We start from the raw sequence: 72,089 nt of genomic DNA, 5'->3' as shown, positions 1-72,089 counted from the left end.
AAAATATATTGATCGTGGATTTCACCTAATCCTAATCCGGAGAGCGTACCCAACAACCTTAAATACGTACTTGAATTCATAACAAGTCATCACCACCCCGCTGATCCCACAAGTATAATGATGGTCAATCCAAGAATCTCACTTTGCATCCAAATCCCTCATCAGCTCAGGTGTACCTCCACCTGACAAGACACTCGAGATTTATGAACCGATACTCGAGATTTGTAACGAGGCTCCTAATACATGGCTCGCAAGAAAACAGGGTTCATAATGCAAACATTCAGTAAGAGACTCCTGATGCTCAATTAATACTCCCTACAAACTTTTACTGTCCCCATAATACAAGCCGACTGGTTACTAAGTCACTCGACTCCCAATCAATGCACTAACACCCGAACATTCCAATAAGACTAATGATCCAAGACCTAAGAGTCTCAATCAAATGACTACTAGGACCCACCCATACGAATCATATAGCCATTGGTTCACGATACATCGTGACACCTTCTAACCAATAAAATGATTGGCTCAAGGTAGTACGCCGATCTATCGTCATTCCATCATTGACCTGAAGCTCACGACCCGCACCACGGGGGGCTAAAGATATATAACCATCAACCCGCCAAATTGCAGGAACCTAATAAACATCCCTCTCAACATTAACCAAACACCCCATGAGTCATACCTTTCTGTAATGCACAATTCATTTCACAGAACAGGTTGCAACCAACATAAAATCAAACGAAAACATGATCACACACAACCAAAGAATAGGATAGGCTATTATACTCTTGTTCCAATTCAAAGGCTATAACCCAAATAAGAACCATGCCTATAATTCGAACCAAGTGCTTCTTTGCTATCTCGTTCAGTCCACATATACCCCTCACGACAATATCTAATGAACTTACCACAATATATACTCTCAAGAGAACCTATAACCAACCTTGGATCTACTGCATCCCTTTTTCCTTACAACCTACCCAAAGGGTGAAGTACCAAATGATGAACCTCAATCGTTAACATAAACATCCTCATAATGATTGAAATAAGATCCTACCCCCTGACTGAAACTGAACAGATTCCATCACTACTTAAGTAGCTCGATAAGACTTCTAAAGTAACCCACAGATATAGCTAAAACCCTGTTCGGATCAATCCAAATGCCAACTCTATCGACACAACATGCCAACATTAGATTATGCATAGATCCAAAGTCACACTTGAAAAACTAAACAATACCACTCCGACGGGCGAACTCCCAATAACCAAGGAAAACTGCCAAATTGAAGCTCACTTTGAATAATACTTCCATAATTATCAACTGAGGGTACCCATAACCAAAACTGAAAAGGTACAATCTACAGATTGATGATAGGTTGGCACATTCATTGAGCTTCCATTGATACAACTCTAAACTTTCATAGAACCTTAACTCTTGACGATGAGAAAAATGGCCAATGATTGAGAATGCATTGACAACTATTCCACTGATCTAATACACTACCGCATAAAGCCCATGAGGAACTACACATACCAACTCTAAAGTTGATTGATAGATCTTCAATTGCTCATCCAAGACTATAGATAGCAATATGTACAACGAGCTAACAAATCCCGCAACAACCGATACTCAACACAAGCAGCCCATACACCTCCTGAGCTAATCATCGACAACCCCGAAAGAACCACTAGATTCAACGAGCTCTTTTTCAAACAACTTCATGTCGCGAATACAACTCCTGCATTCCTGAGCATATACATTTGATAGAAACTTACCCTGTACCTCGTTTTCACCAAATCTTGAACCCAAATCTCACATACCCAAACCGCAAATATCTGCGACCTATTATGTCGGAACCATAAACTCAAATAGATCGATGATCCTCCCAACAGAATACCCAATTCTTCCCCACTTAGGGTTCGAACTTCCACCAACTGGCATTGCAACAGACCAAATTCCAAACTGGCTCAACCAGATTCATAACATCCCTACTCTTAGAGTGTGTAACACAATGCAAACTCAAAGGTATTCTGAATCTTAGATGGAGACCTCAAAAAATTCCCAATAAAAGCCGCTTCTAACATCAAGGATCCAATGCATGTATACAAGTAATAATTCTGACAATCCATTCATAGAACTGATCCCTGATCTGAAAACAAGTGGACTGCCACATACCTCCCCTACTGTTGGATTAATGTCTAAGTCCATAACTATATTTGGTATGTACTTGACCCGACCCGGCATGGTCCATTTGGGTTGCACTTCACCGGCACAATTTATATGGATAGTCTTTTGAGAATAGTATATTTATGATTTATATTAATATATTATAAGTTCTAATATATTAATATGGAATCATATTATTTAATTAGTATTGATCAAGAATTAATTTAGAATTAATTAAGTGATCAAAAAGAACTAATTAAATACTCTTATATATATGGAATGGGCCAAGTTCATTTAGGTTGGGCTAAGCTTTCATGGATGGTCCATGGAGCTTTTAACCCATGGATCCTATGTAAATGAAAGGTCATGGGTATTAGGGTTTACATGGATGTAACCCTAATCCTCCATAATATATAAAGCGGTCATTGGCTCACAAAATTGGCACAAGTGTGTGAAAATAAGAGTGGGCCGATTTTAGTGTGCATACATATTCTCTCAAGTTCTTCCAAGGTGTTTTGGTGATTTGTGATTCCATTTGAGGCTTCCACACTATTGGGGCTAAGCTCTTAAAGCTTGAAGACATCAAGCTACATCAAAAGGTATGTCATCTAACTAGAACTTTGTAGTATAGGTGCTTCATAATATGCTAGTTAGGATGAAACCTTGGAATAGTTAATATTTGCATGTATAACAGAGAAAACATAGATCCAAGGTTTATAGGGTTGCATGTACACCATAGGAGTGTTAGAATGCTAAAAACCCAACAGTGGTATCAGAGCCATGGGTTGTTTTCTGTTATATTGATGCAAATATTTTATTTTCAAGTTGAAAAAAAAAGGAAAAAAAAAACATGACGTTTGTCAAATTTTAAGATAATTACTTGTTTTTGTGAAAAACTAATTATTTGTAAAATTTGAATCATTTGCTATATGAGTTGAATTAGGTCAAATTTAGTAAAAGATAAAATGATATGATTATTTTATTAGTTTTAAAAGTTTGATCTAAAGAGTTTTTTGAAACCTTCATAAGTTATGGATATGAAAAGGTTTTTAAAAAAAATTGATTCAAAGTTTTTTATGGAGTTACAAAACTTGGTCTTAATGTTTTAAAGAATTCCATAACTTGTTCTTAAGTTATGGAACATGAAAAGTTTCATCATAAAACAAGTATTTAACTCCATAAGTTATGGAATCCAAAAGTTTTCAAGAGTTACAAAACTTGCCCTCAAGTTTTGGAATTTGGAAAAAGTTTTTTATGATAAAAAAAAAGAATTGAATTCTAAAACTCTTGGATTCATAATTTAAACAATTAATTAAATGGTTTTAATTTTGAATTTAATAATTGGAATTATGATGTTTTTATTGAATAATTCAATTAACTCTTATGGACTTTATTAATAGATAATTAAAGTGTTTAATTAAAAGAGAATTAATAATTCCATAATGACATGGTTTAAATTTAATTAAATTAAGAGTATAGTTTAATTAATAGATTAAACCGCCAAGTATTTTAAATGTCTAAAATACACCCTTATAATATTATAATATTAAAAGTTTAATATATTATATGTATAAGAGCAAGTCGTCTTACCATTAGTAGGCCTCATTCACGAAGCCGGTCTATAAGGGGGTATAAGGTTACTGCCTATAAAATGGTAGTTTAATGGGTGTCCACTCTCACCTACCGCTTCCTTGACTGGTGGAGGGTCGTTAGCCGAACAGGTAGGACAAGGACTATAATTCTCCCTTCATTATAAGTATAATGATAAATACTAAGTAACTAAACACTTATAAATTCCCAATCTTAGTTACTTAGGAAAATGTAAATAAGGTGCTAATCCATGAAATTACACTTTGCACTTTGTTTAAGCTGTTAGTGGAGCGTGTGTGGTTAACCGGCACACTAACCTGGACTTAACAAGGTAGGCAAAGGGTAACTTAATGTTTATCATAGTATCGTTGGAGCGTGTGTGGTTAACCGGCACATCGATTGAGGGGTAAATATTAAGGGTACCAAGTATATTTGCATGGTTACTTCACACCTTGTTTTGTGATCCTCGGTATGCCAGTCACAAAACCTGAAAGGTACACTCGAGATTGAAACATGCCATTGAAAAGTTCAATGAATCTCAAAAGAATCTAGGAGTTTCAAAACCAATTAAAACCTAATAATACATTTCGTTTATCTTGGTGGAAATTGGTGAATCGTCATTCACCTACCTTCAAATATTTTATAGCTTGGATTACGGCAACCCTCTTCCAAGTTATAAAATAGTTTGTTGGGTCCTAGCCTTAATATATCATATTGGGTGTTATATTAAGGAATTAAATCAACTTTACGTGAATTTCTCCCATTGTTGATGTCTGGTTTAGACAACAATGATCTTCGCAAACCAAGCTTTCCTAATGAATATGACTTCCCGAGTTTGGCTCATGGAACTCATACTTCTCTTCCTCCACCTCCTCCAATTATTCTCCCTAACCTACAAGTTCAAGGTCACTCAAGCCCTAATGGCAAGCAAGTTCTATGTGTGATCACATCTTAGAGATGAAGTCACATATTGACAAGCCGGGAGAGTTGGGTGTCAAAGTCTTGAGAAAGTTGGATGTTCAATCACTTTCTAAGTCACATAGTGAGTTCCTTTGGGACTACTATGAAACAGATCACGACATGACCCTAATGGATCTTTCTTATTTTCTTATTGTTGATGAATCAGAAATGATTTGGTGCAATAGTCAAGCAAATATGGATGGAAGGTCTATTTCTCAAACTTCCATGGACATGGACAATGGTAACATTGGAAGTCCAGAATAGCTTTCTCTTCCCAATGGAAAGGGCTCGGCCTTGGTCAACCCGGTTGACCGGAAGGTAAAGTGAAAGTCTAAGTCTGGAATAGCATTTTGTACCATTCCCAAAGAGTCTATATGTTTTCAGTGTGAAGAAAAGGGGCATTGGAAGCGAAGCTGCCCAAGCTACCTGAAAGAAAGAAGAATCAACAGTTTGACTCTGCTTCAGGTAGGTCCACTATCTAACTCTATTAAGTTACCAGTTGATGATTCTTAATACAAAATGTGACTCGGTTGCATTTTGATATTTAGTAGGATCAAGCAAAGGGAAGGAAACTTAAAGAAAAGAGTATGTTGAATCTGATCGCGAATATGGATTTCTATCGCTTGGTTGAAGATCGGATTCTTGAGCTACTTCTTAGGAGTTATGATAGATTGCTAGGAAACATGTAATAGCATAGTTTTCATTTCAAGTTGCATTATAAGGAAAAGTTTTTCCGTATTTTTATAAATAAATAAAAGTTTTACTTTATTTTATATCTCCTTGCAATGGCATTTATGAAAACTTGATGTTTGTATGTTTCTAGCAACATTGGAAAAATGAATTTGATTCTTTCATTTGTGGTAGTGTCTAAATTTACCAAGTAAGGAAAGATTCTCATCACCCAAGTTTCAATTGGACCGAAACTTGGAATCATGCAAGTTGAATAGTATGATGAATGAGAACTTTCAAGCATTGGAAAATCAAGACTAATTACTTGTTCACATGGATGTGTGAGTCAAGTGAAGGACTAAAGGGATCGAGTACACATTCTTGTGCACTGGTCATGTCCACCACAAATCTCGTTAAGACTATTTGATTTACTAAAGTTTAGTGAATATGGTTATACTTATAAGTTTAAGTATAATTTTGAAACATTGGAAAAGTCTCAATGTATGGCAGAACGAATGGGAAGAATCAAATTAGGCAGAAAGATAAAAGTTTCTCAAATCTGAAAAGATGGGAGAGTACTTTAGTATCATGTTTGTGATCATCTTAATGATTTAGAAATCATATCACAATTAGTCCTCTAAAGGTCATCTTAGTGCATTCTTATGACTAAGAAGAGGAGTCATGAATTGTTGAAATGGTTAGATCAGGAAGATGATGTTGGATAAGGTGTCTAAGTCCATAACTATTTCTGGTATGTACTTGACCCGACCCGGCATGGTCCATTTGTGTTGCATGGCATCATGCATTTCGATAGACTAAATGAGAGAAATAACACTTGTGGTTTATTAATATATTATAAGTTCTAATATATTAATAGTATTATTTAATTAGTATTGATCAAGAATTAATCTAGGATTAATTAAGTGATCAAAAGACGACTAATTAAATATATGGGTTGATCATGTAAATCATCCATAACTTGTATAGTGGGCTAAAAGGCTCCATGGATGATCAAGTTGGGTTAAACCCATTGAATGCTCCATGTAGGCTCCATGGGAGTTACAAACCCATGGGTCATGGAAATGAAGAGTCATGCCACATTAGGGTTTACATGGTGTAACCCTAGACGTAACGCACTATATAAGCAACATGTTCTCCACCAAAATCGGGACACTAAGAAACAAGAGGGCTAGAGCCGATTTTGCAAGTGTAAGATTCTCTCAAAGTTTACTCCTTTGCATTTGGTGTTGTGTGAAGCATTTGAGGCATCACACTTGGGGTGCTAGGCTCACAAGGTTTCAAGGATCATAATCAACAACAAGATAAGTTATTCTATCTTTCATTCAAGTTAAAAATGTTCCCCATGTATGCTAGATAGGAATATAACCTTGGAATTCAACTTTGCATGATTATTAGACAAACATAGATCCAAGGTTATTAGGGTTGCATGTACACTTAGGAAGTGTTAGAATGCTCAAAACCCATCAGTGGTATCAGAGACTAGGTTTGTTTGTTGTTTTTTTTTTGTGTGCAAACAGCTTGAAAAAAAATCGTTTTTCTGTTTTCTGCTCGTATGAAAGTTTGCACATTTGTTGCTGGAAATGAACTAGAAACATTACCCTAAACTGTTTTGATGTTTTAAAGCTTGTTTTAGATGGTGTAATGTTTATGCTAATCCATTTACAATGGCAATTATTAAAATTACAAGTTTTTTTAAGTGTAATTTTTTATTCTTGAAAGTGTTCATATTTATGTTCTTGAACTTATGAAGATTAGATGATCATAGGAATTGTTTGTAACCTTCATGGTAGTTTAATTCATGATCATAATGTGTTTTAATGGAGTCCATAACTTGTCCTCAAGTTATGGAAAACCAAAAGTCTCACTTTTATTAAAGCCATTAAAAGAACACAAGAGTTATAAAAATGAAGAGTCTTCATTTTTATTACTCAATTAATTCATAAGTTATAAGAAATGAAAAGTTTTGGAAGTTTACAAAACTTGCCCTCAAGTTTTGGAACATGTAAAGTCTTGATTAAAACTTTAGTTCCAACCCTTAGAATTTTAAAAGTTAAAATTCAACCCTTATACTTTATAATATTATAAGTTACTAATATATATATGTATAACGTCAAGTCGTCTTACCGCTAGTACGCCTCATTCACGAAGCCGGTCTATAAGGGGGGTATAAGGTTGTTGCCTATAAAATGGCAACTTAATGGGTGTCCACTCTCACCCACCGCTTCCTTGATCGGTGGAGGGTCGTTAGCCGAACGGGTAGGACAAGGACTTATAAATTCTCATTAAAAGTATGATGAATATTATAAAGTAACTAAATGCTTTTATTAAATTCCCAATCTTAGTTACTTTAGGAAAATGTGAATAAGGTGCTAATCCATTAAATTACACTTTACACTTTGTTTAAGTCATTAGTGGAGCTCGTGTGGTTAACCGGCACACTAACTTGGACTTAACAAGGTAGGTAAAGGGTGACTTAAAGTTTATTATAGGTCGGTGGAGCTCGTGTGGTTAACCGGCACATCGATTGAGTAATAAACATTGAGTGTACCAAGTGATTTGCATGGTTACTTCACACCTCGTTTTGTGATCCTCGGTATCCCAATCACAAAACTTGGAGGGCACACTCAAGATTGAAACATGCCTTTGAAAAGTTCATTGAATCTCAAAAGAATATAGGAATTTCTAAGAACCAATTAAAAACCTAATATCTATATTTCGTTTTTCATGGTGGAAATTGGTGAATCATCATTCACCTACCTTTCAAATATGTTATAGCTTGGATTACGGCATACCTCTTCTAAGTTATAATATATTGTGATTGGATTCTAGCCTTAATATTACATTTGGGTGTTTTATTAAGGACTCTCTTAATATCTAAACTAATCTTGTTCTCTTCTTTCAGATGTCTTCAAACAATGCTGCTTCTGGCTCTAATCCTAATGGCTCCTTTACCCTTATGAACTTGTGTGGGAAAGTCACTTTTGATGGATCCAACTTCAATGAATGGATCAGAAACATCAGGATGATTACCCGCTACGAGGACAAAGAATATGTCCTTGACAAGGAGCTTAAGGAGATTGATGAGACCACTGCAACTCCCCAGGAGATCGCTGACTTCCAGGCACATGAAAGGGATGCTACAAAAGTGGCATGCATCATGTTGGCCACCATGACAGCGGAACTCCAAAAGTCCTATGAGGACTTCTACCCTTTTGAAATGCACCAAGATCTGATGGAAAGTTACCATCAAAGTGCACGACAAGAGAGGTATGAAATCATATGCTCTATCATAACAACCATGATGAAGGACGGGGAATCCGTCACGAGCCACATGCAGAAAATGCAAAGGTATGTGGATCGGTTGCTGAAGCTTAATGTGAACTTCCCTGAGGAGCTTGCAATAGATATCATTTTGCACTCCTTACCATCGTGCTATGATCAATTCCGCATGACATATCACATGAATAAGGAAGATGTCACACTCAGCAAACTTCAGGGACTCCTCAAGACCGCAGAAACAGGTCTTAAGGGTAAGTCGGTTGTTAACACTCCTACTCCAAACTCCGCCCCGGTTTTGGCAATCGGGAAAGGTAGAGGGAAGAAGAGGAAGAGCTCTTCGAAGGGTACCAAGGCTAGGACCCTTGATGGCTCTTCTTCAAGTGGAACCAAGAAAGGTTTTGTCACTCCTTCTTCTGACCCTAAAGAGGCTGAATGCTTCTATTGCCATGAAAAGTCACATTGGAAGCAGAACTGCCCAAAGTACCAGCAAGATGTGAAGGATGGGAAAGTTAAACCCAACCATTCAGTCCAGTGTGCCTTGCCAGGGTTCCCCTGATACCTGCTAACCATGCTCAAAGCAAAGGCTACATCAGGTTGAGTACACGTCATAGCATACATGATAGATCCTACAGCCGAAGCATAAGGTATTCGACTCATTTCTGCTATCTCAGCCTCAGTACTAGGGCTTTGTGTCTTACTCAATCTGGCGTTACTCTGGATGGGTAACTCTCCTTTATTGGAGTCCTGCATGCCGAATCTCTTCAGCACCTTATCCAAGTAGGTACTCTGACTAAGTCCAATTAGTCTTTTACTCCGGTCTCTCAAGATCCTTATCCCTAGAATATAGGCAGCTTCTCCTAGGTCCTTCATAGAGAAACACTTCCCAAGCCAGGACTTAACTTCCTGCAGAGTTGGGATGTCATTTCCTATGAGTAGTATGTCATCCACATACAATACCAAAAAACTAACTATACTCCCACTAGCCTTGACATATACACAAGATTCATCTTCACTCCTAGAAAAGCCAAATTCTTTGACTTTCTCATCAAAGCAAAGATTCCATCTGCGAGGTGCTTGCTTTAACCCATAAATGGATTTCTCAAGCTTACACACTCTATTAGGGTACTCTGTATTGACAAAACCCTCTGGCTGACTCATGTAAACATCCTCAGCCAACTTTCCATTAAGGAAAGCGGTTTTGACATCCATTTGCCATATTTCATAGTCATGAAATGCAGCTATGGCTAACAGAACCCTAATAGACTTAATCTTGGCCACTGGAGAAAAGGTCTCATCATAATCAACTCCCGGAGTTTGTGAGAAACCCTTTGCAACCAGTCATGCCTTATAAGTGTGTACATTACCATCCATGTCGGTCTTCTTCTTGAAGATCCATTTGCACCCTACAGTCTTACGACCTGGTACATTCTCAACCAAGTTCCAAACTTGATTGTCATACATGGACTGTATCTCGCTATCCATTGCCTCTTTCCACTTGGCTGACTCAGGGCCTGCCATGGCTTCCGCGTAACTGTTAGGTTCATCCAGACCTATCAGTGTCACATCACTAATAAGTGTATCACCTTCCACAGTAATATGGAATCCATAGTAATGCTCAGGTGCATTCCTAACCCTTGTGGAACGCCTCAGAGGTACAGACTTGTCAATTGGCTCAACAGGAGTTTTCTCCTCAAGTTGAGTGCTAGGGTTTGAAGTTCCTTCACCACTTGACTCTTGAATTTCTTCAAGGTCAACTTGCCTCCCACTGTCTCCTTGGCTTATGAACTTTCTCTCTCGAAAGAAAGCCCTCCTAGCTACAAAGACCACATTCTCACTAGGTTTGTAGAAGAGGTAACCAAAGGATTTCGGTGGGTAGCCGATGAAAATACACCTCTCACTTCGAGGTTCGAGCTTATCATGAGTCTCGCGTCTCACGAAAGCCTCGCAACCCCAAATCTTAATGTGGTCTAGTTTGGGTACTTTACCAGTCCACATCTCATGAGGAGTTTTGGCAACTTTCTTTGTGGGGACTAGATTAAGAATATGGGCGGTAGTCTCTAAGGCATACCCCCAAAATGAGATTGGTAGCGAAGCTCGACTCATCATGGAACGAACCATATCCAACACGGTTCGATTACGCCTCTCAGCTACACCATTCAACTGCGGTGTCCTGGGAGGTGTCAATTGTGAGACAATCCCACATTCCCTAAGATAGTCGAGGAACTCTGAACTAAGATACTCACCACCTCGATCGGATCGAAGCATCTTAATGTTCCTGCCCAATTTATTCTCGACTTCCTGTTTAAACTCTTTAAACCTCTCAAAAGTCTCTGACTTATGCTTGATTAAGTAGACATATCCATATCTACCGTAATTATCAGTAAAAGTCAAATAATAACGATTAGCATCCCTTGTGGCATGTTTGAAGGGCCCACACACATCCGTGTGTATAAGATCCAACAAACCTTCACCCCTCTCACAAGAACCTGTGAAGGGTGACTTTGTCATTTTTCCAAGCAAGCATGATTCGCAACTATCATCTGACTTTAGGTCAAATGACTCCAAGACTCCATCTTTTTGGAGTTGGCCTATGCGTTTCTTGCTTATATGTCCAAGACGACAATGCCATAATGATTCTTTATCCAAGTTATTACCATTAACATAATCAATACACAATACATTATTTCCTAATTTATCAACCACATATACAGTTTCATACACACCATCACAAGGTAATGCTTTAAAATAAAGAACATTATTAAAGAAAGCATTAATCGAACCAACTTCATTATCAAATGAAAAGGTAAAACCTTGTTTATACAATGCATGAAAGGAAATAATATTTCTTGCCATTTCTGGCGAATAACAACATTTATTCAAATATAAACTAAACCCACTACTTAGCGATAAAGTATAAACTCCAATCTTGGTGACAGGTAAAGCTTTCCTATTCCCCATGATTAAGTTTATTCTTCCATGCTCCACATTCTCACTTCTTCTTAGTCCCTGCAAATCAGAACAGATATGAATACCATAACCGGTATCAAGGACCCAAGAGTTAGAATGGGGTGAGTTATTAGATAAGATAGTGTAAATACCTGCATGGTTGGGTTTAACTTTCCCATCCTTCACATCTTGCTGGTACTTTGGGCAGTTCCGCTTCCAATGTGACTTTTCATGGCAATAGAAGCATTCAGCCTCTTTTGGGTCAGAAGAATGAGTGATGAAACCTTTCTTGGTTCCACTTGAAGAAGAGCCATCAAGGGTCCTAGCCTTGGTACCCTTCGAAGAGCTCCTCCTCTTCTTCCCTCGACCTTTCCCGATTGCCAAAACCGGGGCAGAGATTGGAGTAGGAGTGTTAACAACCGACTTACCCATAAGACCTGTTTCTGCGGTCTTGAGAAGTCCCTGAAGTTTGCTGAGTGTGACCTCTTCCTTATTCATGTGATATGTTGTAACGTCCCAATTTTCCAGACTAAACATTTCTTTTATAAAACGTTACTTAAAACACATTTATCAATTCCATAACATAATCAGAGTATTAATTCCAAAACATATTTTCATTATCAGAGTAAAACATTCCCAGGCTGTCTAATCTATGGTGTGTGCCATGCGATCACCCCGAGCTCTTCCCTTCGCTACCGGAAGTACCTGAAACCAAAACTGAAAACCGTAAGCACGAAGCTTAGTGAGTTCCCCAACCAACCACATACCCTGAATAATCACATACTGCAAATACTGGGCCACGCCCGCTACTTCGGGCCTCACCCGCTACCTCGGGCCTCGCCCGCTACAACAGGCCCCGCCTGGCTTCGAGCCCCTCTCGGATACAGCTCTGTTTCTCTTAGGCCCCGCCTGTCTCTGGGCCCCACCCGCTAACATATACTAACACATAAACGTATCACATCACATAACTGAACATATACTACTGAATCCTATTCTAAGGCCTCGCCTATCTTGGGCCTCGCCCTTGTCCTGCTACTGATGAGTTGTGGAACCCCGTCCACGCTCCTACTGATAGTGAGATACGGGCCTAGCCTACACTCACTCTTTTCCTAACTTGGGCCTCGCCCCTGTTCTGCTACTAATGAGATATGGAACATCGTCCATACTCTGCTATTGGTGAGATATGGGACCTCGCCCACACTCACCTCCCTACCAGGCACATACATGTATCGCACAGACAACAAGTATACTCTATCATGCAAACCATTCCTTGGGCACCCGCCCGACATCGGACCTTGGTCCTGAATATCATACTAGCAAACAGTGCCTAGGGCTAACCCCCGGGTCTTCCTACTCATAACTACATGGGCCGGCATTGTGGCCGTAGACCCATCCACACAAAGGGAAACTCACCTCAACTGCTGAAGCTGCTGATAACCCCCTGGCTGCTATCTGTCAACTCTCTCTGAACCGCTGCTCCACTAGCTCCCCGAGCTATCAATATCAATATCACACTTAGTCTAACTATCCTCCGAAAGTCAACTAAATCCACTCTGGTCAAAGTCAAAGTCCTGGTCAAAGTCAACCTTCCAGGTCAACCCTACTCGCCGAGTCTGCCTACTGACTCGCCGAGTTCATATGCTCAGAATCTTTTCATTCGCGACTCGACTCGCCGAGTCAGACCCTGGCTCGCCGAGTCTATCGATTTCCGAGTCCTGTCCTGCCCAACTCACTGAGTCCCCACTCAACTCACTGATCCGAGTCTTAACTCGAAAGGGTTTGGGGTTTCGCGACTTGACTCACCGAGTCCAAGAACAGAATTGCCGAGTCCAAGGCCATCTTCAACAGACTCGCCGAGTTGTTCTTCCAACTCGTCGAGTTCCTGCCTATCTTCATCCAACTCGCCGAGTCCACCCATGTGACTCGCTGAGTAGCTTCAGTTCTTAATCCATACAGTGGCTTTTCGAGCCATGCAGGGGCTCCAACTCATAGATCCATCCTTCCCAAGTCTATTCCTCACGTAAAGTTGCAAACTTTACGTGTAACTAAGGAGATCTAGGCCCAAAACACTCCAAACTCGGGTTTAAGACAACCATGCTTCACCTACACCCCCAAGACTGGTACTTTATGACTCTCTAGGCCAGAATACACTTGGATCTGAAGTAGCAACTTCAGATTTGGGCTCTAACTCGAAATGGTTCAAGGACATGGCATAAAAGCCCCAAATCTCATAACAAAAAGGGAAACTAGATGAAGAAGGGTGATAATAACGACTTAATACCTTCAATAACTCTGAAAGGTGGCCCAAACTCTGGATCTAAATCCAATCCTTGAATCCCCAATGGTTCCCTTCTTCCTTCTTCCTTCAAATCACCCAAAATGGTAAGAAAGCTTGAATGTGCAACAATGGAGGCTGAGGGTTTTAGTTTCTGGATGAGAGAGGCTCCAAGGAACCCTAATGGAGAGAATAAGACGCTTAAATAGTGCTCAAAGTCCCGGATTTAGGGTTTTCCAACCCAGACCTGACTCGCCGAGTCGGTCCCTCCGACTCGCCGAGTCGGTCACTTAAAACCCCGACACGGGTCCCGCTCCAACTCGCCAAGTTCACCCATGGACTCGACGAGTTGACCCTTTGACTTCGGGTTTTCTTTCCTTTCTTGGCCTTTCTGATTTTGGGTGTTACAACTCTCCCCCACTTAAACTAAACTTCGTCCTCGAAGTTCGCTATGGCCAACTGATCTATGATCTGCCTCCAACACTCTGTCTGGGAAACCTAAGACCCGCTGACTACCTCTGCTGGCCTTTCGCCTGACCATTCTGGCTATCATTAACCTTACGGATAATATTCTCGGGTCCACCCTCACCCTGACCATCCTGTGAACACAACTTACTCAACTGACAATCCTTCTGGTACTCCCCGAGTACCTACGCTGAACCTCTCGGGGTTTACTTCTCCTTATCGCTACCACCACTTACTGGACATTATGTTGCCCCTCATCCGCCTACCGGATGCGCTGAGACCACCCTGGTCCAACTTACCTGCCAATATCTTGGTTGACCGGACCCCCACCGGTTACTACACCCCAACGCAATCTCCTAGTCGCTCCCAGCGACTTCTGAATATACATCGACTATCTATAATTGTTCTATCTATTATGCCACCATGGCACTACAAGTCCTGGGATCCTCGATCGCCTATCTTGACACTACGGTCCCTACCAGGTCTCACCTGCGCTGCTATAAACTCACGGGCCTCGACCACAGGTCTCACCCGTCTATAATCTCAAGAGATCTATTCCTCTAGTCTCACTTGCCTAACGACTCTCGCACGGGCCTCGCCCACGGGTCTCACCCAACCATACTACTGAGCAACCCTGCTCCTAGGTCTCACCTATACTGCTCCCAGCATACGGGCCTCGCCCACGGGTCTCACCCAGCTACATCCTGGAACGGCCTCTCCCAAGGTCTCACCTCTCTAGGGCTATGCATGTTAGCTCCATACTACTCTCAGCAACTACCCATTCCTGATCTCTACCGTGATTACTAGGAGGTAAGGGTCTCGCCCAAACTCTACTAACTGTAAGATACGGGCCTCCGCCCGATCTCTGCTACTAAGCTGCTAGGGAAAGCTTCGGCTTACCCGTAGTCTTACAACGCCTTCCTTGCTAACTGGCCGCTAGTGAATGCTACGGCTATCCCCGTAGTCTTACAACACTTTCCATACTATTGGCTGCTAGTGAATGCTACGGCTATCCCCGTAGTCTTACAACACTTTCCGTACTACTGGCTGCTAGTGAATGCTACGGCTATCCCCGTAGTCTTACAACACCTTCCTTGCTAACTGACCGTTAGTGAATGCTACGTCTATCCCCGTAGTCTTACAACACTTTCCATACTACTGGCTGCTGCTGAAGCAAATGTTGCGGCTCTCCTGTCGCTCTACCATGCACTGCATGCCGTCTCTGCCACTGACTACTAACACGGAACCATCTCTTGCTAACCGTTCTCAAGATTCTCATTCCGACTCACTAGAGTCCTATAGGTGGTCCTCCAACCTGGATTCTCAACCAGCTGCCAACCATCTCGATTACCTGAACTAACTGTTGGGAAATTCCTTAAACTCCCAATCCTGAACTCCTCAATCCATCAATCGCTGTACTACTTTCTTTTCTTCTCGGTGGTCGCGTACTCATTTTGGATCTGCGTGCTCTTACCCTTGTATACTCGGAGGGTTCTCCCCCGCTTTGATCCTGCTTATACCTCACTGCTCAAAGCTTTGGCAAGAATTTCCAATCCTTACCACCATTCCGTAATCAATCTGCTGTAAAGCCCAACTTATCATAGCTATGGGATCTAACCAATCTATCAGCACCTTCCGGAAACTAGCGGGACACCTCCGAGCCCCACATAGACATGCTACAGTTACTGCACCCTAAGTAACCTGCTCTAGGAAGGAACATCCTTTAACTATCATTCTCAAGTCCTCGGTATGCAGATGGCATATTTCTTACTCACAAGCAGGCCACCCTATTCTAAAATACTCGTACCAATAACGATGAAGAACCATAACAATATAATCATGAATAATAGTCAACAAGGAAATAAAAGATACACACCTGCAACGTCCGGTGCTGCTCGTGTCTCCATGGTAGACATCTGAAAAGCCCTGCCCCCTACCGCAGGCGCCTCTGCTCGAACCTGACGACCATCCGTGATCCTCAATGTCGCAGGGGCAGGTGCTATCACCCGTCCTGCCGAAAGCAAACTGGGGCACTGGGCCTTCTTGTGGCCCCGTTGACTGCAGTGAAAACATATCAGGTCTGATCCCTGTGTGGTGGTAGCAGTACAATCCCTGCTAAGATGACCAGTCCGGCCGCACTTGAAGCAGCCCGAATCTCCACCACTACCACTCCTACACGTACCCTCGTGCGTCCTGCCGCACCTCCCACATCGACCGCGGCCCTGGAAATCCCTCGATCTCAAATCTAACCCCTTGGGCCTTTTGCCCGAACCAGTGGCTACCTGAACCTCATCCGGCTTCCTCTTCCGGATCTGCTCCAAATCAATCTCCCTCTCTCTAGCCCGAGAGATCATATCCTCCAGCGTCTTACAGCCGGACCTGCTCACGAACTCCCTGATGTTAGCCCTCAACATCTCGTGATATCGGGCCTTCTTCATCTCCTCATCTGCGACATACTGCGGAACAAGAAGAGCCCTCTCCCTGAACTTGGCGGTGATCTCCGCCACAGTGTTAGTAGTCTGCGTCAAATCCTGAAACTCTCGTGCCAACTGCTGCACCTCAATAATCGGCGAAAACTCAGCCCTGAACCTGGCCGAGAAATCGCTCCAGGTCATCGCGTCCAACGCGGCATCATCACCAATGGCGTGACCAACCTCCTCCCACCAATCCCTCGCTCTTTCCTTCAGAAGACAGGAGGCGAGTCTGACCTTGTCCCCCTCGGGACACCGGCTCGTACGAAAAGCGTTGGCAACATCGGCCAACCACCTGCTGCTAGCGATGGGGTCCCTAGCCCCGTGATAATCTGGCGCTCCGCAAGCTCTAAACTCTCGGAATGTCAAAGTATGAGCTCCCATCAAAGCCATCATCTCTGTACGGAAGGCTCCCAGCCTCTTATCCAATATCTCCAGTATACCCTCCTTGACCGTGCCAACGATCACAGGAGTCTGATCTAGGATGCTGCACGTAACCTCAGCTGATATCAACTCCCTCATTCGCTCCTCAAGCTGCTCGGCTCCTGAACCCGGGCCTGATCCCTCTCCGGCGCCTGATCCGCCCACTGGTCTCCCACGCAATGTCACCATGCTGAAAACATATCACCATAACTATCAAAATACTCATCACTGCTGAGGGATCATACACACACACTACAAGTTTCCCGGTCTCATTTCGGCCTTTCCCGAATCGGGTACGGATCCTCTGCTTTCAGTAGTACGGGCCCATACTACCTTCCACATCTATCCGTACCTTCCTCAAGAACTGCTTCGACTCCACCAGGTCCCTTTTTCTACTACTACTACTGCTCTCAGCACTATCTCATCCTAGGCTTACCCTAGGGAAACCTCTGACTCAACTCAAACCGGTCCTCAGCTGCTGAAGGCCTCCTTGTGATGCCAATTAGCCATCACCTGAATACCATCACATGTGACGAGGCTCAGATAATCCTTCGAGTAAAAGACTCGTCCCTACAACGGTTAGACTCAGACAAGAGCTGCGCAATAGGGCCAAATCCAACACTCTGAGATTATTCAACCCTGATCACATGTGACGTGACGTATTCACCTAATGGCTAACTCCCATCACTCAGAATCCCACAATGCACAAAGCAAGCAGCATTCAGACAAGGGAAAACCATAACATACTCAAGCAATCATAATCTCATATCAAGAATCTGTACTAGCATGCAACATAATCTCATATACTCAGGCATAACCTAAACAGGCTACCCTACTACTGTCTAACCAGCACTATCCTGCAGCTCAAAGCACATATAACAGGCACATAAGGCATCCTCCCTATATCCTTAGTCCTAATCTAGCATGCTGTTCTACTAACTGATAATCATAACATAAACTTGTATGGGTAATTTTGGGGTACTTACTTGAGCTCGGCTGATTGCATGCACCACACCCTTTTCTCTTATCAAAGTTCTTTTCTTTCTGAATTCTTTTCGCTTTTCTAAAACTGTTTCGTTTCTAAAAACTCTTTTTACAAAACTGACTTTTCATTTTGAAAACTTTTTATACCAATCCCTTAGTTTGAGTTCAGACACACCCGAAAGTATGTCTGAATCCCTCAAACCAAGGCTCTGATACCAACTTGTAACGTCCCAATTTTCCAGTCTAAAAATTTCTTTTATAAAACGTTACTTAAAACACATTTATCAATTCCATAACATAATCAGAGTATTAATTCCAAAACATATTTTCATTATTAGAGTAAAACATTCCCAGGCTGTCTAATCTATGGTGTGTGCCATGCGATCACCCCGAGCTCTTCCCTCCGCTATCGGAAGTACCTGAAACCAAAACTGAAAACTGTAAGCACGAAGCTTAGTGAGTTCCCCAACCTACCACATACCCTGAATAATCACATACTGTAAATACTGGGCCACGCCCGCTACTTCGGGCCTCGCCCGCTACCTCGGGCCTCGCCCGCTACAACAGGCCCCGCCTGCTCCAGGCCCCGCCTGGCTTCGAGCCCTGCTCAGATACAAATCTGTTTCTCTTAGGCCCCGCCTGTCTCTGGGCCTCGCCCGCTAACATATACTAACACATAAACGTATCACATCACATAACTGAACATATACTACTGAATCCTATTCTAAGGCCTCGCCTATCTTGGGCCTCGCCCTTATCCTGCTACTGATGAGTTGTGGAACCCCGTCCACGCTCCTACTGATAGTGAGATACGGGCCTAGCCCACACTCACTCTTTTCCTAACTTGGGCCTCGCCCCTGTTCTGCTACTAATGAGATATGGAACATCGTCCATACTCTGCTATTGGTGAGATATGGGACCTCGCCCACACTCACCTCCCTACCAGGCACATACATGTATCACACAGACAACAAGTATACTCTATCATGCAAACCATTCCTTGGGCACCCGCCCGACATCGGACCTTGGTCCTGAATATCATACTAGCAAACAGTGCCTAGGGCTAACCCCCGGGTCTTCCTACTCATAACTACATGGGTCGGCATTGTGGCCGTAGACCCATCCACACAAAGGGGAACTCACCTCAACTGCTGAAGCTACTGATAACCCCCTGGCTGCTATCTGTCAACTCTCTCTGAACCGCTGCTCCACTAGCTCCCCGAGCTATGAATATCAATATCACACTTAGTCTAACTGTCCTCCGAAAGTCAACTAAGTCCACTCTGATCAAAGTCAAAGTCCTGGTCAAAGTCAACCTTCCAGGTCAACCCTACTCGCCGAGTCTGCCTACTGACTCGCCCAGTTCATATGCTCAGAATCTTTTCATTCGCGACTCGACTCGCCGAGTCAGACCTTGACTCGCCGAGTCTACCGATTTCCGAGTCCTGTCCTGCCCAACTCACTGAGTCCCCACTCAACTCACTGATCTGAGTCTTAACTCGAAAGGGTTTGGGGTTTCGCGACTTGACTCATCGAGTCCAAGAACAGACTCGCCGAGTCCAAGGCCATCTTCAATAGACTCGCCGAGTTGTTCTTCCAACTCGTCGAGTTCCTGCCTATCTTCATCCAACTCGCCGAGTCCACCCATGTGACTCGCTGAGTAGCTTCAGTTCTTAATCCATACAGTGGCTTTTCGAGCCATGCAGGGGCTCCAACTCATAGATCCATCCTTCCCAAGTCTATTCCTCATGTAAAGTTGCAAACTTTACGTGTAACTAAGGAGATCTAGGCCCAAAACACTCCAAACTCGGGTTTAAGACAACCATGCTTCACCTACACCCCCAAGACTGGTACTTTATGACTCTCTAGGCCAGAATACACTTGGATCTGAAGTAGCAACTTCAGATTTGGGCTCTAACTCGAAATGGTTCAAGGACATGGCATAAAAGCCCCAAATCTCATAACAAAAAGGGAAACTAGATGAAGAAGGGTGATAATAACGACTTAATACCTTCAATAACTCTGAAAGGTGGCCCAAACTCTGGATCTAAATCCAATCCTTGAATCCCCAATGGTTCCCTTCTTCCTTCTTCCTTCAAATCACCCAAAATGGCAAGAAAGCTTGAATGTGCAACAATGGAGGCTGAGGGTTTTAGTTTCTGGATGAGAGAGGCTCCAAGGAACCCTAATGGAGATAATAAGACGCTTAAATAGTGCTCAAAGTCCCGGATTTAGGGTTTTCCAACCCAGACCTGACTCGCCGAGTCGGTCCCTCCGACTCGCCGAGTCGGTCACTTAAAACCCCGACACGGGTCCCGCTCCAACTCCCCGAGTTCACCCATGGACTCGACGAGTTGACCCTTTGACTTAGGGTTTTCTTTCCTTTCTTGGCCTTTCTGATTTTGGGTGTTACAACTCTCCCCCACTTAAACTAAACTTCGTCCTCGAAGTTCGCTATGGCCAACTGATCTATGATCTGCCTCCAACACTCTGTCTGGGAAACCTAACACCCGCTGACTACCTCTGTTGGCCTTTCGCCTGACCATTCTGGCTATCATTAACCTTGCGGATAATATTCTCGGGTCCACCCTCACCCTGACCATCCTGTGAACACAACTTACTCAACTAACAATCCTTCTGGTACTCCCCGAGTACCTACGCTGAACCTCTCGGGGTTTACTTCTCCTTATCGCTACCACCACTTACTGGACATTATGTTGCCCCTCATCCGCCTACCGGATGCGCTGAGACCACCCTGGTCCAACTAACCTGCCAATATCTTGGTTGACCGGACCCCCACCGGTTACTACACCCCAACGCAATCTCCTAGTCGTTCCCAGCGACTTCTGAATATACATCGACTATCTATAACTTTTCTATCTATTATGCCACCATGGCACTACAAGTCCTGGGATCCTCGATCCCCTATCTTGACACTACGGTGCCTACCAGGTCTCACCTGCGCTGCTATAAACTCACGGGCCTCGCCCACGGGTCTCACCCGTCTATAATCTCAAGAGATCTATTCCTCTAGTCTCACTTGCCTAACGACTCTCGCACGGGCCTCGCCCACGGGTCTCACCCAACCATACTATTGAGCAACCCTGCTCCTAGGTCTCACCTATACTGCTCCCAGCATACGGGCCTCGCCCACGGGTCTCACCCAGCTACATCCTGGAGCGGCCTCTCCCAAGGTCTCACCTCTCTAGGGCTATACAGGTTAGCTCCATACTACTCTCAGCAACTACCCATTCCTGATCTCTACCGTGATTACTAGGAGGTAAGGGTCTCGCCCAAACTCTGCTAACTGTAAGATACGGGCCTTCGCCCGATCTCTGCTACTAAGCTGCTAGGGAAAGCTTCGGCTAACCCGTAGTCTTACAACGCCTTCCTTGCTAACTGGCCGCTAGTGAATGCTACGGCTATCCCCGTAGTCTTACAACACTTTCCATACTACTGGCTGCTAGTGAATGCTACGGCTATCCTCGTAGTCTTACAACACTTTCCGTACTACTGGCTGCTAGTGAATGCTACGGCTATCCCCGTAGTCTTACAACACCTTCCTTGCTAACTGGCCGCTAGTGAATGCTACGGCTATCCCCGTAGTCTTACAACACTTTCCATACTACTGGCTGCTGCTGAAGCAAATGTTGCGGCTCTCCTGTCGCTCTACCATGCACTGCATGCCGTCTCTGCCACTGACTACTAACACGGAACCATCTCTTGCTAACCGTTCTCAAGATTCTCATTCCGACTCACTAGAGTCCTATAGGTGGTCCTCCAACCTGGATTCTCAACCAGCTGCCAACCATCTCGATTACCTGAACTAACTGTTGGGAAATTCCTTAAACTCCCAATCCTGAACACCTCAATCCATCAATCGTTGTACTACTTTCTTTTCTTCTCGGTGGTCGCGTACTCATTTTGGATCTGCGTGCTCTTACCCTTGTATACTCGGAGGGTTCTCCCCCGCTCTGATCCTGCTTATACCTCACTGCTCAAAGCTTTGGCAAGAATTTCCAATCCTTACCACCATTCCGTAATCAATCTGCTGTAAAGCCCAACTTATCATAGCTATGGGATCTAACCAATCTATCAGCACCTTCTGGAAACTAGCAGGACACCTCCGAGCCCCACATAGACATACTACAGTTACTGCACCCTAAGTAACCTGCTCTAGGAAGGAACATCCTTTAACTATCATTCTCAAGTCCTCGGTATGCAGATGGCATATTTCTTACTCACAATCAGGCCACCCTATTCTAAATTACTCGTACCAATAACGATGCAGAACCATAACAATATAATCATGAATAATAGTCAACAAGGAAATAAAAGATACACACCTGCAACGTCCGGTGCTGCTCGTGTCTCCATGGTAGACATCTGAAAAGCCCTGCCCCCTACCGCAGGCGCCTCTGCTCGACCCTGATGGCTATCCGTGATCCTCAATGTCGCAGGGGAAGGTGCTATCACCCGTCCTGCCGAAAGCAAACTGGGGCACTGGGCCTTCTTGTGGCCCCGCTGACTGTAGTGAAAACATATCAGGTCTGATCCCTGTGTGGTGGTAGCAGTACAATCCCTGCTAAGATGACCAGTCCGGCCGCACTTGAAGCAGCCCGAATCTCCACCACTACCACTCCTACACGTACCCTCGTGCGTCCTGCCGCACCTCCCACATCGACCGCGGCCCTGGAAATCCCTCGATCTCAAATCTGACCCCTTGGGCCTTTTGCCTGAACCTGTGGCTACCTGAACCTCATCCGGCTTCCTCTTCCGGATCAGCTCCAAATCAATCTCCCTCTCTCTAGCCCGAGAGATCATATCCTCTAGCGTCTTACAGCCGAACCTGCTCACGAACTCCCTGATGTTAGCCCTCAACATCTCGTGATATCGGGCCTTCTTCATCTCCTCATCCGCGACATACTGCGGAACAAGAAGGGCCCTCTCCCTGAACTTGGCGGTGATCTCCGCCACAGTCTTAGTAGTCTGCGTCAAATCCTGAAACTCTCGTGCCAGTTGCTGCACCTCAATAATCGGCGAAAACTCAGCCCTGAACCTGGCCGAGAAATCGCTCCAGGTCATCGCGTCCAACACGGCATCATCACCAATGGCGTGACCAACCTCCTCCCACCAATCCCTCGCTCTGTCCTTCAGAAGACAGGAGGCGAGTCTGACCTTGTCCCCCTCGGGACACCGGCTCGCACGAAAAGCGTTGGCAACATCGGCCAACCACCTGCTGCTAGCGATGGGGTCCCTAGCCCCGTGATAATCTGGCGCTCCGCAAGCTCTAAACTCTCGGAATGTCAAAGTACGAGCTCCCATCAAAGCCATCATCTCTGTACGGAAGGCTCCCAGCCTCTTATCCAATATCTCCAGTATACCCTCCTTGACCGTGCCAAAGATCATAGGAGTCTGATCTAGGATGCTGCGCATAACCTCAGCTGATATCAACTCCCTCATTCGCTCCTCGAGCTGCTCGGCTCCTGAACCCGGGCCTGATCCCTCTCCGGCGCCTGATCCGCCCACTGGTCTCCCACGCAATGTCACCATGATGAAAACATATCACCATAACTATCAGAATACTCATCACTGCTGAGGGATCATACACACACACTACAAGTTTCCCGGTCTCATTTCGGCCTTTCCCGAATCGGGTACGGATCCTCTGCTTTCAGTAGTACGGGCCCATACTACCTTCCACATCTATCCGTACCTTCCTCAAGAACTGCTTCGACTCCACCAGGTCCCTTTTTCTACTACTACTGCTCTCAGCACTATCTCATCCTAGGCTTACCCTAGGGAAACCTCTGACTCAACTCAAACCGGTCCTCAGCTGCTGAAGGCCTCCTTGTGATGCCAATTAGCCATCACCTGAATACCATCACATGTGACGAGGCTCAGATAATCCTTCGAGTAAAAGACTCGTCCCTACAACGGTTAGACTCAGACAAGAGCTGCGCAATAGGGCCAAATCCAACACTCTGAGATTATTCAACCCTGATCACATGTGACGTGACGTATTCACCTAATGGCTAACTCCCATCACTCAGAATCCCACAATGCACAAAGCAAGCAGCATTCAGACAAGGGAAAACCATAACATACTCAAGCAATCATAATCTCATATCAAGAATATGTACTAGCATGCAACATAATCTCATATACTCAGGCATAACCTAAACAGGCTACCCTACTACTGTCTAACCAGCACTATCCTGCAGCTCAAAGCACATATAACAGGCACATAAGGCATCCTCCCTATATCCTTAGTCCTAATCTAGCATGCTGTTCTACTAACTGATAATCATAACATAAACTTGTATGGGTAATTTTGGGGTACTTACTTGAGCTCGGCTGATTGCATGCACCACACCCTTTTCTCTTATCAAAGTTCTTTTCTTTCTGAATTCTTTTCGCTTTTCTAAAACTGTTTCGTTTCTCAAAACTCTTTTTACAAAACTGACTTTTCATTTTGAAAACTTTTTATACCAATCCCTTAGTTTGAGTTCAGACACACCCGAAAGTATGTCTGAATCCCTCAAACCAAGGCTCTGATACCAACTTGTAACGTCCCAATTTTCCAGACTAAAAATTTCTTTTATAAAACGTTACTTAAAACACATTTATCAATTCCATAACATAATCAGAGTATTAATTCCAAAACATATTTTCATTATCAGAGTAAAACATTCCCAGGCTGTCTAATCTATGGTGTGTGCCATGCGATCACCCCGAGCTCTTCCCTCCGCTACCGGAAGTACCTGAAACCAAAACTGAAAACCGTAAGCACGAAGCTTAGTGATTTCCCCAACCTACCACATACCCTGAATAATCACATACTGCAAATACTGGGCCACGCCCGCTACTTCGGGCCTCGCTCGCTACCTCGGGCCTCGCCCGCTACAACAGGCGCCGCCTGCTCCAGGCCCGGCCTGGCTTCGAGCCCTGCTCGGATACAGATCTGTTTCTCTTAGGCCCCGCCTGTCTCTGGGCCCCGCCCGCTAACATATACTAACACATACACGTATCACATCACATAACTGAACATATACTACTGAATCCTATTCTAAGGCCTCGCCTATCTTGGGCCTCGCCCTTATCCTGCTACTGATGAGTTGTGGAACCCCGTCCACGCTCCTACTGATAGTGAGATATGGGCCTAGCCCACACTCACTCTTTTCCTAACTTGGGCCTCGCCCCTGTTCTGCTACTAATGAGATATGGAACATCGTCCATACTCTGTTATTGGTGAGATATGGGACCTCGCCCACACTCACCTCCCTACCAGGCACATACATGTATCACACAGACAACAAGTATACTCTATCATGCAAACCATTCCTTGGGCACCCGCCCGACATCGGACCTTGGTCCTGAATATCATACTAGCAAACAGTGCCTAAGGCTAACCCCCGGGTCTTCCTACTCATAACTACATGGGCCGGCATTGTGGCCGTAGACCCATCCACACAAAGGGAAACTCACCTCAACTGATGAAGCTACTGATAACCCCCTGGCTGCTATCTGTCAACTCTCTCTGAACCGCTGCTCCACTAGCTCCCCGAGCTATCAATATCAATATCACACTTAGTCTAACTGTCCTCCGAAAGTCAACTAAGTCCACTCTGGTCAAAGTCAAAGTCCTGGTCAAAGTCAACCTTCCAGGTCAACCCTACTCGCCGAGTCTGCCTACTGACTCGCCGAGTTCATATGCTCAGAATCTTTTCATTCGCGACTCGACTCGCCGAGTCAGACCCTGACTCGCCGAGTCTACCGATTTCCGAGTCCTGTCCTGCCCAACTCACTGAGTCCCCACTCAACTCACTGATCCGAGTCTTAACTCGAAAGGGTTTGGGGTTTCACGACTTGACTCACCGAGTCCAAGAACAGACTCGCCGAGTCCAAGGCCATCTTCAACAGACTCGCCGAGTTGTTCTTCCAACTCGTCGAGTTCCTGCCTATCTTCATCCAACTCGTCGAGTCCACCCATGTGACTCGCTGAGTAGCTTCAGTTCTTAATCCATACAGTGGCTTTTCGATCCATGCAGGGGCTCCAACTCATAGATCCATCCTTCCCAAGTCTATTCCTCACGTAAAGTTGCAAACTTTACGTGTAACTAAGGAGATCTAGGCCCAAAACACTCCAAACTCGGGTTTAAGACAACCATGCTTCACCTACACCCCCAAGACTGGTACTTTATGACTCTCTAGGCCATAATACACTTGGATCTGAAGTCGCAACTTCATATTTGGGCTCTAACTCGAAATGGTTCAAGGACATGGCATAAAAGCCCCAAATCTCATAACAAAAAGGGAAACTAGATGAAGAAGGGTGATAATAACGACTTAATACCTTCAATAACTCTGAAAGGTGGCCCAAACTCTAGATCTAAATCCAATCCTTGAATCCCTAATGGTTTCCTTCTTCCTTCTTCCTTCAAATCACCCAAAATGGCAAGAAAGCTTGAATGTGCAACAATGGAGGCTGAGGGTTTTAGTTTCTGGATGAGAGAGGCTCCAAGGAACCCTAATGGAGAGAATAAGACGCTTAAATAGTGCTCAAAGTCTCGGATTTAGGGTTTTCCAACCCAGACCTGACTCGCCGAGTCGGTCCCTCCGACTCGCCAAGTCGGTCACTTAAACCCCGACACGGGTCCCGCTCCAACTCGCCGAGTTCACCCATGGACTCGACGAGTTGACCCTTTGACTTAGGGTTTTCTTTCCTTTCTTGGCCTTTCTGATTTTGGGTGTTACATATGTCATGCGAAATTGATCGTAGCACGATGGTAAGGAGTGCAAAATGATATCTATTGCAAGCTCCTAGGGAAGTTCACATTAAGCTTCAGCAACCGATCCACATACCTTTGCATTTTCTGCATGTGGCTCGTGACCGATTCCCCGTCCTTCATCATGGTTGTTATGATGAAGCAGATGATTTCATACCTCTCTTGTCGTGCACTTTGATGGTATCTTTCGATCAGATCTTGGTGCATTTCAAAAGGGTAGAAATCCTCATAGGACTTTTGGAGTTCCGCTGTCATGGTGGCCAACATGATGCATGCTACTTTTGTATCATCCCTTTCATGTGCCCGGAAGTCAGCGATCTCCTGGGGGGTTGCAGTGGTCTCATCAATCTCCTTAAGCTCCTTGTCAAGGACATATTCTTTGTCCTCGTAGCGGGTAATCATCCTGATGTTTCTGATCCATTCATTGAAGTTGGATCCATCAAAAGTGACTTTCCCACACAAGTTCATAAGGGTAAAGGAGCCATTAGGATTTGAGCCAGAAGCAGCATTGTTTGAAGACATCTTGTTGAAGAGAACAAGATTAGTTTAGATATTAAGAGAGTCCTTAATAAAACACCCAAATGTAATATTAAGGCTAGGATCCAATCACAATATATTATAACTTAGAAGAGGTATGCCGTAATCCAAGCTATAACATATTTGAAAGGTAGGTGAATGACGATTCACCAATTTCCACCATGAAAAAACGAAATATAGATATTAGGTTTTTAATTGGTTCTTAGAAATTGCTAGATTCTTTTGAGATTCAATGAACTTTTCAAAGGCATGTTTTAATCTCGAGTGTGCCCTCCAAGTTTTGTGACTGGGATACCGAGGATCACAAAACGAGGTGTGAAGTAACCATGCAAATCACTTGGTACACTCAATGTTTATTACTCAATCGATGTGTCGGTTAACCACACGAGCTCCACCGACCTATAATAAGCTTTAAGTCACCCTTTACCTACCTTGTTAAGTCCAAGTTAGTGTACCGGTTAACCACACACGCTCCACCAACGACTTAAACAAAGTGTAAAGTGTAATTTCATGGATTAGCACCTTATTCACACTTTTCCTAAAGTAACTAAGATTGGGAATTTAATAAAATCATTTAGTTACTTTATAATATTCATCATACTTTTAATGAGAATTTATAAGTCCTTGTCCTAACCGTTCGGCTAACGACCCTCCACCGATCAAGGAAGCGGTGGGTGAGAGTGGACACCCATTAAGTTGCCATTTTATAGGCAAGAACCTTATACCCCCTTATAGACCGGCTTCGTGAATGAGGCGTACTAGCGGTAAGACGACTTGATCTTATACATATATGTATTAGTAACTTATAATATTATAAAGTATAAGGGTTGAATTTTAGCATTTAAAATTCTAAGGGTTGGAACTAAAGTTTTAATCAAGACTTTACTTGTTCCAAAACTTGAGGGCAAGTTTTGTAAACTTCCAAAACTTTTCATTTCTTATAACTTATGAATTAGTTGAGTAATAAAAATGAAGACTCTTCATTTTTATAACTCTTGTGTTCTTTTAATGGCTTTAATAAAAGTGAGACTTTTGGTTTTCCATAACTTGAAGACAAGTTATGGACTCCATTAAAACACATTATGATCATGAATTAAACTACCATGAAGGTTACAAACAATTCCTATGATCATCTAATCTTCATAAGTTCAAGAACATGAATATGAACACTTTCAAGAATCAAAAATTACACTTAAAAAACTTGTAATTTTGATAATTGCCATTGTAAATGGATTAGCATAAACATTACACCATCTAAAACAAGTTTTAAAACACCAAAACAGTTTAGGGTAATGTTTCTAGTCCATTTCCAGCAACAAATGTCGAAATTCTGAAAACTGCAGCCTCTACTCGTCGAGTGCAAGAACAGACTCGACGAGTAACTTGCATTTGTTCATGGACTCGTCGAGTCCCCCCATGGACTCGGCGAGTTCATACGAGCAGAAAACAGAAAAACGATTTTTTCAAGCAGTTTGCACAAAAAATCAACAAACAAGCCTAGGCTCTAATACCACTGATGGGTTTCGAGCATTCTAACACTTCCTAAGTGTACATGCAACCCTAATAACCTTGGATCTATGTTTGTCTAATTATCATGCAAAGTTGAATTCCAAGGTTATATTCCTATCTAGCATACATGGGGAACATTTTTAACTTGAATGAAAGATAGAATAACTTACCTTGTTGATTATGATCCTTGAAACCTTGTGAGCCTAGCACCCCAAGTGTGATGCCTCAAATGCTTCACACAACACCAAATGCAAAGGAGTAAACTTTGAGAGAATCTTACACTTGCAAAATCGGCTCTAGCCCTCTTGTTTCTTAGTGTCACCGATTTTGGGGAGAACACCTTTGTTTATATAGTGTGTTGCATTAGGTAAACCCTAATGTAACATGACTCTTTATTTCATGATCCATGGGTTAACTCCATGGAGCATCCTATGGGTGGAACCCAACTTGATAATCCATGGAGCCTCTTAGCCCACTATATAAGATATGGAAGATTTACATAATCTACCCATATATTTAATTAGTTATATTTTGATCACTTATTTAATTCTAAATTAATTCTTGATCAAACTAATTAAATAATATTATTAATATATTAGAACTTATAATATATTAATAAACCATAAGTGTTATTTCTCTCATTTTAGTTTATCCAATTGCATGGTGCCATGCAACCCAAATGGACCATGTCGGGTCGGGTCAAGTACATACCAGAAATAGTTATGGACTTAGACACCTTATCCAACAGGAAGAACATAACCTCTGATGAAAATAGTGACATCCAAATCCATCTGCCAATAACTTAGCCTCCGATTGAAATCCTCGAGCCAATCATCACAACCGCTTCCTTCTTGAGTCCCTTGACTCGACTGACACTACCTTGAGCAAGGACCTCCAGACGTTGAAATCAACTAACTCATATGGGTCTGTACCATTCAAAACCAAAAAGACATCGCCACTACGGCCCAATTAATCACCATACCCATTCTCAGCCTGAGCGACCATAACCGATAAACAGGTAAAGACGGAAACACATTACAACGAATCATGGTGCCCAACCATGCCATCTTCCCTTAACCACTTCCTTATGTTCCCCTAAACTTTCCTCGAGTTGAGTATGGATCCTGTGCTTTCAGTATTATTGTCCCAATACTACCTTCTACACCTATTTGTACTTTCCTCAAGAATCGTTTCAGGTCCTCTAAGTAACTACTCATTTCTATTTTTGTCCTATCCAATCACATATACCCGCTCTCAAATAAACATGCACCGCTAAATAGTGCTCCAATTCCTCTAAGGCACTTCCTAGGCTCTCCCAGGATTCTCACCTGACCCTGCCATCAGCTGTTGAAGAACCGCTACTCATATCAGTTAACTACTTCAGGAGTACAATTACATACAACAAAACTTAAATAATCCTTTGAATAAAAGACCCAACCCTACAATGGTTAGACTAAAACGAGAGTTGTGAAATAGGGCCAAATCAATCATTCTAGAATTACTTAACCTTTGTAGAATGTAACTTAACATATTCATTTAATAGTTAGCTCACATCAATATGGGTCCTACAAAGCACAAAGCAATCAACATTCGGGCAGTAACACTCTATAGGCCATAAAACATGTAAAGGCATCCTCCAACTAATCTTGCTTCTGTGATGCTAGGAACTTCTACCAACACTGTCAGTTGCCTTATGCATGCAAATTGTACACAAAACGGGATCACATAGATTGTCGAATGAATGATTCTACCCTAAGCCCACAACCAAACAAGGAACACGAAATAAGGCCAAATCAGTCCTTCTAGGTCTATATGATCCTAATCGTATATAAATTTTAAAGCATACACTTAGCAATCAATTCCACCAACATAGGTTCCAAATCTGTCATAACATCCAATTCCACCTAGGCTACAAAGCATCACACATTATTCTAACCTATCATGCAATTCCTGAAAGTATCCTTAGCCTTATCCCAGCATGCAAGCATCCATATTATATAACATATCAACATGTATGGGTATTCTGGGAATCACTTACTTGATCTCGGTTGATTGCACGCATCACACCCGCTTTTTCTTTATAAAAATCTTTTTAGAAAACTTATTTTCTTTCGAAAAGATTATCAATTCCTCAGTTTGAGTTCAAACACACTTGAGAGTGTGCCAGAATCCCTCAAACGAAGGCTCTTATACCAACTTGTAACGTCCCAAAAATACTGACTAAAATTTGCATTTTTAAATAATTCAAACCATTCATTCATTAACTCAAAGACAGTCAAAATAAAAGTATTCTCAAAACATCAGAGTAATTCGTAAACATTCGGAGCAGAATAAAAATCCAGGGGATGCAGTGTGATCAAGTCGGGCCCTTCCTTTGGAAACCAGAATACCTGATAACATTTCAAACATAAACCATAAGCACAAAGCTTAGTGAGTTCCCCAAATACCACACAAAACATTTATACAAATATAACAGCACGTGGCTGTGTCGGGTCCGTATCAACCCTCGAGTATGTAACAACCCCGAGTCCATAATGACTATATATAACAACTTGTAGGTGTGTCGGGTCCGTACAAACCCCCGGGTCCGTTTAACCTCACATACATAAGCGTACGGACTTATAAGCATGATTCACAAAGACGACAAGCACATATTATGAAATTTGAGAATTTCTCATCACCAATCGTCAGAGATTACCATCAGTCGATGATAATGGTAGAACTTTTTATATTGAAGAAAAGTATGATCAGTTAAATGATAATAATAGGGCCAAAAATGAGTGATCAAAGAGTTATATCACTTTTTATGATGGTTAGTGTATTTGGAAAGTACACAACAAAGTGATCCCAAAAATATAAGCGTTACGAAAATCTGACTCCGATTGGAGGAGTTATGAGTTTATAAAAGATAAAAAACAACCGCGTTAATAACGCTATTAACATAAAAATGGCATAAATAAATCGGTTGAGTTTTGGTTAACGTGACTAAAAGGAAAATCGTAGTACTCTAAGATATAAGGAATTTTAAAATAAAAAGGGTCAAAAACGGAGTTGGTATGATGGAGATAGGATTTTTAGAAAAATATAAAATACGGGTTAAACGCAAACTTAAGGAAAGTTGTACAACTAGTAGAGAGCTACATAAATATATAAAGAGAGTAAGAAATAAGATTCATATAAGGAAGATATGAATTTTTATAAAAGATTTAGGGGTGCGCGCCATGCTCGTCGCGCACGTCTGACACCCAGATTCGTCGAGATTAGGGAGACGTGGACCATCAGAAGTGTGACACGTGCCAAGCTCTGGATGGAGCCATGAATCGAGTGCACATTGCGCATGAAGTGCGCCGTGCGTACAACCATTATAAATAGAGGTGCTCACTTTCTGATCTTCTCATCCCAAACACTCTCCCAAACCCTCTATGAATACATCTCAAGCTGTTTTAGAAGTCCTATCAATGACGTGAAGCTTTGGATGCAATATCTTGGATGCTTCAGAATACACTACTAGAGTGAGTACACGACCCCAAATTTCACCATTTTAATGTTTTATAGGGGGAATACATGCTTGTCAAATGGTTTTATTAAAATATATTTATGTCTATAAATATCAACTGTTTTATAAAGCTTAAAGCCTTAGGATAATGTAGCTATAGATATTATGCCTACTTGTAAACTATCATATTATAGCTAAGAGTTATGATGCCCGATAGTCTAGGAAGAGATAATACCAAGTTGTTATAATGGCCAAATCCCTAGGATAACATAATACCTAGAAGTTATGCTGGTTAAATATAAGGATATGCACTGTACCTAGTCGTTACTCTGCCCAAGTATCCTGTTTTCAAATAACGATAATTAAGGTATATGTATGATATATATATATATATATATATGATATCAAAAGATATAATTATCAAATATAAAGTTTAACGAATTTATATTGTGATAGTTATAGGAAAAGATAAAAGATAAAATAAAAATACATAAGGTTAATGTGTTAGTGAGATGTTAATATTCATCCAAAGGCCTTGATTAAATTCGGCTTCCCCGGTACCTATAATCGTTAATCTTACGAGAGATAGAAAGATATGTATAGATCTATACGAAGATTGACAGCCCCACCTACGATTGCTAGCTACAATCCCATCATGATAGCTTTCTTATTATTCACTATTCGACGTCCGATGAAGCACCGTGGTGGGGCAATTATTAGTAGAACAACGTCGATTATGGCGGCTCATGGTAATAGATTACAAATACCTTAGAGATCTAACTACCATTAGGGACGCCTTGGAGTGGTAGAAAAAATACACTAGGATTGTTAGATATCCTACAAAGATAGTAAATTAGAATTAATAAAATATGCTAAAAGACAATAAGATAGGATCGTTAGATATCTTACAAAGATAGTAAATTACGATTAATAATGCATCCTAGAAGACAAAATGATAGGATTAGAAGAATATCCTAAAAAGATAAAGAGGTGATATAATAAAACATAGGAAACTAGGAATCTAGGAAATTAAATATTTCTAAAAGGTTTTCAAAAGAGTTTATTATACTTTTTACCTTAAAACCTGTGAAATCACCAACATCAAGTTGACGTTTTCAAAATCGCATGTGTTCCTAGGATGGAGTAGATATCAAGTCAGGAAATGAATATCAACATGAAGACGTGTAGATTTTCGTTTAGATTAGTAATTATGATTCGCGCTTTGTGATTTGGGAAATCTATGTACCATCATCACTCGACATTTTTCACCATCGGCCGGGGAGGGTGTGACAGAAATGGTATCAGAGCTAGTTGCTATAGCGGATTAGTATTTCTTTAGGAATTACGACTATAGCTTAGGATGTATACTCCGATTAGGTTTGTACTAAAACCTACAAATAAAAGTATTACTATTAATTACCCTACTGATAGACTGTGTAGTGGAGAGGTACCTAGGCTGGAATTGTCGTCTTGGGTTGCTGGATTTTAGAACAGCTATACGCCAAAATGGTTCTGCCCACTGACTTTTCCTGCCTGGTCGATGCTTACTTAATCTAGAAGTACAAAACAAATAACAATCGCCAATGTCGAATAACATATACAAATTTAAAACATGATACATAAGACAAATATTCAGGATGGTTCAGTATGTAAAGGTTGAGTCGCTCCTAAATGTAGACTGATCAAGTATGTTTAGTCTTAAGTGAACCAATACATCGACTGAATTAGGGATATATAAACGATAAAATAGAAACCACAAATATACAATCACAAGCATACATAAAGTGTATAAAATACATCGTAAGTATCAAAATACAAAGTATGAAATCCGTAAACCTCAATCTACTCATCATTTCTCTCATACTAAGCCTTCTCATCCTCCGTGCCCTCATCTCTATCATCATCAACATCTCTGTGATGTGTGACTGAAGTGCCTGCACCATCATGATCGGAACCCCGTGGCTGAAGATGAGTGGAACAACAGGACCCGTCCTAGGAAAAGGTGGATGGTCCATCCCCAGATGCCGCATCACCCCAGCGATCGAAGCCATGATCCAGTGACGCTCCTCTTGTGTAACTACCGGACACTATATCACGTCACATAGAGTCGGCTCCGGATGGTCAAGCTTCGCGTGCCTATGCCTCTGACACCTCACGAAGGTAAGCTCAGGGATGTCCTCTGGCTCCACCTATCAAAGTGGCTCCACAATATCGTCATCTGGAATCCTCCACTGCTGCCCCACTCCTCGAACCAACACCCGCATCTTCCCGAGAGCGGTAGTACCCATCTCCCAGATAGGCATAGGAACCATCCCACTAGTATCAAACTCATAAGATAAGGCCATCCTAGTAACCCAGTGACCCCCACAGATCTTGCTCGAAGGTGTAGAACCTAGAGCCATGTTAGATAAATAAAAAGCAAGGGCAAAAGGAAGATGAAAACAAACCTCCGTCTGAGTAAAGCACCACATATAAAAGAGTGTGTCAAAGGGAACCTTGTCACACTACTGTCAGTAACAAACGGTAGAAGCGACCAATCGGTGGATCAGCCGATAGATAGGAATACGGAAGCCACTGCCATTGGGCATCCTGGAAACATAAGTCCCTCGAGCGTGACCCCAGACCTGCATGTAGTTGTATTCCTATGGTGGCGCAGTAATACACCTGTCAAGATAAGCATAAAAATGAGGACTCAGAGTCTCCTCAATAGTATAAATCCATTGACGCTTCCCTAGCTCGATCAGGCTGTAGGTGTGGGATACGCCTTCCAGGCAAAAAGTAAAAACCAATCTATTAGCCTATCTCGTCAACTCCTTGTTGAAGCGGACTATTGATATGTGTAATTTATATATATATATATATATATATATATATATATATATATATATATATATATATATATATATATATATATATATCATATCTTAATATTTTAGCCTTAATTATTGTTATTTAGAACTAAAAGGTATTTATAATGTTTAAATTTATATTTTATAGGTATATTGTTCCTAGAGCGGAAAAGAAACAAATGAAGCGGAAATTAGGCTTAGAATGCAAAAAGGGAAAAAGTAGGCTGAAGGCAGCCCACTACGCCCAGCGTAACGTGGAGCTGTGGACTACGCCTAACGTAGATATTGGTACGACCAGCGTACTGGGCTTGGGCTCCGTAATCAGACCGCAATGACATCTTTAGAACCCCCCGCGTACACCGACTTATGCCCAACGTAGTAAGTCAGTTCCAAAACTTATAAAAAGCGATTTTCGGCCAACCAGAAGGAAGAACTCGAATTCCATTGATCCTTAGTCGACAAGTAACCTCTATTCTGCTGTTTTGAGGGTCCAGAAGGCGGATGGAATGTCGTTAAGCTAACAGGAGCAAAGATCTAAGGGATTGGAGAGCGGATTCATGTCGGGGTTCATGTGGTTTGTTATCGTGACCATGTTTAGCATTCCATTGTGATTCCACTATGTGTTTACTTTCTGATTATGTTGTTAAAACTTTTTACTTTGTGTTTATGATTGAGTGAATCTTTGAGTTTTTGGTTTAATTACTATTTGGATTGTTTATTGTTATTTAATTTATTTTGTCAAGTTTGATTGAAGATCCATATGTGTTAAAGATTGTTGTTTTGTTTCCTATTGCTGAATTAATAAAGTTTAGGTGACCATCTAACTGTGTTAATTTGAATCATAGTTGTCCAGTGACCATTGGTGATTATGACTAGAGTTTTGACTAAAACCTAGGGTTAGGAAATAAAGTGATGAACTTTAATGTGTGTGCATGAGTAGAATGACCATTCTCTGCATGATTTAACTCTTATGACCATTAGGGTTAAATAAGATCAAATCTTGCTTAATACAAACCAAATACTGATTTGCATGATTGTTTGTTCACGTGATCAATGAATTAATAGTTGTGTTGAAATCAAAGGATTAGTAGTCGTGACCATGACACTAGTCATATTAGGAATCGGTGAATAATGAATATATATATCCATTGTATCAGTAGTTAGCCATTAATTTGAGATGTAATTTATCTAGACCAAAGTACCTAAAGAAATTTGTTTTCCTGTCAGTTTATCGATATTTGATGGTATTTAAAGTATTTAATAAAACTCTTCTTATTACTTAAGTGTTTTGTGTAACCTATAATAAAAAACTCCAAATTAATTCACCACCGTTCCTCTTGTGTTCGACACTTGTTCTTATCACAACTATACTATTACACGATTAGGTCCACTGCCTAGTGTGTGTGTGTTAGTCTGGTTGTGATAAACTGAGTTTTATAAATTTAAAACTTGAGCAATTAATATATATATATATATATATATATATATATATATATATATATATATATATATATATATACGAAAAGAACTCCCAACAGAGCTCCTTGTAGACCACCTCCTGAACCCCGACAACCCGCCGCCATCCGTGGCAAACAAAAAGCTCAAGACCGCTATCATCCCGCAATACACGGGTAAGGAACGACGTCATTCGATCCGTCAGCCCAGAATCATCTGCCACTCTCGAGGAAAGATCCTGGGGAATACTGATCTTCTTGGACAGAAGAACAGTTAATCGAGATACAAAATAGCTCCGATCGTGAAGATCATTGGGGAACTCTAGAAAAGGATGCGAAGGCGAGTTAGGAGGTAACTGACTCGCCACTTGTCGACCTCGTCTCACCATATCTACAGAAAAATAGACCGAAAGTCAGTTAGGAATAAATCAGATAAGATAAATTATGCTTAAAGTGTTGAAATGGGTCAGACATGCCAGATGCACTCTGCATGCGAGTGCACGCGACGCACATGCATTTGTGCAACGATCTCCAAGAACACGAAGAATAGCAGGCATTGCAACCTACTGTTTCGTCTAATTTTCAACACAAAAACTATATAGGGATGTTCAACTAAGCTTATAGAACACGAATATGTATCCAATTTCGTCTAAAATATCACAAATTTGCAAATTTAGTTAAACTTTTTGAAAATATAAAAATTCAAAACGAGGATCAATGGATGAATTAAATCCAAAATTGAGTGTATAGTAAGTAAAATCGGTAGTATAGGATGCTTAAGTGATCATCTATTTCACAAAACCTAACCCAAATTCATCAATTGATAAAAACCTCAAAAATCCTAAAAACTTGAAATTTAGCCCAAAATTCATGCTAGGATTAGGCATAGAAGTTACCTGGAAGTAGAGTGATCAAACGAGATGAAGAAATCAATGTTTGGAGGCAGGCGCACGAAGTGTGTTGTGTGTGTGGGATCCAGTCGAGGCAAATTAGATGGGGACCAGAATGAATGTTGGAAAAGTGTCGAATGAAGCCAAAATTCGACTTTAATGCTGATCTGCAAGTGCACGACACACTCATCGTATGCCTGGCGTGAATGTTCAAGATCTTTAAAGTTGGCACTTTTCATCCCCAAAAAACCATTAGATACCCTAGATACTAAAATCCTTTAGGGGTTTAATGTAATTAGAATATTAAGAGCCAGGGAGAAGAATTCCCTTGAAATAATAAGAGATTTTCATAATATGAGTTACTAGGAAAGCAATAGTAATACATGAACCTTGTTCATAATAACAGTTGCTAGGAAAGAAACAGTAAGAAGAAATTTCATTCATACTAAGAGTTGCTAAGGAAGTAACAATAGCATGTCGTGATAAGAAAGAAAACGACAATAAAAGAAAAGATACCACTAAAGTCTCTGTTTAAACAAGTGACAAGGAGACAAGTTGCTAGGAAAGCAACTATAGTACCCTAAAAATGGAAAAGTAGTGTTAACCCCATTAGGAACAACAAAAAACCATCTTGCCATTATTTCAAGACAACAACCCTGCAATGTTAACCTTGATTGACCCGACTACCATTCAGACCATGATTCAACGTCAAGTCTCTGAAGCATTAGGTGATCTCAGAGCTAGAAAGGATGAGGGAATCAATAAGGAAGGTAGTCCATTGACAAGAACCTATCAAGATTTTCTCAATAGTAAGCCAAGATCATTCTATGGAGACAGGGGAGTAGGTAGTTTGATCCATTGGACAAAAACGATATAGAGCAAGTGTGCTAGTGAACATAGAGTTAAGTTCGCAACTTGCATATTCATGGGAAGAGCTCTCCTCTGGTGGAGTATTCGGTTCAAGACTTTGGGCGTAAATGAAACCTATGCAACTCCCTGGGAAGATTGAAGAAGTAGATGATAAAGGAAGTCCGTTCTGGTAGAGACGTGGCACGAGCCAAGAGAGAATTCAATCGTCTGAGCACCAAAGAGTTAGGCTTGGCTTTCTATATGCTACTCTTTGAGTACCTAGTCACCATATGCCCTGAATCGGTTAACTTGGAGATCCAGAAGATCAATACATATCTCCAAGGGTTAGCTCCCCATATCAGAGTCGAAGTGCAGTCACACCAGCCTAATACCTATGATGAAGCTAAATCTTTAGCCTTCAGTCTTAAGGATCCTATGCCCCAGAACCCAAGAAGGAGTAAGAAGAAGTCCAAAGAGCTTCAGAACAAGTAAGGATGAATCATCAAGGGAAAATCTACTCAACCCTTGTTGAAGGAAATAGAGGAAAGGAAGCCTCATGAGAGATCACTCACTTTACCAAGGGGATACTTGAGAAGACACCTCTTGTGCAGTAATTGTGGAGTTCGTCATCTGGGAAAATGTGAGAAGTTTAGGTGTAACAACTGCAGAAGGCCAAGGCACATCGCCAATGTTTGCAAGAGTCAACCAGGCCAGTAGAAGGAAATATTGGATGTTAGAATAAAAAGGTTAAGGAAAAAGCTCCACAGGAATAATTATGTAGTGTTTAAACAAGGGAATTGGAAACCCTTGAAGTTGTATTCAACATTATTATATATAAAGGTTTATTTTGAGTACGTGTAGTGATAGACACATAAAAATAGAAATCATTCCAGAAATCCACACCAATATTAAGATAAAAGATTTAGGTTTCCTGTTGGTGTAAAATAAGGATAAAATCAAATAGGGTTTTAAAAGAAAGATATTAGATGCTAATGATGAAGTTGAAGAATTAGAAGTAGAAAACTAAAAAGGAAATTTAGTTGTCCTAACAAATAGGAAAAATGAATAGATTTCCTAATTAAGAAATCGGTCCCCCCACTTAAGATTACCATAAGGTTTGAATTTCGAGGACGAAATTCCTAAAACAAGGGGGATAATATGACAATTGGGAATTTCCCATCTCTAGTCGTCACTAGAGATTAGCATCAGTCGATGATAATGATAGAACTTTTCATAATGAAGGAAAGTATGATCAGTTAAATCATAATCATAGGGTCAAAAATGAGTGACCAAAAAGTTACATCATTTTTTATGATGGTTAGTGTATTTGGAAAGTACACAACAAAGTGATCCCAAAGATATAAGCGTTGCGAAAATCTGACTCCGATTGGAGGAGTTATGATTTTATAAAAGATAAAAATCAACCGCGTTAATAACGTTATTAACGTCAAAATGGCATAAAGAAATCGGTTGAGTTATGGTTAACGTCACTAAAAGGAAAATCATAGTACTATGAGAGATAAGGACTTTGAAAATATAAAGGTCTAAAATGGAGTTCGTATGAAGGAAATACGAATTTTAAAAAAATATAAAATACAGGTTAAAAATAAAAGTTAAAATTTGGCAACACAACCTTAAGGAAAGTTGTAGTACTAGTAGAGAGCTACACAAATATATATAAAGAGGGTAAGAAACAAGATTCGTATAAGGAAGATATGAATTTTTATAAAATATTTGGGAGTGCAAGCCTAGTGCGCGCCATTCTTGTCGTGCACGTCTGACACCCAAATTCATCGAGATTAGGGAGACATGGACCATTAGAAGTGTGACACATGCTAAGCTCTGGATGGAGCCATGAAGCGAGTGCACGTCGCGCAAGAAGTGTGTCGTACGCACAACCACTATAAATAGAGGTGCTCACTTTCTGATTTTCTCATCCCAAACACTTTCCCAAACCCTCTCTCTTTACATCTCAAGTTGTTTCGGAAGTCCTCTCAATTTCGCGAAGCTTCGGATGCAATGCCTTGGATGCTTCAGATACGCTACTAGAGTGAGTCCACGACCCCTATTTTCACTATTTTAAATGTTTTACGGGGGGGGGGGGATACATTTTTATCAAATGGCTTTATCAAAATATATTTATATCTATAAATATCAACTGTTTTATAAAGCTTAAAGCCTTAGGATAATGTAGTTATAGATACTATGCCTAGTTGTAATCTATGATATTATACCTAAGAGTTATGATGCCCAATAGTATAGGAAGAGATAATATCTAGATGTTATAATGCCCAAATCCCTAGGATAAAAATAGTACCTAGAAGTTATGCTGGTTAAATATAAGGATATGCACTATACCTAATCGTTACTCTGCCAAAATATCATGTGTTTAAATAGCCATAATTAGGGTATATGTATGATAAATATATATACAAAATAATTATGAGATCAAAATATATAATTATCAAATATAAAGTTTAAAGGATTTATATTGTGATTGTTATTGGAAAGATAAAAGATAAAGATAAAGATAAAAGATAAATACCTAAGGTTAATGCGTTAGTGAGTTGTTAGTAGTCAGTCAAAGGCCTTGATTAAATTCGGCTTCCCACGGTACCTATAATAGTTAATATTGCGAGAGGTAGAAAGATATGTATAGATCTATATGGGGATTGACAGCCCCACCTGCGATTGCTAGCTACAATCTCTGTGTGATAACTTTTTTATTGTTCACTATTTGACATCCGATGAAGCGTCGTGGCGGGGCAATTATTAGTCAAACAACGTCGATTATGGGGGATCATGGTAATATATTACAAATACCTTAAATATCCGACTACCTTTAGGGACGCCTTGGAGTGGTAGATAAAATATGTTAGGATGGTTAGATATCCTACAAAGATAGTAAATTATGATTAATAAAATATCCTAAAACACAATAAGATAGGATCGTTAGATATCTTACAAAGATAGTAAATTAGGATTAATAATACATCCTAGAAGACAATATGATAGGATTAGCAAAGTATTCTAAAAAGATAAAGAGGTGATATAATAAAACATAGGAAGCTAGGAATTTAGGGAGGTAAAGATTTCAAAAAAGTTTTCAGAAGAGTTTATTATACTTTTTACTTCAAAACCTGTGAACTCACCAACATCAAGTTGACGTTTTCAAAACTTGCATGTGTTCCTAGGATGGAGTAGAGATCAAGTTAGGAAAGGATTATCAACATGAAGACATGTAGATTTTTGTTTAGATAGGTAATTATGATTGGCGCTCTGTGATTTGGGAAATCAATATACCGTCACCACTCGGCATTTTCCGCCATCGGGCGGGGAAGGTGTGACACATATAGGCATATCAACAAGTGTTACAAAGACAACCATCATCCTACAAACATAATCCAGTAAGTCGACTTGTTTCCTTTGACCCACAAGTGTGGTAAGAAGACTCACCTCAATCACTCTAGACATAACCAAAATGACCCCGATTAACAATAAAAGAAATTTTCTAACTTAACGGGTCGAAAAATAACATGGATAATCCTTAATTGGGTAAAAGACCATTTTTCCCCTTCCGAGTCTTAAACCCATCATAGTTGACCAAAAGTCAACTGGTCAAAAAGTTAACAGTCAACCTTTTATTGACCTACGCGCTGTATGCTCTTAACTCTACGTTGGGCGTAGATCCTTAGCCAGAAAACGAGTGAAAACCAGGCTACGTTGGGTGTAGCCCAGATTACGCCCCGCGTACTGCCTCTTTTGCCAATCTTCATATTAAGCACTTAATGATCAAATGCTAACCATCCAATACTCAAATGAAGGTCCTAATAGCTCCATAATGGATAAAGTTCCCAACTTTATGCATTATTACAGCCCAAACAACCAAGATCTAGTCTTTAAGCCTCAAAGGGACCAAAAACACATCTTTCTCATCTTAATCCATTACGTCCAAGTCTCCAACCTTCATATCAGAATCATTATGATGTGTAGATGGATAAAGTTTCCAACTTTATCCATAACAAGGTCACAAACTTTCAAGATCTAAACTTTATGTACTAAATTGACCAAAAAGTGACAAATATGAAAATTAACAAGATCTATGAAACTAATTAGCAATTTTGAAGCTTTTTACTCACAATGATCCAAAAATGATGTAATCTTATTGGATCTATACTTGAATCCTTCTTCTAGAAACTTTGCCACCACCTTGTTTCTTCAAGATTCCACCTTCCAATAGAGAAATAAGCTCATAAATGATGAAAAGGCTGAAAACAAGAAAAAGAAAGCTAGGGTTTAGAGTTAGAGGCTCAAGAGGGTGGAAGTTGATGATATAGGACGCCCAAGGGGTTAGAGACCTTAAATATGGCTCAAAACCCCGAAATTAGAGTTTTTCCACTACGGAATTATGCCCTGCATAAATTTGAGTACGCTCTGCGTTCTCCACTAAAAATGCGTCCCAGCCTCAGCATATACGCCCTGCGTACTCCCTTATGTACGTCCTGCGTACTACCAGACTCCATTTGCCTAACTTCGAACAATCATAGCTTCTTCGTTTCAACTCCGTTTTCGATGATCTTTATATCCACAAAAAGGTATCGACAAGTCCCACAACTCTATCTAGTTACTTATGTCTAAAAACATCTCGAATTATAATCCTTAATTTATGCAAGAAGCCCGAAACATTACCTTTCCCATTTTATCCCTCAGCTTCCAACGAACAATCCAAAGTTTAAATCACTAATCCAACACCATCAATATTCGATAGAGTCTAAACTCCATTCCCTTGAAGCCCAAGGCTTTTACATGATCGAATTACGGTTCACAATCCCTAAATTGAGAAACGTCCCGAAACAAGATGTTACAATTTATCAAATTCTTTACACAATCATGCAAAAATTTATCGTGGGTGGTTTTGATCTAATACGTCGATGGAACAATCTAAAGGGTAAAAAGTGGTTATCTGATTAGGCCATATTATTGGTTATATTTTGAACCTCTCTCTCTCTCTCTCTGTGTATGTATATATATATATATATATATATATATATATATATATAGGCTTAGGTTATTTTATTCAAAGTAATTATTGTGTTATTGTATGCATAAATGTGGGCCAATCAATTTTACTTATTTTAAGAAAGTTATTAATACATATTATTGAATTAAATATAATTGAAAAATATCATCTAATTTAATTACAAGAGTATTTTAGTCAATTAATATACATTTAATAAAGGAAAATTGCATATTTTAAGGGATCATAGATTCTATTAATTTTAAAAACCCGATTTTACGAATTATAATTCTTTTAATTCGGAGATTCCGACAAAATATGTTTATGAGTATATTTAAAAATAAAAATATTCTTGAACTATAAATATAAAAATAATCTTGAACCTATTTCTTGATCATGACTTTAAAAAACTTCTTGTAGAACAACAAATTCTTGAACAATCAATTGAAGAATAAAAACAAAAAATACATTATTTCTTATATAATACAGGTGACAATGGTTAAGAATTACAATTAGTTTTAAAAAATAAAACTAAAAAAACTTTCAAAACGGGAAAGAAAACATCAAAATCTAACAACGACACTAATACATTCTAAAAGAATAATGTTGCTTAGAATCACTTTCAATTTTGTGGTCCGTTCTTCAAGCATCAACTTCTGTGAAAACAAAACCAAATTGTAGTTTAGATTCCAATAATGCATTAGCAAATTAAAAATAAAAAACTAAATTCCTTTGGAAAAATATGTGGACTTGTGAATTGCACCAAAACCAATAACCAAGAATTGTAGAACATGCATAAATCAGTGAGAAAATATCCATGCTCCATTCCAACAGAATTAGAATTCATGATTCCATTCCAACTGAATTGGAATTCGTGATTCCATTCCAAAAGAATTGGAATGACACCAATATCATCCATTGAATCATCTACAGAAACAAATTGATTTTTATCATATAAGAAGAAGTAAATTTAATATGAAAATAGTGACAAACTACCTTCACTTTGTACTTTACAGATTTCTTACCCATCACCGTTAACAACCTTCAAACTCCCAAAAAACATCACCCTTCTCCCTCCTTTATCCCACCTTCATCACCAACGAATCTACCTTAAACAGCCACCTGTGAGAACCCAAATCACAGCAGCCAATCGAAACCACCCTTATTCTTCCCCCTGTCTCGTGAAAACTGCCACCACCAAACCACTCAGTACCACCCTATACCACTTTCCAGCCACCACCATCACCAAACACCCAACCTTATAACTTCATTAACCTCAGCCAAACCACCAGCATTCATCAGTTCTGCCAATAAAAAAAATAGAAGAGTGTGGTGTTATTCGAATCAGAAATAGAGGAGGAAAAAGGAGACAATTACGTCCGATCAATCAGCAAGATTAAGGAGCTGTTAATTTCATCGATCGATTGGAGAAGAGAGAAGGGAGCTGCAATCATTTGGCTTCTGTCGACAGAAGGGAGGAGACGCGAAGAAGAGGAGGTGCGATTTTGGGAGGTGTCGATCGGATTTGAGAAGTGAAGAAGGAAAAAACGATACTGGCTTCAATTTAGGGTTTTGAATCTTGATGTCGATTGAATGTTATAAATATATCTGTATTTCTAGCGATTTACTAGGAATACAGCTAATATCCAATTATATATCTATTTTACCATAATTAACTAATAATAAGATTACTATAATACCCTTATATTATTTATTAAATGATTTGATTATCTAAAATCTGATTGGTGCATACAATAACACAATAATTACTTTAAATACTTGAACCTATATATATATATATATATATATATATATATATATATATATATATATATATATATATATATATATATATATATATATATATATATTGCTTTAGTACTGTTAGAAAATGAGTTAGAAAGCCTGGTTAAAATAATAATATATGACCTCATTTTACAACTAGGTACTAGGCATTGATGATGAAATCCCATCTGGTAAATTAGACAATCAAATAATCATAGATTACATAGCTTAATTATGGGAGATATGTGTATATGCAAAAGATCTTTTTGAAATAAATAATAAACTACAATATACATAAAGTCAGATAATATCATATCTATGTAAGACATTAACATATCAGTTGAACGGAGGCTTATGGAGATTAAACTAGGGCCTGTTTTGGATTATTTATTTAAAGTATTAATTAGTATATTGCGGTTTAATGCATTTTAAGTGTTTAGATGAAGTACAATAAAAAATGTTTATTGATTTAAATAAACAATGTTTGATAAGTTATTTAGTTCTAACTTAATAGAAAATTCTTATCAAACAGGAAACTATTTTACCAGTTATCTTTGTTCTAAACACACAAAAAAAAACATATATACATTAAATCGTAGTTTTGTTTTGTTTTTACCAGCAATGCAAATACCAATCTACTCTTTTATCAAGTCAACTTTTTTTTTTTTTTTTTTTATCTTAACTATAAGCAAAATTTGTTAAATATTAAAAAATAATCTATATCTATTTATTGTTTTATGATATGGTGTGAGTATGTTCGGCAACTAGCTATTAAATTTTTTATAAACTTTCAGTTTAAAAAAAAATTAAAATTTAAGAAAATTGTCCCTTCAATAATAAGAACTTAAAACTTTTATTTTAAATAAAAAAATCAAAAACTATTTCAAGTTTTTAAGCGTACAACTACACATAATCAGCTTGTAATTTACGGGTTCCAAGTTCCAACTATCAATTATAGCTAATATATTGTCAAACATACAAATAAGCCATCTCAAATACTCTTCTTTAAAGATGTTTTGTATCCCAAAAACTAATCGACATTTAAAATACTAAAATCATGATACATAAAAAATTAAAATAGCGTTAAAATTGGTAGACTTGGTAAAAAAACGAAGATGGAGTTAGTTACTGTTCTCCATCCCTCTTTTTTCTTCTCCACTGACAATAGGAATACCCTGCACACTTCTTCTCGCACGCACGCATACTCTTAACACATACTCTCTCTCTAAACCCATATGGATATGATAAGAGCCACGGCAGAGTTGCAGACCCAAAGACACGAAAAACCCTAAATTCCATTTTTATTTTAATCTTTCAATCGATTGATAGTACAGATATTATTAATTTCTTGATTCTCCGAATCCCCATAAACGCCACCCCACCTCCAACTCCTATATATAGATACATATCTCGTTCGTCATCACACCAAAACCAAAACCAAAACGCCAGTTTGCCTTTTTCCGACAGCCGTGTGCGGAGGAGGTGCTACTTAAGTATACTGCTATGGAGTTTTTCACACACCATTTTGATAACACTGAAGCTTGTTTGCCACCTGGGTTTAGATTCCATCCGACTGATGAAGAACTCATCACTTGTTACCTTCTCCGAAAAGTCCTCGACGGCAGCTTCACCGGCCGGGCATTCGCCGACGTTGATCTTAACAAATGCGAACCATGGGAGCTTCCACGTACGATTCAACTTATTGATCGACACTCACACACAGCTCACGCATTTTGTGACTTTTTTTTAGGGTTTTTGTTTTTTGGTACAGAAAGAGCGAAAATGGGGGAGAAAGAATGGTACTTTTTCAGTCTCCGGGACAGGAAATACCCAACTGGGCTGAGAACTAACAGGGCGACGGAGGCCGGCTACTGGAAAGCCACCGGAAAAGACCGCGAGATCTACAGCTCCAAGACTTCTGCTCTTGTGGGGATGAAGAAAACCCTAGTTTTCTACCGTGGTAGGGCTCCAAAAGGGGAGAAAAGCAACTGGGTGATGCATGAATATCGTCTTGAAGGCAAATTTGCCTACCATTTTCTCTCTAAAAGCTCCAAGGTACCTTCAAGAACTTCATCACCTCATTCTAGGGTTTATACTTTATGTCATCGACAAGAATTTGGATTTTGCATGGTGTGTTTTGTGTTAGTTATTTTAGTTAAAGGTTGTATTAAATGCAGGATTTTTAACGGTTAAACTGCTCTTTGCTTGCATTAAAATTTAGAAGTCTTTCTTTGTGGCTTGTGTACACACTGAACAAGCATTAAAGATTCAGATTCAATTTAAAAGTTCGTGTTTTTCTTTTGTTATACTACTATTTGTTGTTGTTCTTGTTTTGGGTTTTTGATAAATCTTATTGGTAATTAATTAATCAGGATGAATGGGTGATCTCCCGTGTTTTCAAGAAAAGTGGTGTCGGATCTGTCGGCGGCGCCGGCAGCGGCAGCGGCGGTGGTAGCGTTGGCGTTGGGAAGAAGTGGTTTAGCGGTGGGATAAATATCGAGAAAGAAGCCAGCTCCTCGTCGGCGGTTTCGGGTTCACTACCACCATTACTCGACTCCTCCACCTACGTTCCCGGCGAACAAGAAAGCTTCTCCTACGACAGCAACGCCGCTTCAAAAGAGCACGTGCCCTGTTTCTCCACTGCCTCAACTTGCACCTTCGGCCCTCAGCCTCTCTTTGATTTCCCACCGCCGGAGCCTCTAACTCCCACCTTCGATCCCACCGCCATGTGCACCCCAAAGAATCCCGGCGTCTCAGTCTTCCCTAGCTTGAGAACATTGCAGGAAAATCTTCAGCTTCCGTTCTTTTACTCATCGGTGGCGCCACCATTGCATGGCGGAGAAGCAAGCAACTACGGGAGTTCTTCCGGTGAGAACTGGATGCAGCCATCATCGTCACAGACAGAAAACCAGAAGCCTGGTCCCACGGAGCTTGACTGTATCTGGAGCTTCTGATCAATGGACGGCGGCGGCCTTAATTATCCATAGTTGATCGATTTTATGGTCCTTTCATTGTCTTTCGAGAATTGAATGTGAAATTAATATCGTAGTACGTTTAAATCTGTTGTACGCTTGTATGTTCTTGTCATTTTAAAGATTTTCTCTATTATGGAGTTATGGTGGGCGCTTTGTATTATGTAATATGTATTGTACTAAGTCATCAAATGTTTCTATCATCAGTCTATTTATAATGATCTTCTACCATTTAATGTTTATGACCACAAACAAACTGTTTATCTATTAATAGATCATCATCATCATCATCATAAAAATAAGGAATCCAATATGAATGAGGTAGGAAGATGTAGATGTAATCTTCATGCATGTGTTACAAACTAATAGGGTACGTTTTTCTGGTTAATTAAGCTGTTTTATTTTGACATGATAGACAATGTTGATCGATCTTAGCTTTATACATATATACTTTGGCTCAAAGATTGGAGTTGGAGTTCATTAATGGCTGAGAAATGTAATCATATATAAGTGAGTCTTGTTTTCAAACCTGGACATGTTACCATGATCATGGTGTTCCATTATTATCTCTCATGTATTAGCATGAAACTTTAAATCAGTATGATGGGAGATCGACATGGTATTGATTTCCATTGTTTGATTAAGGTGATTTGATCAATAGTTAAGGTTCATCGATTTTAGTTTGTAAATAATGTTTTTATCGTTGTTTAAATCATGTGTCAGTTTGATCTATTATCAAAATAATGATTATCTGGACACAGAGTACTGTTTCAGTCTACTTAGAGGATCTAATATGATCAACCTATCAAGACATTTTACTTATGAAATATACTAGTTTTTTACTAACTTTTATTTTAACAAACTTATTATCACAAATAATACTACATATTTTTCAGTAATTACTTGACTTTAACTTTTAAATAAAGACAATTTTCATAAAACTATTATTCTTTAGATTTTTTTCCGGTTCAAACATTAAATATTTTATCGGGTAAATTAACAAACTGACGGTTTTTTATTTATTTAGAAAGAATTACATAAAATTTTAAATTTTGTAAAATAACAATAGTTTGAAAGTTATTCAGTATAAAAATTTAATGAAATTTTTATTATTTATCCATTATAAACTTCAACTTAAAATAAAAATCAAATTTAACTAGATAAATCTTTTTTGGTTGTTTTTTATAATTAATTGCTAGAAAAACTCACAATGGTTTCTCTTGAAAAAAAATAATGGTAAAGAAAAGAAATATATTTGAGAGGTTTAATAAAAAAACAAAGTAAAATGGATTTCATAGAATTTGGGTATCCATCAATAAAAATAACAAAATTATCATCTATATAGTTATCTGAACACTCATGGCTTAACAAATATTTGTCTGACCTCATGAGCTTTCGTCTCTAAGAAGTAGTGTTATTGTATCATATTATCATGAAACGGTCTCCTTTGCTTTTATATAAGTAGGAGCATCCATATTGTCCACAATGGCTCTTTTCGTTAGTTAGTATGAAGGTTCATATAATTGTATAGAACAACCGAATTAGATTATATGGTATATCTAACATTTTAAATAGATAGAGTTAAGCTGTGTAAAATTATTATCATATATCTAACGTTTTAGATAGATGCAAAAATGATACCGTATGTATACTCATGGGACACATTTAATGGGTGGTTGTGGTAGGTATAAAAATGAAAAATAAAAAGGGTGAAAAAGGGAAGTAAGGGAGTTGAGTTCAGGTATTCACATGGAGCTAGGGAACCTATGGAGAGTAGGGGTGGATACTATAAATATAATTATAAGATGAGGGGGAAGGGACATATTTATTTTCACTTAATATATGACCCCACTCTACTACTTACAAAATTACCCTATTACCCCCTCTTTGATTTTACAATACACACCGACCCAATCTTACTGTGCCCCTGCCACCATCCCTCTTATCTTTTTGTTTTTTTTATTTTTCTTTTTTGTTATAATGGAATTTCTATTAATTGCATTTTCATAAAGGGTTTTTTTTTTGAGAATTTTCAATTTAAACTCTCATAAATATTTATAAGCGATATCAAACTATAAATTAATAGATTGAATGAGCACTGAACACACAAACACCGATGAAAGGGTTATATAAGAAAACGATTTGATTCTTTTAGTAATTTCTTCAACCCTCCTTTTAAACAAGTTAAAATGATGACTTGTATTTTTATATTTTATATATTTATATAATCTGAATTTAACAAATTAAATAGTTTATATAATATTCACATTAAAGTATAATTTTTCCTGATCAAATAATTAACAAAATTGTTACATCAGTTAGTAGACTCAATGTAGGTATTTTGATTTGTTTTCATTAAATATTTATTCTTTTAAAGAAATTTGTTACGAGGACAGACTATTGGTATTATATAATTATTTATCTTAATCCAGTTGTACCCGATTGAGTATAACGTCAAGTACCGGATTGTTTCTTTATTATATAACTTTTAATATGTTAAAATAATTAGAATATGTATTTTTAACTATACAATCAATGTTAGAACATCTACGTATTTTTTCTTTAAAAATAGGTTTTGTTTTCAATAGTTAGTGTATTTTATATTGGTATACAAAATCATACAAGTGACTATATATGTTGGAGTTTGATGTTTTTCGCAATAACTATTTTGAAATAACTATTTTGAAGATAGAATCTTCGACCTTCACATTAAAATTTTACTTATTAAAAGTCAATCCATATTAAAATTTTACTTATTTCTATTTCTTAGCATCAATATGTTTGGTTTTTAATGTTCTAACATCCAACAAGATTTTAAGAGGTTTTAAATATTTATGGCGTTATCTTTTAGGAAAAAAAATGATTTGCGACCTTAAAACTTTTATTTTAGATAAAAAAAATTTAATTCAAAAGCTATTTCACCTGTTACTTTGATAGTTTCTTCTTGGGTTTTTAGCTTTTGTTATATACTGTATATTACAGTCATATTAAATATTTCGTAAAGCTTATAATTATTATTTTGAACACTTCTTACAAATAAAATTAACAGCTAGAGCTTCCGACTTCTATTTTCATCTATCAGGTCCAGCTTCTATTTACTAGTTTACAACTTTAAGATAACAGTAGATTTTGCCAAAAACATATATCTTTGTTTTATCCTATCTTTTTGTTTTAATTACAAAATAAAATCAAATATAAAACTTACAGGAAAAAAATAGCTTTTTACAGAAGTTGTAAGGCTGGGAAGTTCATCATCAAACTTTTCGAAATTTCTTTTTACCGTTTTCTCTAATAAAGCAGGTGGGACCCACCCAACGTGTATCCTTGCGCCACGTGTGTCAGACTAAGATACGACCCAGATATGGGCCTTTTGAGTATTGGGCTAAACTGGGCCGTATATTCAGTCTATGGTTAAAGGTATGAAAAGTTTGTTGCCATTTATGGGTTTGAACCGGGCCCATTTCTTTGCACGCCGGTTACCCGATTTCGTTAGGCGTTTTGTATTTTGGTGATGATGAGGATCCGCCCCAAAGTTTCGGGTTTTCTATTTATATTTATATTCTGTTTCTGTCAGACAATATAAAAACAAAACTGCATGCATCAAAAGTCGGGTTTTGGCACTCGAGGTTTACCCATTGGATATGTTAAGTGTCCAATGATATTATGAGTTATTCCATTGGAAACATATAATTAAGGTATAATCTAAATTTAATAAGAATAGTCAACATATAATTATTTATGAAAACCGTTTGAAATATCAAATCGAACCCGACCATTTTGTATGTGTTTAGAACAACCATTTTGACGGGGATAACAATGAACAAATGAACCTTGTTGGATATGAAATGATGTGTTCTATTTTCGAACAATGAAGTAACTAGTAAAATGATTGTGCATTGTGATGTATCCGAAAACTGGATATAATTTTTAAGGAAAAATAGTATGATTTGTTTCTTTTAACTCACAAAGAGATTAATAATATGGATAATCATTTTATGATATAAAAGACTAGCGGAAAACAAGATTTAGGATATTGACCTTCCAAATAGATTTTTAAAAGTTTGTATTCGGAAATTATTTAAATATTTTTTTATTTAGTTATATAGTAGTATGTAATAGAAGACATATATTAATATATTAAAAAAAACAATACAAATATATCAAAACGTTACATGTTATTATAAAAAAACAAAATCCTCCGGATATTTCTTATTTTCAAAGAATGCCAAAACCTCTTCTAGAGACTCAATAAGAATATTACAAGTATGATTTTTTTTTCTTCAAAATAAAATGCCATGGCTAAACTCTTAACTTAAGAAGGTGCTGCATCCCTTACTTTTCCTTTTTTTTCAAGAACTTGATTCAAGCAAGGCTTTGTTTTCCATTATCATGTGTTGTGGATGTTTAGTTTCTCAATATATGCTTCTAATGTCATGTTGTGTTTGTAGTCTCATAAGGTCCTTCTTGAAGTTGACATGCAGGAAGAGATATCTTATGAAGGTGGTTGGTCAACTAACCTAAAGTCGTGAAATGCTAATCATAAAAAGAAGTGAACGCTTCTAGTAAACGCATATGTGCTCAATGTGTTTACACTCCTAAAATGTGTAGATGCAAAAAGTCCCATCGAACCTGAAAATTTAGGAAACCGTGCATCCAAATATCTTGGCTTTATTGATGTAATTATTTTTCCTTTTGTATATAAGATTACGATTAATATAGACCAACACTTACACCCATAATATATGATATGTGATTTACAGTATATAAGATATTAATTAAAGTTTTAAATTTATAAAACTGATTCTATCGCAACTAAATTGTAACACACGCTAGGCAATGTACCTAATTGTGTAATAATATAGTTTTGGTAAGACCCTGTGTCGAACAAAGGGGGACGAGTATGATTTTGATTGAGATGATTGAACTATTAATTAAAATAATTACAAAAAGGTAAATTAGGGGTTTTGGTTAAACTAAATTAAACTTGAATTGAAACTAGCAAATGAAAGCAAAGAACTTAACTATAAAAACTTTTTTAAGTACTTCCACTTAGATCTTAAAAGCAAAAAAAAAAAATGTTAACCTTAATTGGAAAAAAAAAAACTCACCACGTCAAGATAGAACTTCTACAAAGCATATATTCATCAATAAATGCATGAAGATAAGATACAAAAAAGTCTCATGGTCCAATCAAAGACCAAACCCACCCATCTCGCGTCACAAGCAAAATAACCCAAACCCACAAAAACTTGAGAGTGTAACGTCCCGAAAATTACAAACAGGTTTTTCATTTTTTAAATAGATTAATCAATGAAAACATTTTACTTAAAAGCTATAAGTGGCATTCGTTTGTTCGAAACCATAATGTTATTAGAGTTGAAATTCCAAAACAACGAAAATCAAAATCTTCGATGCGTGTGTATAGTCCTGCCAAGCTCTTCTCACGATCAACCTGCAAAACATTTTATCTACAACTGTAAGCATAAAGCTTAGTTAGTTTTCTCGTATACCACATATTACATCATATATACAATGCGTCCACACAAAATCCTCGGCTCTAATGCCGACCTGCAAACTCTCCTATCAGCAGGCATATAACATACATAACAATCATACATGAAATAACGGGTCTATCCTAACCCCGAGTGAATGTTATGGGCCAAATCATAGTCTTACAGTCACTTCCTTCCGTAAGCCAAATCATGGTCTTTCCTTGTAATGCATGGGGCTAAATCTTGGCCTTTCATATAAATGTTAGGGGCCAGAACTGACATCACGAATACCTAGTCAACTCAACCAATGTTAAACCCGTATCCATTGTCTTTTGGCACTGTTTAAGGGTTCATTTAGGCATTCTAAGCTTGAGTATAGCCAAGGTTGGGGTTAGGAATGAGTCAGCAAACCATAGGGTGACAAAACCGGGCCATACACACCTTCAGGAGGAGTGTACGACCGTACACATGGGTGTGCGGCCGCACACCCCCCATATGGCAGCATACCTACCTTATATAAAGGGGACACCCCTTTCCTTTCATTCCTTTAACACCTTGGCAGCACACAACACCATTTCTCTCAAGCTTCTTCAACCACAAACCCTCCCAAGGCTTCAAAAACGTGAGTAATCCATCCCTTAGCTTGTTGTGCTCGAAGAACCTCTTGATCTAGGCCTTGAATCATCAAAGTCCTGTCATGTTCTTCATCTCTTTGAAGGAGTGCGGCCACACACCCACATAAGTGGCCTCACACTCCTAAAAGACCCTCCAAAGAGTAGCAAGGCTATGGTCATGTCTAACTCGAAGATGAAAGCCAAACTCTCACTTTGGATGAAAGCCAAACTCTCCAAAGTGAGAGTTCCGCCGTTCCGGTTTGGGGGTGTGACAGATTGGTATCAGAGCCCTTGTTTATAGCGAACTAAGTATACCGAACCTTACATGGTATACAACTATAAATACTAAATGGCCTAGGTCCTCTAAACTAAAAGTATACTTTCAAAAATACAAGTATTTTTTATAAAAGTATATAAGTATACCCGAGTATCAGAATCCGTGTCGTAAGTATAACAAAACAAAAGTATTTGGATGTTGGACATCGCGGTTAAAACTGGGCAGTTATGTAATCATGTCTAGGGTGAATATAGCCTGATCAACTATATTCAGTCGAGACATGACCAACATGTGCTTGGGAGTGACTGTGGTGTTGCAACAAGCCTAAAACTTACCTAGATACCAGAAGAGTTCTAGAACCGAACATAAGGATTAAAATACTATAGGAGTATTTTAGGATGCTATAACGACCAAGCCAGAAACTTACCCAAGAATCCAATCTTCAAGAATCAACCCTGTAGCTATAATACATTGGAAGTATTATTAGATTTGATGCCTATTAACTATCCCTTTACCATCACCTCGCGTAGATAGCATGGCTGGATTCCATCTCCCTGGCGACCCGTACTTTCCCAACCAAGGTGATGATGGATGGCTCGAGCCAGCGCCAGAAGAGAACCATGAGATTCCTTTGCACGATGACTTCGCCGAACAATTTCCTGAAGAGTCAGACTCGGAACCCGAAGTCGAGAACCTACCTCAAGTGGCCCTACTGCCAAACCCTAACCCTCGAGTTTAATTCCAAGGTCCAACGCCCATGTGGGTTGGGAGTTTGAATAGGTGGAGCCATGAGCAAGGCCAACCCCTCCCATACCACAAAAACCGTAACTTCTACAATCTGGATGAAGGAGGTCCTGCAGACAGGGCCCTTCCAATCATAGTCCGCCGAGTAGCCCGAACCGTTGAACTAAACGTGGCGGCCATTCAGCGAACTATGGAGCTTGAGGCAGACTCGGATGCCAACACAAACCGCATTCGCAATCTTGAAGTTGCTCACGGGAGAACTATGAGGGACAATGAAGCTTTGCAAAAAGAGCTAGCTACCACTCGAGCTGAGGTCATAGAGCTCCGAGCACGCCAGACAGTATACGAGAGCCGCCTGCTTGACATGGAGCGCCAACTGGCTAACTTAATGATCCGTCCGAGGAGTGCCCGTCACCGATAGGAGAATACTCTACTCATCCTTCCTTTTTGGTCTAAGGAATAACTTTCATATTTATGTTCTAAGTAGCTCTTTTCTGTAAACATCCCTGTTGTAAGGGTCAAAATGTTGTAATTAGTCGAAATGTATTTTGCACTCTTCGAATGTTTTGTAATCTATTTTACTAAGGCGCTTTTATTCGAAGCTTAAGTATCTATGCCTTAGTATATTTTTTGTACGCTTTCTATTCCCTATAAATAGGGATATTTACTAGAGTTAGACAAGAGTTTTTACAAACCTGTCTTTGTACTCTGTAAACATTCGAAAGAGTAATAGAGCTGAAACAAGATCATATTTACATCTGGTGTTCAATCTTGCATTCTTACTTGATTTTATACTCTGATTCATTTTACACTTGATTCTTTGATTCATCAATTGGTATCAGAGCGGGTCTTCAAGATCAACGTGATTTCTGAAGAACGATTCTCGGTTTGGCAACATTTGTCACAATTGGAGCATTTTTGGTGAGTCTCTCTCTATGATCTCTCTTAATTTCATTGAATTCGTGCATTGCGTTTATGATTTTTGATCGTTTTGTCTCGATTGGATCGAATTTGTTTCAAGCCCATTGTAGATCCAATTTAATTTTTTTTTTCATAGATCAAACCCAAACCAAAAATCAAAATCATTTTAATTCAATGTTCATGTTATCAGATTCGTAAGCCCAAAATCTGGTGAAATATGTCACTGTTCATCAATTCCAATTAACATGTTCAGTCCAATTCATCTTGCTCAGTACTGTTTGAGCCCATATCAAATTTTGAATGTTCACTAATCAATCATCGGAAGCCCATTCATTTTTTTTAAGATTCGATGTATTTGATTAATTGGTATCAGAGCAGGAATCACATCTGTGATCTGATTTTCATCTATTCAAAAAGTTTTTGAATCAAATTTTTGGTTCAAAAGTTTCCGCACTTTTTGATAGTGAAAAAATTTGTCTAGATTTTAGTTTGTGGTTTGATTCTGCATTTGAATTGTTGAATCGAGTGTTCTTCTTGTAATTCCGATTTGATTCAACCAGTTTGTTTTCAAATTTCCAAATCTTCTTAAAAAATTTCAAAATCATCTTCCGTACGACAATGACGAGCTTCAATCTCAATTCGATGACCTCGTTTTCTTATTTATTAGGATCATCAACCAAAATTCCAATGCTAATCCCTGAATATTATGATCAGTGGGCTAATCGTATGCAGGATTATCTGAATGGTCTTGATGAAGAATTATGGTCATGTATAACTGGAAATGTCAATGTTCCAGTGAATGTTTAAGCAATTGGATCATCTTCAACAAGTTTTGGTGTTGATAATCAAACTGATCGTCTGAAGAAACTGGAGAAGAGATGTATGAGGGAACTGCGAGGTGCTTTACCTCCAGTTGTGTACAATTACGTAAGGAGTTGTACAACTGCTAAGGAAGTCTGGAACAATCTGAAAGATAAGTTTCAAGGAAGTGAGAAGACGAAAATCAATTCAGTCAAACAGTGTTTGGTCGAGCTAAAAGATTTCAAGCAAAAAGAAGGAGAAACAATTGAAGTTTACTATGATCGTCTGAACGAGTTGATCTATCGTTTCAATCGCTATGGAATTACCAGGACTTCATGGAATTCAATCTTATCTTTGTGATGGGTCTTCGAAAAGAATGGAGAAGCATGAGTATAATGGTGAAGAATCAGCAAAGTTTTGATACATCAACTCTCAATGATTTGTACAATCAGTTGAAGAGACACAAAACTGAGGTAAATGAAATTGCTAAGGAAACGAAGCTGAATTTGGGAGGTCCATTGGCACTTGTGTCAAAGATATCTGAGAAAGAAGCTGAAAATGGTGATTCCGAGGAAGAAGAGGGATTCATCATGAATTCGGATGATGAGGCAATAGCATTTTACTCGAATAATCGTGTTAAGAAGTTTTTCAAAAAGCCGTTTAATCCGAAGGCTAAGCTTGCTGAGGTAAAAGGAGGTACTGTGAGTAAAACTGTTGTTGAGGAGAAAAAGAAGGTTGAGAAGAAAGATTCGAAAATGTATGAAAGAAAGAGTGAGAAAAAGTTGAAAGGTGATGCTGGTATTGATTGTCATTATTGCAATGGAGCCAATCATCTTGCGAATGATTGTATGCTTCGGAAGAAGGATGAGAGAAAGAATAAAGTAAAAGATGAGGCTTATTATGCAGAGAGGCTTGAGGAGGTTCGTGCGAAAGCTAAGAATTTATCACTGGTCACAAGGGGTGAACAGGAGGAGGATGGAACTTATCAAATCTGGTCATCCGGATCAGACGATGAAGAAATGAGGAATCCAACACATGGATCAATGTATGCGAAGATGGAGGAGGACTCAGATGAAGAGGAATTCGAAGTGAAAGGAAGATGCTTCGTATCCAAGACAGCAGACAAATCTCCAATGACAACAAAGGTACGTAATATTCTCAAATCTTTTAATATTCCTACACATGCTTATGACTCTGAACTAATATCTTTTGATGAGACAGTTACTTATTTTGATTCAATTGTTGTGTCTGCTAGCAATGAGGCCAACAAGTTGTCCATGGAGTTATTAGAGACCAAAAAGCGATTAGACATGAAAATAAGTAAAATTGATTGTTTGGAATTACAGATAACAAATATTATGTGTGATAGGGATACGTTATCAAATGAAGTCAAACTTTTGCTAGCATAAATAAATATATACTGTAATTCTGCTAAGAGACTTTATGGAAAATTAACTGATTTACATCATTCATGTGAAATAAGTAAAGAACAACATAGAAAATTACTACCTTTTCTAGCATACGAAAGAGCTAAGGTAGATAATATTTCGTATGATTGTGAGAAAATAATAGCTGATTTTGACAAAGTTCCTGATGATAGATATAAATATGGAATTGTCAAAATTGATGAATGTCTTGATGCAAATGAATTAGTTAACATAGGGAATGATACTTTGACTAAATCTGAACAAATTCAAATTTTGAAAAAGACTGAGAATTCAACATCTGATTCTCAATCTAATTTTGCTGATATTGAAGATAATTCTGACAATATTAGTGAAATTAGTGATCTTGAGGATGTTGATTGTTCCCAGTTGTCTGTTGTTAATGTTGCATCAACATTTAAAGGGAAATAAAAAGTTAAGGACTTGATGGTTAAGAAAGAAACTGATATACCCTCAACTTCGAAAGTTTGTGATATGGACTTCGTGGATCTCAGAGACAGTCAAACTGATGATAGCGATGATGAAAAAGAAGAGAAAATTTCAAAGGAAAAGAAATCTTCAAAGGAAGAAGAAATTCCTCGAATAGTGGTTGATCAAGTGTATGGTGATACACAAAAGTTCGAAAAAGTAATGAATGAAAAAGGTGATCACTATCTTGAAACGAATACTGTGGTTTATCCAAATTTCAAGTGTACAGATGATGCCATTTTTCCAAATCAAGTATTCGTAACTACTGGAAATGTTGAGAATATCAATCCAGAGTTAAAGAAGTTAGTTGAAGAAGATAATTTGAAAACAACTAATGAAGGTTTCTTTGCAAATCAAAGTACAGTTGAAAACAATCTAACAAAGAATTCGTATGTTTTTCACCGTCAAAAACCACAAAGAAAATGGGTTAAAAATCAAAAATTGAAAAAGAGAATTCAAAACAAGTTGTAAAGGAAAATGAAAAAGTTGTCAAACTAAACTCCAAGGAATTCAAAGATCAAATGGACAAATTTTCAAAGGAAAATAACATTTCAAAAAGACAAGCTAGAAGAAAATATTTTGGCAGATTATTGAGTCTCAAAAGATGTCTGAATCACAATCATCCAAAAATGTTTTCAAAGCTAAAAATTCAAGGTCTGAAATGAACAAACAACCAAAGTTTTCGAAAGTTTCAGAAACTAATATTCCAAATACATCAAATCCAAATAAAAAATTCTTTCAACGTCAATATTTTAAATCCACTGTTGATATATCTTATCGTCAATCTTTTCTAACCAATCCAAAAGTTGATTTTGTTCCTCAAAAGCCAAATTTTCCTAATCATACAAAGAAAGAAACTATGAAAATTTCACATGAAAAGGGATAACTTCAAGGAAGAACATTGATCATTGGCTTGAAGGCAAAGGAAAAATGTATCAGTTGAATACATTTTCAAAGGGGCAAATTCACGAAGCCTATGAAAAGTATGTAAATACTTCATCAAATGGAAGTCTATCTTCTAAGGATTCGAACATATCCGTTAAAGCATGGAAACCAGTAATCAAAACAAAGAATGTACATTCACAAACACAGAATACGAAGGGTAATGTCAGTGAAGATTCGAAACCATCAAAATCTTATGTTTCGGTTCCTTTAAATGAAGATGTGAACTTAATTGATAGTCTCAAAACCAAAGTTTGTGATTGGGTTAAAAGTGCTTCATTACATTCGAAATTGAAATCTAATTTCCAAGGTCCCAAAAAGCCTTGGGTACCTAAATTTTTCCACTGATTGTAGGTACTATGTGACGAGCAATATGATAATAAATGGTACATTGATAGTGGTTGCTCTCGTCACATGACTGGGAAGAAGGAGAATTTACGTGATTTTCGAAGCCTAAAGAATGTTGGAGTTGTGAAGTTTGGGAACAATAAAAAATGTCAAGTCAAAGGATATGGGAAGATCACGAAGGACAATTCACAGTGAATTGTGTTGCGTATGTTGAAGGTCTTCAACATAACTTGATAAGTGTTTCCCAACTTGTTGTGGGCACTGGCAATCAAGTTCTTTTTAATGAAGAAGGAAGTGTTATTTCGAATGTCAACACTAACGAAGTTTTACTTAAATCCAAAAGGAAAGGTGACATGTTCACTTTGGACATCAATCCGATAGTATGGAAACCTGCTATATGTATTCTTTCGAAAGCAACATCAGACTTAAGTTGGCTTTGGCATCGAAGACTTTCTCATCTCAACTTTCGAAACATCAATAAACTTGTGGTACAAGATCTGGTAAGAGGTTTACCTGTACTTAAATTTGATAATGATTCTTTATGTGCAGCTTGTGAAGTTGGAAAGCAACAATTTCAACACTCAACAAGAAACGGTACATATTAGTCATTGTTGATGATTTTTCCATATTTACGTGGGTTTATTTTCTCAGGCTTAAATCCGAAGTTGCACAAATCATGATTGACTTTATAAAAAAGATGGAAACAACATTGAAGAAGATTGTTCGAAAAATTAAGAGTGATCATGGAACTGAATTTAAGAACAATGTTCTTGATTCATTTTTGGTGGACAAAGGGATTTCACATAATTTTTCATCTCCATACACACCACAACAAAATGGTGTTGTTGAACGAAGAAATAGGTCTTTATGCGAAGCGGCAAGGACTATGCTGGCATATGCGAATCTTCCACAATAACTTTGGGCTGAAGCAGTATCCACCGCATGTTTTACTCAAAACAGATCTTTCATTCATCGTCATTTTAACATCACTCCATATGAAATTCTCAACAATCGAAAACCTAACGTCAAATTTTTCCATGTTTTCGAATGCAGGTGCTTTATTATGAATCTCAAGGATAATCTTACAAAATTTCAAGCTAAAGCAGATGAAGGGATTTTCTTGGGATATTCGCATAATTCAGTCGCATATCGTGTATTGAACAAAAGAACACGAAAAGTTGAAGAAACTTTTAATCTTACATTTGATGATTACTATAATAAACAAACTGAAACGCAATGTGAAAATCATCCTATTCTAAAAGAAATACAAGACGAATCTGAATCTTCACAAACCTTAGATATTGATTATGATTTAATTTTTGGTATTTCAGATCATGCTATTGATGCTGAAATTAATGCAAATGATAATCATCTCTCTGAATTAACGAAGTTTACTGATGATTCAACATCAACTTCTCAAGAGAAAGGCGAAAGTGTGCAAAATAATCCAGTGGAGGGGGAGCACTTGGATTCGAACACTCCAGTTGAGGGGGAGCATTCTTTCGAGGGGGAGAATGAGAAATTGAATGTTGATGTTGAGGGGGAGCATAATGTTGAGGGGGAGCATTTAGAAAACATTGAGAATAATAATGATTTTGATAATATTTGTTCGATTGCAGGTTCAGAGAATGATGATTTATACGAAGATGCACCTTTGGAATTTGATCCAGCTTATCCGCCAATGGAAAAGTGGACAAGAGATCATCCGAAAGATCAAATAATTGGAAATCCACAAGAGGGTGTTTTAACAAGAAATCAAATTCGTGCAAAGAATGAGGTATTGAATACTCATCAAGAATTTTGCATGTTCAATGTTTTCATCTCTAAAATTGAACCAAAAACAGTTAAAGTTGCAATGGAACACTCAGATTGGGTTGTTGCAATGCAATCTGAATTGTCTGAATTTGAACGAAACAAGGTTTGGAGATTAATTCCTAAACCTGAAATTGTTTCGATTGTTGGGTTAAAATGGATTTTCAAAAACAAAACCGACAAAGATGGAAATATCGTTCGAAACAAAGCCAGACTTGTTGTTAAAGGATATTCACAACAAGAAGGAATCGACTATGAAGAAACTTTTGCCCCTGTCGCAAGACTCGAGACTGTTCGTATATTTCTGGCTTATGCAGCTCACAAAGACTTTGATGTTTATCAAATGGACGTGAAGTGTGCATTTTTAAATGGAGAGCTTGAAGAAACAGTTTACGTGGAACAACCCCCAGGTTTTATTAAAGAATAATATCTTGATCATGTTTATATTTTAGATAAGGCAGTTTATGGTTTAAAACAAGCACCAAGAGCATGGTATGCAACTCTTACTTCATTTTTGAAACAATCTAAATTTAAACAAGGATCTGTTGACCCCACATTATTTCGAAAGAAAGTTGGGAATCATCTAATGCTTGTTCAAATTTATGTTGATGATATTATTTTTGGCTCAACTGACCCTGCCTTATCTAGAGAATTCGAAGATCTGATGAAAAGTAAGTTCGAATTGAGCATGATGGGAAAAATCAATAATTTTCTTAGACTAAATATTCGTCAAAGCAAAGAAGGAATTTTTATTAATCAAGAAAAATATACGAAGAATCTGCTAGAGAAGTTTGGATTGACGAATAGCACAAAGTTACGAGTTCCTATGGCAACTGGCATAAAGTTGAAACCTTCGTTAGATAAACCTGCAGTTGACCTAACTCTTTATAGGAGTATGATTGGTTCATTACTTTATCTTACAACAAGTAGACCTGATATCATGTTCTCTTTGTGTAATTGTGCTAGGTATCAGTCAAATCCACGAGAACCACATCTCACTGCTGTGAAGAATATATTTCGTTATTTTAAAGGAACAATTTCGTTAGGATTGTGGTATCCTTCGAAAACTGGGTTCTTTGTACAAGTTTATTTGTATGCAGACTTGGGTGGTTGTAATATTGATAGAAAAAGCACAAGTGGCAGATGTCAATTTCTCGATGGCAAATTGGTGAGCTGGCAGTCGAAAAAGCAAACATGTGTATCAATTTCAACAGCTGAAGCAGAATATGTGGCTGCTACTGCTTGCACATCACAAATTATATGGATTCAAAGTCAATTGCGTGATTATGCAATCAATATGAAAAAGATTCCATTATATTGTGATTCTCAAAGTGCAATCAGAATTTGTCACAATCCTGTGCAGCATTCGAAGACTAAACATATAGCTCTTCGTTATCATTTCATAAAGGATCACGTGGAGGATGGAAATATTAAAGTACATTTCGTGAAAACAACTGATCAGTTAGCTGATATTTTCACGAAACCTTTAGATGAAAAATCCTTTGTGAAAATTTTAGAAGGACTTGGAATGATAGATGGAAATTATGTTCCATGCGAAAAAGGAGAATGATAATCGACCAGGAATCATTCAGAGGCGCTGAATGAAAGACAAAGCAATAACAGTCAACGTTCAGAGGTTACTGCTCATAGTCAACGCTTCGTACCCCTTCGAATTCGTAAATTTGTCACTTATCAGGGGATGATAAAATTTCGTGTATTTACAACAAGTACAGTTAATTTTAATTTTCAAAAATTAAAAATCCAAAAAGATTTTCGTTTGTTTTTGTTTTGTCATTTAATTTTTGAAAAATTTAAAAAACCAAAAAGATTTTCGTTTGTTTTTGTTTTGTCATTTAATTTTCGAAAAATTTAAAAATTCAAAAAGATTTTCGTTTGTTTTTATTGTGTCATTTAATTTTCGAAAAATTTGAAAATTCAAAAAGATTTTCGTTTGTTTTTGTTTTGTCATTTAATTTTCGAAAAATTTAAAAAATCCAAAAAGATTTCGTTTATTTTTGTTTTGTCATTTAATTTTCGAAAAATTAAAAATCCAAAAAGATTTTGTTTTGTTTTTGTTCTATCTCTATTTCGAAAAATCAAAACAACAAAAATATTTTGTTTCTTATTTCTTTTTAGTACTTTGTTGCAGATATTCATGATGATACACAATGGATTATGCTTGCAGTTCTAGGGTCAGGTACATTTTTCGTACGAATCGATAAATTTTTCAATATTTTGAACTAGTTAACTTGTCCCTAGAAGCATGCTGCTGCATGTTGTCCAAAGCCTCCAATGACTCAATGTGTGTGTACGAAAGCCTTAATGAAATTATTCATACAAAAATTTCTTCCCAATAAGGCTTATATTCACATTAGTCTCTGAGCTACCTAACTCTTCTCAAAATGAGTTAAGAGTTTACTGTTTCGTCCAAATATAACAGAGGTACCTTTCGTGTCTTACATCAATCTTTTTCACCAATAAAGCTCTTACACGATCACACACGAAGACATGTCCGAGAGGTCTCTGATCAAACCCATCGAGACTTAGATATATCAAAAATCTATGTTTATGATCTGACATCATGAGACCGTGATAAAAGTGAAACCCAATTTTCTAAACTTTTAAGGAATTGACGTTGAACTATGTTCCAGATTTTCATGAAACCTTTGGTTCAGTACCAAAATTCGAAACTCCAAATCATATTCATTTCGTTTGAGTGGTCTTGATCAAACATTCGAAACCCATGATGTTTGTTACCCAACAAGATCCAACACAAATTTTTTTTCTTGAATATGATTTCCGTGTGAGTTTCATTCGAACTTCAATGTCACTTAAATTTTTTCAAAACAAACTTGTCTCTGACTACACTGGTCAAACAAGTAATTTCTGTTACAATTTATCACCTTATGTTTAGGATGACATGTAATGAAATTTTTTAACTACCCACGAAACATTATAAAAGAAGCCCTTCGATACTTATTTACAAGTATTCGATTGTATTTCACGGGAACCTACACAAGCTGTTGATCATTTCTATTAATGATTAATGAAGCAATCTTTGCCCGGGATTTTATCTGCTTTCGTGTCAAATTAATATTTTGACATCACAGTATCCCAAAATTTTTCTTATCTTTGTTTCTCGTCTAAATTCTTTGGAACACTGCACTCAGGAAATCCTTGAGGTTCTGAGTAATACCAACTCAGGCTGATGATGTCAAACATCTGGCATATGACTTTGCTTTTCATCCCAAAAGTGAAAGAGCCTTGCTTCCATACGAAGGGTTCTGACGGTTACAATCTTCTTGGGGATAACAATACAGGCTGTTTTTTAATGACGTATGACATTCTGTCCGGATTTCAAGGTGATGTGACAGCTACTTTTTGATGCATGGCCACTTTTACGCAGTAATGGTCCGATTTTCAAGGTGCCACGTCAGATATCATTAAATATACATCACGCTTCAAATTCAAACTTCAGGGTTACATATAAAAAGGGATTCAAGGGTTCATTATCAGTTTACGCGATCAAAAAGAAAAATTCCCATATTCTCTGATCTTCAAAGTTTTAAAACCCTAACAATGGCGACTTCTGTTCATGTTGATGCTGATCCTTCTCATACCACTGATGATGTCTCTCCATTACCAATTATGAAGATTCAAGCAACTAACTATTACTTGGAGGGTGATGTCTCTAAATACCCGGAAGAATTGAAGATGTTAATCGTTGCCTTGAAGAGCTCTGTTTTGTCTAAGGCGATGTTTAGTTCGTTCTCAGTTCCAATGTCATGGCTTTCTCAAGCAGGATCAACCGCTACTTACAACAAAGCTTCTGATACCATTACTTTCCATCTGGTGAATGACAAAAAGGTCAGATTATCAAAGAAACTCTTTTGCAAAATTCTTGAAATTCCGAATTCACCTCCGTATGTTGCTTTCACATTCCCTCAAATCGTTCATATGTTTAATGAGATGGGATATCAGCCTCAACTATCCAAGATCAGTGATTTTAAGAAATCTGGTCTTCCAAGTATCTGGAATTTCTTATTTGGTATTTTTCTGAGATGTTTAACTGGGAGAACAGTTGGTCTTGATAAAGGAATAATGGAGGTATATGCCATGGTTGCTGGGCTATATTATGATCTTCAAGTGGATTATTCTACACAATTATGGAAGGAATTCCAAAAGAGTGTAGAACACACGAATGCTCTTCATGGTATTTCGTGTGCACGATACTGGAGCTTGATTTTGCAATATTTTTACAACAAGGAAGGGATTTTGGTACCCAATGATGAGGAAAAAGTTGTTTTTCAATCGTACCACTATCTGAAGGATCTCACAAATAGTGCTGAGGATTTTCCATCTGTTGCTCGTATTCCTGATGCAATGCTCAAAAGAGTTGATCCTTCGAATTCTGTCTTAGTGGCATATTTGAAAACTATTGATTCTACTGTCGAAACTGGGATACTATTGGAAAGGGAAGACAAGAAATCCAAGCGTTCAAAGAAGAATGAAACTACTTCTTCTGAAAACAAAATCACAGAGTTGAAATCTTCGAAATCTCCAAAGAAGAAGCTTCTTACAGTTGAAGTGTCTGTTGCTGAGACACAATTGATTGAGCCTGTTGTTGAAGATGCTCAAGAGCAAGTGATCATTCCTTCAAAGACCGGTATGTTTCGAAGAATCAAAATGAAGTCAACACATAAAAGCAAGTCTCCAACACATAAAGTGGTCCGAAAACCTCATGTCACTCATCAAGGTGTTTTAATTTGAGAAGTGCCAACACCTGTTTCTCCATTGTCCAAGAAACGAAGGGCTGAGGATATGGCAAAACATCTGTCAAAGAAGAAGAAGAAGAAGACACGAAAGATTATTCTTTCTACTGAGTCTACAGAAGATGATGATGAAAGAATTCCTGAAACACCACAAGTAACTCTTCACGCAGAAAGTTCAACTCCAGAGCAGACAATAGTCATACCACCCGAAGTTTCGGTTGCCAAATCAGTTTCTGAGGAGGTACGAACTTCAGGCATCCCTGCAAACGTATCTGATACGGATGCAAATGTCAATATGGGTGAAGGAGATTCGATGAAAGAAGATCAAGGTCATCCAACTTCTATAGCCTTCGAACATATTGTTTCTTTACCTCCACCAATTATTCTAATTACTTCAACCACTGATTCCCCTACATTCGAAAACATTATCAATCAACCCTTTACTTCTATTTTTTCTTCTCAATCCACTGATACACCCAAACCTAATTCAACCGTTCAAGAAACTGTTTTTATGGAGACGGAAACTGATAATGAGGGTTTTGGAGGTACGTTTGAGGAATTAGAGTTTCATGAAGAAGAAGAGGATTTTCCAGATCATATGCTGATGACAATGAAGCAATTTAAAATTTTGAATCAGAAGTTGAATTCTATAATTCAATCTCAAGCTGATCTGGGGGGTGGTTCGTCTGTTTCAAGTTTAGAGGTTGATACTTTGTTGAAAATGTTCGAAGCCAGAGTCGTAAGTAAAGTATCTGGGATGATTACAGACTCCGAATCACGAATTTTGGAGAAGGTTGATCATAGTGATCAAAACAATGAACTACGAATCAATTCTCAAACTTCGAAGTTTGCCGGAGATATGAAAGAATTAAAAAATGTAACAAAGGAAAGGCATGTTCTCTTTGTTCAAGACGTAAAGAAAGTCGGGCAGGATGTCAATTTGCAGATTTGTGAACTTCGCGAAGATATGCAAAAAGAGATTGCAAATGTTCAAAAAGACTATGCATCTCTGAATCAGAAGATTGATATTATTTGTGACGCTGTCACAAAATATGTCAAATTGTATGAAAGTTTGAGTCTTCAACTTACTCAACTTTCAACAATAGAACGTACCAACTTTTTGGAAGTGATTACTTTGCTAAAGGAATTAAAAGAACTATCTGTCCAGCCGGTTTCTTCTTCCCTGATTACTCCTGAATTTTTATCTCAAAAGTTCCTACAATTCGAAGCAATTCTCAACAAGCAACTTGCTCCTCTCTCTCGCATATCAAGCCTTCTTCCAACAACAAATGCCCCACCTGTTTTCACAGGGGTGCAAGGGGGAGAAAGAAAAACTGGTGATTCGAAGGCTAGTGGTGATGATGCGAAGGTTGTAGGAAAGTTGTTTTCTTCAAAGATCCCAACAACAAAGCCAGTTATAGCATCTGCTGGGCCGGTTACTTCAACTGTTGTAACAACTATGCCAATTACAAGACCAATTTCGAAAGGAATTGTGATTGGTAAATCTACTGATACTGGTGGGAGTGGTTCGAAAACAAAGGAGGTGAAAGATGATTCAGTCTTGAAAGATAAAGGGAAAACAATAGTGGTGGAAAAATCGAAAGAAGAAAGGAAAGCCGAAGCAGAAGCTGAAATTGAAAAGCTAAGGTTGATTCAAAGCATAATGACTCAGCGTGCAAGTGATCCGAAGGGTATGGACAAAGGTGATCCATCCAAACACTACAATTATGAAACAATTGAGGCCAAGGTAGCTTTTAATCATATGTATTCGTTTGAGAAGAAACCAAAACAAAGTTATATGGTTACGAATACTGATTCAAGTCAGCTAGACTTTCCAATAAATGAAATGATGTTTATCATGCCTCCATTTAAAGCAGAAGGAAATTTCAAAGAAAAGGATGATGGTACACACATGAAAATTAGATTTCATGTTGTTCTTGCAAAATCCCCTGAGGAAGTTTGGTCTTTGATAAAGATCAAGAAAGTAATCAGTATGAAAAAGGATGTGGTGTTCAAAAACACAGTCCAAAATATCAAGTATGTGGTTGCCAGGGCAAATGGAAATATTTGCGAATTTACAATTGCAGATTTTCCATTAATGAACTTGTATGATCTTATACAAGTTGCATTGATTCTGAAAGACAAATCGTTTTCATATATTCAAAACACTGAACCTGATGAATTTAAGCTTGGGGTTGCTCACATCAAGATTTTCATCGAAAATTATTATGAGTGCTTGGCTCTAACAGATGTGGAGTTAGCTACAGCTAAAGGTATGGAAATAAAAGCACCAATGGCTCCTACGAAGACTCAAGCAGAATTGAAAAAGTATGCTGGTGGTGAAATCTGCTTGAAGCCTTTTGGAATGGTCTTCGCAGGAAAAGACAAGGCAGGAAAAGCAAAACGTTTCTTATTCCAAGCATGCGAAGTGGAAAGATATTCAATGTCTCAATATACGAACTTAATTGTTCGTATGAATCATTGTAAGAAGAACAATGAAGGAGATAAGAAAGAGCTAAAGAAGATTATTTCCTGGTACACGGAAATTCGAAGAGTGATGCTATATTCCATCCAGCTTCTTACAAATTAAGAAGTTCGACTATGATTCCAAAGGGGGAGATTGTAAGGGTCAAAATGTTGTAATTAGTCGAAATGTATTTTGCACTCTTCGAATGTTTTGTAATCTATTTTACTAAGGCACTTTTATTCGAAGCTTAAGTGTCTATGCCTTAGTATATTTTTTGTACGCTTTCTGTTACCTATAAATAGGGATATTTACTAGAGTTAGATAAGAGTTTTTACAGACCTGTCTTTGTACTCTGTAAACATTCGAAAGCGTAATAGAGCTGAAACAAGATCATATTTACATCTGGTGTTCAATCTTGCATTCTTACTTGATTTTATACTCTGATTCATTTTACACTTGATTCTTTGATTCATCACCTGTCCTTCATGTTGCCAAGATTCTTTCCCTGTTAGAATAACTTAGACCTATTTTTAGGTCAAGGGTTCCGAAATATGTGTAATCTCAGTTTCAGTTATGATGGAAATAACCATATTTCAGTTAAAGATGATCTTTGTCAAAAGTATACCTTAGATCGATAGCATGCAAATTAAGCAACTTTATCAAGGTTCTATCATTGTTTTGTCTTCAAAACACGTATCATAGGATGTACTTAGACGATCATTCCTTTTCCCCACCAATTTCATATCAGTCTTCATGAAAAACTTCGATGTCCTAGTCGGCACGGGATGGTTAAGCCCCAAATCGTGCTAATATCATTTGCTTCGAGAAAGCAATCCGTCACAATCTTTCCCTCTGACGAAGTCCTCACTGGTTATAGCGATAAAAATTGCATGAACCTTCGTATCATTTCATGCGCCAAAGCCCAGAAGTATCTGCGAAGGGGATGCCATATATCCCTGGTTCATGTTGCCGATGAGACGCAAAAAGCTAAAGGCCTCGAGAGCATCTCCGAAGTCTGCAACTTTCCTGATGTCTTCCCCAAAGACATTCCAGGGATTTCTTCCGAGTGTCAAGTTGAATCCCGTATCGACTTGATCCCCGGAACTACCCTTATAGCTAAATCCCCATGTCGTCTAGAGCCGACGAAAATGTGAGAGTTATCCAGTCAGCGCAATGAGCTGAGCAACAAGGAGTTCGTAAGTTTATTGTATGTGAACTTTATTGTGTCCGAATCTTTTCTATTCTTGCTAGGACCACATCATGGGGATGTGGGTCGAGTCAATGAGAGTCTGATAGCAAAACGGGAAATCGTAATACATAGATAAACATCTAGGATACAACCAGAGGCAACCATTGTTGCTCACAAGCTTCTTTTCTTGACATGTAGCAGAATCATGCCTCCGAAGGAACGTACCCAACCCAGCAATAAGACACCAGTCCTTCAGATGGACTCAACTACGTTCCAAGCTACTGTCACAACAGCCGTAGCAGCCGCCCTAGCTGTTCTTAACGCTAACAAACCAAGTGGGAATGGGAACAGTTTCCACATCTCGAACTGTAGCAACACATCAGGAAACCAACAAGGGCTTATCCAGGAGGACACTCCAACTCCCAAACCTAAGAGCGCCAAACGAAAATTTTGGAACAAGATGGAGCGCAAGTCATGTCGGAAACTTGCCAAGAGACAACAACCCGTGATAGCTCCTACAGCCACAACATCCGCCAAACCAGTGCCAACGCCAGTGCGACGATATGCTGGAAAACTTCCAAATTGCGAGGAATGCAACTTCCACCACGTAGGGAAATGCTGTGAATCGCAATGTAAGAACTGCAACATGCAAGGGCACACCGCTCGTTACTGCAGAGCACCGACACAGCCAAACGCCTCGATTACTGGTGTAAAGATGGGCCAGGTTTGCTACAATTGTGGCGAACCCGGACATTTCAAAAGAAATTGTCCAGGGGCTGAGGATGGCCAGGAAGCTCGCTTCGCAAAGACCCCGACTCAACACATCACTTCCACTACCGACGCTAGTACATGTGGCGAAATGGGACACTTCACAATAGACTGCCCAACAGAAAAGAACAATGAGGAAACCGGAGGAGTCTGACCTCAGTGAAGGAGGAAGCATCGAAGGACCCTGCCTTGTTTTGGTACGTTTTCAAAAACCTCAATAATTATTCATAATCGTGATTTCTTTCCCATCCAAATTAAATCACAACGTACTTTTAAAAGTTGATGCCCTAATGGGTAAATTATGGTAGCCTAGTGTATACATTGGAGTCAGTTGTGTTTATACATGACTTGTATGCGCCAAGAAATCATAGGAAAATCTAGTGAGAACCATTCCATCGAGAGTTCATAATTTCAAAACATCGGGACCCTCGTATTAGTAGTACCCACCAAGTTAAAGTCAAACACAGAAAACACCAGAGACGTTCATCTAGGGACACCAATGTGCTAGCAAAACGATCCTCCCGGACAAACTTAACGCGCGATTCTACGGCGCCATCCTGTTTAATCCGACTGAGTCTATGTCATATCAAACCCTTTTGTCTTAAATCGTTCGATCGCGAAAATCTCGT

At 38.8% G+C, this 72,089-nt stretch overlaps 1 protein-coding gene across 1 annotated transcript; it reads left to right on the top strand.

Annotated features, from left to right (window-relative positions):
• The first annotated feature begins 46,827 nt into the window (after positions 1-46,827).
• LOC145123320 (protein CUP-SHAPED COTYLEDON 2-like) lies at positions 46,828-48,544 on the top strand. Its single transcript, XM_079058531.1, has 3 exons — positions 46,828-47,115; positions 47,200-47,483; positions 47,801-48,544. The coding sequence occupies exons 1-3, from the start codon at positions 46,932-46,934 to the stop codon at positions 48,380-48,382; spliced, it is 1,050 nt and encodes a 349-aa protein (XP_078914657.1). The 5' UTR covers positions 46,828-46,931; the 3' UTR covers positions 48,383-48,544.
• Positions 48,545-72,089: the final 23,545 nt, after the last annotated feature.

The sequence above is a fragment of the Lactuca virosa genome, chromosome 7, assembly GCF_052849685.1.
Source record: "Lactuca virosa cultivar CGN04683 chromosome 7, Lactuca_virosa_CGN04683_v6, whole genome shotgun sequence".
Classification (NCBI taxonomy): Eukaryota; Viridiplantae; Streptophyta; class Magnoliopsida; order Asterales; family Asteraceae; genus Lactuca; species Lactuca virosa.
The sequence above is the reverse complement of the archived record's forward strand: the minus strand, read 5'-3'. Positions and strand labels throughout refer to the sequence as shown.

What these genes read in the sequence shown, in the direction of transcription:
- LOC145123320 (XM_079058531.1), top strand. Translation starts at nt 46,932, where the DNA reads ATGGAGTTTTTCACACACCATTTTGATAACACTGAAGCTTGTTTGCCA. An exon ending in CGAACCATGGGAGCTTCCAC is followed by an intron (nt 47,116 to 47,199) that starts GTACGATTCAAC and finishes TTTTTGGTACAG; the next exon opens with AAAGAGCGAAAATGGGGGAG. An exon ending in TTCTCTCTAAAAGCTCCAAG is followed by an intron (nt 47,484 to 47,800) that starts GTACCTTCAAGA and finishes TTAATTAATCAG; the next exon opens with GATGAATGGGTGATCTCCCG.